The 72089-nt window shown below is 41.5% G+C and overlaps 1 pseudogene; it reads right to left on the minus strand.

The window, feature by feature from the left end:
- Positions 1-12921: 12921 nt before the first annotated feature.
- LOC104672244 lies at positions 12922-13576 on the minus strand (annotated as a pseudogene).
- Between the last annotated feature and the right edge of the window lie 58513 nt (positions 13577-72089).

Raw genomic sequence — 72089 nt, forward strand, 5'->3', positions numbered from 1 at the left:
TTATTTTGCCTGTATCTTGTGATTTATGAGGCAATCAGATGAGTTCTTATATAGTAAACTTCCTTCAGTTTCCCCTCCAACAGGACGGATGGATTGACTTAAAAACCCTTAAAACAAAAAGGGGACTATTCCTCTGGATATATTTTTAACATATGCTAATGGGATTTTGGTTTAAGGAATGAATTCTGCAGTCTTGTAAAGAGAGGCTGAATGAAAATTAAATTTATTATGGAAATATCAGTGGTTATATTTACTTTCCTAACATGAATTCAAGCCTAAATTGATTTGTGTGTTATGATATCATTTATCTCTTTGAACAGAGTAAAATGGTAGTTTAAATTATAAAACTAAGAGGGTGGAGTACCTTTCTTCAGGATTAGTCTACTGCTCCTTCTTTGTGAAATGAAAGATGATGATTGCAGAGAACAGGATCAGATCAGATGTTCGCCCTACACTCCCCCCGCCCCTACACACATATAAAATACTCATCTTTCTCCCGCTTCCTTAGTACCTTCTAAAACTACTTATAAGGTCAACAGGAAATGTATGGTAGCCTCATGGGCTGTCAGCGTGGACTGGTGATTCATCCAGTTTCTTGTGCATCACTGTTTTCTTTCTTTTTTTATGAAAGAAAAAAAGCTCTGACTTCCAGGCTGGAGTGCAGTGACACGATCTCAGCTCACTGCAACCTCCACCTCCCGGGTTCAAGCAATTCTCCTGCCTCAGCCTCCTGAGTAGCTGAGATTACAGGCACGAGCCACATGGCTGGCTAATTTTTTGTGTGTTTTTAGTGGAGACAGGGTACAGCTGGATGAAGCATATTGGGTCTGTATTTTCCAGTCACTGGGGGTGAGTGTAACAAATATGTTTTATGCATAAGGGCAAGAGCGCTTAAAAACATGGAGACTTCCCTAGAGACGAGACCTAGACAGATAAGGATTTCGGGATTATTATTTTCCTAAGTGATGCAGGGTGATGGTGGAAAACTCCCCCATTGAGACTTTGGGGGCAAATAACAAGTATTAGCAAAATTATCCAGGCGCTTCTTTTCATGAAGAAACACAAAGCCTTTAGCATGCTAACAGCCAAACTCCTGATTACTAAAGCAGTTGAATTCGACTTTGCTATTGCAAAGAAGAAAGGATAAAAATATCAGTTCTCATTACCTCTCCCCATATTTTGCCCCATTTCTCCTTTTAGCTCTTGCCTGAAGGTTTATGGTCCCAGCAAGCTCGGTTGTTTCATGCTGATCACTTTGTTTATTTATGTTTAGCTCTGCTCTGCATCTCTCGTCTCTCATCTTTGATGCATCATAAATACTAATGAGCTCGTTTGCTTTTCTTACTGACAATAATGGAGGAGTAAGTATTTGGGTGGTTTCCCTGTCCCTAAATGTATCCTCCCAAAGAGCCTCAATTCACCAAAGAGTTGTTTAGATTAAAATAAGCTCTTGTTTGGGCAGTTTTGAGAGAGAAGTAGCAGCCACTCACTTATTAATGTGAAAAAATAACTTAGACAATCGTTCATCCAACACCCTGTAGAAAGCTCCATGTAGGAACAGATCTATTTATGAGGTAGAGATGCAAGTGGCGGCGGGGAAGAGGAATAGCATGGAGGAGAATTCAGCTCCCTGTGCTAATTCAGAATGCAAGACAGAATCGCTGGTGGTGATGGGGTGCAGGTTGCTGGGAGCTGAAAGAGAGGGCTGAGATCAATTTGGTGTGTTTGGTAATTTAGTCCGGAAGAGGTGGGTCTTCTCCAACGAAGAATAATTGTATGGACGTGACTATTCCTGCTCCTTCATATATATTTATTACAAAGTCATCCTGAAATAGCTTGCTGAGGCTTCTGTCCCTTTTTCATTTCAAGAACTGACATGTTTCTAGTGGGAGAAGTATGTTCCACAGCAAATTCGAGTTTTTGCAGAGGGAGGCTTTGCGTTGGCCAGCTGCGCAGCTAACCTTTCACCTCATTGCTAACTGCCTGGGCATCTCAGACGCTGAAAATAATTAGAAATCAAGAAATTAGAAATCTCAGTAAATGGGAAATTCTGAATGCCTTTAGAAAACTTGTTTCCCTCCCAAAGCAAGAGGTGTATTTTGCTTATATATACCTCTTGCTACTAAGAAGGAAAGTAAGATCTTAATGTCCTAAGATGAGTAGATCTCCAAGATACATTAAGAGAAGAAACCATATTTCAACTATAAGTATGATATATTTTATGCTGAACACACAGAGTGCTATAGATCCTTGATAAGTAAATATATGAGTATGTTTATGTAAAGTAGCTGTCTTATGGGGTTGTTATGAGGATTTTAAAAAGATAAAAAGCAAGAAGGATGAAGGATGTAAAGTGCTTAGAATACTGGTATTGTACCAGTGTTGGCTATTACTATGATGTAATGCATTTAGAAAGATTGGTAATGAACTTGCAGCCAAACGTATAACAGTGGGGTGGGGTAGATAGATGAGTTGGATTGTAGCCTTATCTTCAATGTTTAAATAATTTTGAAACAAAGGAATATATTTACAAATTACTTGTATAATTAAAGATTAATTTAACTGATCTGAATAAAACGTGGATATATTCAGATAAAAAAATGTAAGAGAGTTATCACAAGCACTGGTGCATTTAGACTTGAGCCCTATGCTTTAGAGAGTCTCATATGTCATAAATACACACACACACACACACGCGCGCGCACACACACACACACGTCAGAGACCAAATGGCCAGCTCTGTCACTTTAAGAACTGGTGCTCAACATAGGCTTACATCCCTAGACATCTGCTTTTGTGACTAACACCATTCAGGTCCCAGGGAAATTCTTCATACATACATATTCTTGCCCTATGTCCTTGAAACAAAGGCAAATGTATCTGAATGTCACAAATTTGAGGGTTGTGCTGCTGCCTGGGTTGGACTCGCTTGGGAGGGTAAGAATGATTTGACCAGCAGAGCACTGAGGTAAAGAAAAAATCATTTAATTAATTTATCTTTAATTAACTTGTAATGAATTCTTGCATAAAGAGTTACTGTTTCTCAGTAGTGCCAAACGTTCATTTTCTTATTTCTCTTTGTGCTCCAATTCTTGGTTCCAGAGGTACTCATAAATTAGCACAGTTTTGCAATAGCTACACATGGTAGCTGAGGAATAGTTTGCAATGTTAAAACAGTGCATATTATTCTTAAATTTGTATTTATGTAGGCCTAGAAGTAATATGCCTGAAGTGTGTTATCTATTTTTTATATAGGGGGCTAGATGGAAATTGAATGCTAAAATTAGGAATAGTTTTACTTCTACAAAATATATTTAATATGCTTTGATCACATTTTCCAAAAATTAAATACAACTTCAGCTTTAAAAACTCTTGATGTAAAAATTTTATATTCATTAGTTAACATTTGGATTTTGTATACATATATACTTTGGAATATTTTAGAAAAATAACCTATCTTGAAAGCATAAAAATAATTTTAATTTTTAAAATCAAATAATTTATATTTTTAATGAAAATTCATTCTAATTTTATACATTTTGAATATTATTACATTTTATTATTTAATAGTTTAAGGCATTGCTATCCATCTAACACAAATTATATGAAAATTTTTATTTTTGAGACAGGGTCTCCCTCTGTGGCCCAGGTGTGATCACAGCTCACTGCAGCCTTGATCTCCTGGGCTCAGGCAATCCTCCCATCTCAATCTCCAGAGTATCTGGGACTACAGGCACATGCCACCACACCTGGCTCATTAAAAAAATGTTTTTATAGATGTGGGATTTTGCTATGTTGCGCAGGCTGGTCTCAAACTCCTGTGCTCGAACAATGCTCCTGCCTCAGCCTCTCAAAGTTCTGGAATTGGCATAAGCCACTGTGCATGACCTGAAAATCTTGATTATAAAAATATAATTATAATTTTGCTAAAATGAAGTCAGGAAAAATAAAACTTATGAAATAAATGTCATGTATGAATGATGTATACCTTTGTTACATATCAAACAACACTAGCCCGTTAATAGAACACTCAGACATAGGCAATACTAAATTTAGTTGTTTGATATTTTGCCAACCTTCAGTTATATTAAAACCTAATTTTATACATATTTTAAACTTTGTCCATATGAAGGTATACTGATCAATATAGGATAATATGTCACATTGCCTTTAGCAGTTTGATAGCTTGATTTATAACTTTTGATATTTTAGGCATACAGGACATGAGCCTACACTGGAACTTTTAACCTGGAGTCCCGTCGCTGTTAGGAGTGGCTCTGAGCAGATGCATCGTTTTCAGCGGCCAAGGCTGCTGCTTCTAAACTGTTCATTGTTTGGTTCCTTGCAACCTGACCTGTGTCCAGGTTGTCCCATGGGAAATTGAAGGGTCAGGTGCCTGAGCGAGAGCAAGAGGCCGAGCAGCTGAGAGGATGCCCCCTCTGCTTTCTCTTTCTCCCTCTGTTTCTTCTTCCCTGTCATCTCCACAGCTCGTGGGTGTATTCTTAGAATGCCAGTATTCTATACATTTGACATATATCTTGACTCACTGCAACCTCTGCCTCCCGGGTTCAAGCGATTCTCATGCCTCAGCCTCCAGAGTGGCTGGGATTACAGGTGCACGCCACCATGCCTGGCTAATTTTTGTATTTTTAGTAAAGACAGGGTTTCACCATGTTGGCCAGGCTGGTCTCGAACTCCTGACCTCACGTGATCCACCCTCCTCGGCCTCCCAAAGTGCTGGGATTACAGGCGTGAGACACTGTGCCTGGATCTCCTAAGGCTTGAGGTGAAACTGTAGCCATTGCCCTTCTTCTGTTCCATGTCTATAAAGCCTGACCTTTTCCATGGTTGCCAACTAATTCCTGCTAATGTATCAGCTGATCATTAAAATCTTATCCAAAGATGGGATGAAGGATGGAAAAGGCAGGCACTTTGTAGGGTTAGTTGTAACTGCAAAAGGCGGTGTGTCCTCACAGTTGATTTTGGAGATTAAAAACATTGATTCACTTAAGAAGAAGTTACTCTCTTTTTATTTTTTTAATCCTCTGATTACCCCAGGAAGAAAGTTTCAGTTTATTGTACAGTTGGCCCTCTGTATCTGCAGGTTCCATATCCGAGGATTCAACCAACTATTGGTTAAAATTATTAGAAAAATAAAGTAAAAAGAATAATACAATAATAAAAATAATACAAACATCAACACAGTATAAAAACTATTTACATAGCATTTACATTGTGTTAGGTATTATAGGTAATCTGGAGATGATTTAAGGTAAATGGGAGGGTGTACATAGCTTATATGCATTATATGCAACCAAGCTTATGTGTAATAAAGGTATACATCACTCATACATTGTGTCAGGGACATGACCATCTGTGGATTTTGGTATCCGTGGGAGTCCTGGGACCAATCCCCTGATGATATGGAGGCAACTATATTTTAATGCTGCTTCTTGGAAAGTTTCCCCCTTTAAAAAAAAATTCAGTTTATTGAGATAAATTAATATAAAATAAGCTTCACCTATTTTAATTTTGGTGAATTTGATGAATGTATACATATAACCACCACCATGATCCACACACAAGATTTCCATCAGGCCTAAGTTCCTTCTCTGTCTTCTTATGGTCAATCCTTCTTTCACCTCTAGTCCCAAGCAATCACAGATCAGCTTTTATTGCTATAGATTAGATTGCATTTTCTAGAATTTTAAATATATGGCATCGGCCAGGTGTGGTGGCTCATGTCTGTAATCCCAGCACTTTGGTAGGCTGAGGTGGGTGGATTGCTTGAGCCCAGGAGTTCAGGCCTAGCTTTGTCATCAAGGCAAAACCCTGCCTTTACAAAAAATATAAAAATTATCCGGGCATGGTGGCATGCACCTGTGGTCCCAGCTACTCAGGAGGCTGATGTGGGAGGATCTCTTGAGCCTGGGAGACAGAGGTTGCAGTGAGCCAAAACTGTGCCACTGCACTCCAGCCTGGGTGACAGAGCCAGATCCTGTCTCAAAAAAAATTTATATATATATACATATATATGTGTGTATATAATTTCATTCATATATACACACACACATCATTCATATATATGTGTGTCTGTATATATATACATATATGTGTATATTATGTATATGAATGAAATCCTACTTTTTGATAGCATTATTTGTTTTTTTATTCATACACATATATGTGTGTGTATATATATACATATATATGTATATTATATATATGAATGAAATCATACAGGACGTATGTATTTTGGGCGTGACTTCTTTCACTGTGCATACTGTTTTTGAGATTAATCTATGTTGTGGGTTTCAATCGTTTATTTTTATTGCTGAATCTTCCTTTGTTTGGGTATATCAAGATTTATTTATCCATTCACCTACAAGTGAATATTTGGACTACTTTTAGTTTTTGGCTGTTTTGAGTAAAGCTATTTTAAACATTTGCATGAAAGTTATGTGTGGACATATGCTTCCATTTCTTTTGGGTTAATAAGTGGAGTGGAATTGTTGGTTCTTATAGTACCTGTATGTTAAATTTATAAGAAACTGCTTGTATTCCAAAGTGTATCATTTTACACTCCTATTAGCAATGTATGAGAGTTTGTACCACATCTTTTTAAAAATATATTTTTAATTTCAATAGCTTTTGGGGAACAAGCAGTTTTTGGTTACATGGATAAATTGTACAGCGGTAAAATCTGAGATTTTAGTGCACATATCCCCGAGTGGTATACATTGTACCCAATATGTTGCTTTTTATTCTTCACCTCTCCCCCGCCTCTCCCTGCTTCTAAGTCTCCAATGTCCATTATACCCCTCCGTATGCCTCCCTTATAAGTGAGAGCACACAGTACTTGGTTTTTCATTCCTGTGTTATTTCACTTAGAATAATGGCCGCCAGCTCCATCCTCCATCCAAGTTGCTGCAGAAGGCATTATTTCATTCTTATTTATGACTGGGTAGTATTTCATAGTGTGTGTGTGTGTGTGCGTGTCTGTGTGTGTGTATCTATCTATCTATCTATCTATCTATCTATCTATCTATCTATCTATCATCTGTCTACTTTATCCACTTATCAGCTGATGGGCACTTAGGTTAGTTCCATATCTTTGCAATGGTAAATTGCACTGTGATAAACATACGCATGCAGGTACATTTTTGGTATAATGACTTTTCCTTTGGGTGGATACCCAGTAGTGGGATTGCTGGATCTAGTGGTTGATCTACTTTTAGTTCTTTGAGAAATCCATACTGTTTTCCATAGAGGTTGTACTAATTTACATTCCTACTAGCAGTGCATAAGCATTCCCTTTGTACCACATCCATACCTACATCTGTTGTTTTTTGACTTCAAAAAAAATGGCCATTCTGGTTGGGGTAAGGTGGTATCTCATTGTGGTTTTAATTTGCATTTCCCTGATGATTAGTGATGTTAATCATTTTTTCATGTTTGCTGGCTATTCGTATATCTTCTTTTGAGTAGTGTCTATTCATGTCCTTTGCCCACTTTTTTGGTCTTTATTATTTTATTTCTTTTTATTTTTTTATTTTGGTAGTTTTCGGGGAACAGGTGGTGTTCGGTTGCATGGAGAAGTTCTTTAGTGGTGATTTCTGAGATTTTGCTGTACCTGTCATCTGAGCAGTGTACACTGCACCCAATGTGTAGTATTTTATTCCTTGCTCCTCTCCCACCCATCCCCACCTGAGTTCCCAAAGTCCATTATATCATTCTTATGCCTTTGTGTCCTCATAGCCTAGCTCTCACTTACAAGTGAGAACATACCATGTTTAGTTTTCCATTCCTGAATTACTTTACTTAGAATAATGGTCTCCATCTCCATCTAGGTTACTGTGAATACCATTATTTCGTTACTTTTTGTATATTCCTATATATATATTTATTCCTATATATGTGTGTGTATATGTATATATCACACATTATATATATCACACACACATCACATTTTTTATTCATTGGTTAGTCGATGGGCATTTAAGCTGGTTCCATATTTTTGCAATTGCAAATTGTGCTGCTATAAACATGCACGTGCAAGTGTCTTTTTCATATAATGACTTCTTTTCCTCTGGGTGGATACCCAGCAGTGGGATTGCTGGATCAAATAGTAGATCTAGTTTCAGTTCTTTAAGGAATCTCCTTTCTGTTTTCCATAGTGGTTGCACTTGTTTACATTCCTACTAGCAGTGTAACAGTGTTCCCTTTTTGCCACATCCATACCAACATCTGTTATGTTTTGATTTTTTAAATAAAAAAAATCTTGCAGGAGTGAGGTGGTATCTCATTGTGGTTTTGATTTGCAGTTCCCTGATAATTCGTGATGTCCAGCATTTTTTCATATGTTTGTTGGCTGCTTGTATATGTTCTTTTGAGACTTGTTTATTCATGTCTTTAGGCTACTTTTTGATAGGATTATTTGTTTTTTTGTTGCTGGTTTGTTTGAGCTCCCTCTAGATTCTGGATATTAGTCCTTTGTCAGATGCATAGTTTGCAAATATTTTCTCTCACTTTGTGGGTTGTTGTTTACTCTGCTGACTGTTCCTTTCACTGTGCAAAAGCTCTTTAATTAAGTCCCACATATTTATCTTTGTTTTTGTTGTATTTGCTTTGGGTTCTTGGTCATGAAATCTTTGCCTAAGCCAATGTCTAGAAGGGTTTTTCTGATGTTATCGTCCAGAAATTTTATAGTTTCAGGTTTTAGATTTAAGTCTTTGATCCATCTTGGGTTGATTTTTGTGTAAAGTGAGAGATGAAGATCCAGTTTCATTCTCCTACATGTAACTTGCCAATTATCCTAGCACCATGTGTTGAATAGGGTGTCCTTTCCCCACTTTATGTTTTTGTTTGCTTTGTCAAAGATCAGTTGGCTGTAAATATTTGGTTTTATTTCTGGGTTCTCTATTCTGTTCGACTGGTCAACATGCCTATTTTTATACCAGAACCATGCTGTTTTGGTAACTTGTGGTATAGTTTGAAGTTGGGTAACTAACGTAGGACCTCCAGATTTGTTCTTTTTGTATAGTCCTGCTTTGACTGTGTGGCTCTTTTATGGTTCCATATGAATTTTAGGATTGTTTTTTCTGGTTCTGTGAAGAATGATGGTGGTATTTTGATGGGAATTGCATTGAATTTATAGATTGCTTTTGACAGTATCGTCATTTTCATAGCATTGATTTTACCCATCTCCAAGCATGGGATGTGTTTCCATTTGTTTGTGTCGTCTATGATTTCTTTCAGCAGTGTTTTGTAAGTTTTCCTTGTAGAGGTCTTTTACCTGCTTGGTTAGGTATATTCCTAAGTATTTTATTTTTTATGGAGCTGTTGTAAAAGGGATTGAGTTCTTGATTTTATTCTCAGCTTGATCATTGTTGGTGTATAGCAGTGCTACTGATTTATGTACATTCATTTTGTATCCTGACACTTTACTAAAATTCATTTATCAGGTCTAGGAGCTTTCTGGATGAGTCTTTAGGGTTTTTTATGTATACGATCATATCATTGGTGAACAGCGACAGTTTGACTTCCTCTTTACCAATTTGGATGCCCTTTATTTCTTTCTCTTGTCTGATTGCTCTGGCTAGGACTTCCACTACAATGGTGAATAACAGTGGTGAAAGTGGGCATCTTTGTCTTGTTCCAGTTCTCAGGGGAAATGCTTTCAGCTCTTTCCTCATCAGTATAATGTTGACTGTGGGTTTGTCATAGATGGCTTTTATTAGCTTGAGGTATTTTATTCTATACTGACTTTGCTCAGGGTTTTAATATATTAATAAAGAGATGCTGGATTTGTCAAATGCTTTTTCTGCATCTATTGAGATGATCATGTGATTTTTGTTTTTAATTCTGTTTATGTGGTGTGTCACATTTATTGACTTGTGTATATTAAACCATCCCTACATCCTTGGTATGAAATCCACTTGATCATGGTGGATTATCTTTTTGATATGTTGTTGAATTTGGCTAGCTGATATTTTGTTGAGGAGTTTTGCATCTATGTTCATCAGGGATATTGGTCTGGAGTTTTCTTTTTTTGTTATGTCTTGTCCTGGTTTTGGTATTAGGGTAATACTGGTTTCATAGAATGACTTACAGAGGATTCCTTCTTTCTGTATCTTTTGGAATAGTTCTGGTAAGATTGGTACCTGAATGCCTGATAGAATTTGGTGCTGGACTTTTTTTTTTTTTGTTGGCAATTATTTAATTACTGTTTCAATTTGCTACTTGTTATTGGTCTGTTCAGAGTTTCTATTTCTTTCTGATTTAATCTAGGAGGTTTGTGTATTTCCAGGAATTTACCCATCTCCTCTAGATTTTCTGGTTTGTGCATGTAAAAGTATTCATTGCAGCCTTAAATGATCTTTTGTATTTCTGTGATATAGGTTGTAATATCTACTGTTTTGTTTCTAATTAAGCTTATTTGGATCTTCTCTTTTTATTTCTTGGTTAATCTCGCTAATTGTCTATCAACTTTGTTTATCTTTTCAAAGAACCAGCTTTTTGCTTCAATTATCTTTTGTATTTTTTTTTTCAATTTCATTTAGTTCTGCTCTTTATTTCTTTTCTTCTGCTGGGTTTGAGTTTGATTTGTTCTCATTTCTCTAGTTCCTTGAGATGTGACATCATATTATCTATTTGTGCTCTTTCAGACTTCTCATGTAGGCATTTAATGCTATGAACTTTCTTCTTAGCACCACTTTTGCTGTATCCCAGAGGTTTTGATAAGTTGTGTCACTATTATCATTCAATTCAAATAATTTTTAAATTTCCATCTTCATTTCACTATTGACCCAAAGATTGTTCAGGAGTAGATTATTTAATTTCAATGTATTTTTATAGTTTTGAGGGTTCTTTTTGGAGTTTATTTCCGGGTTTATTCCACTGTTCTGAGAGGGTACTTTATATAATTTTGATTTTCTTAAATTTGCTGAGGCTTGTTTTCTGGTCTATCATATAGTCTATTTTGGAGAATGTTCCATGTGCTGAAGAAAAGAATGTACATTCTGCAGTTGTTGGGTAGAATGTTCTGTAAATATCTGTTAAGTCCTGTTAAGTTGTTCTAAGGTACAGTTTAAATTCATTATTTTTTGTTGACTTTCTGTCTTGATGACCTGTCTAATGCTGTCAGTGGAGTACTGAAGTCCCCCACTGTTATTGCGTTGCCATCTATCTAATTTCTTAGATCTAGTAATAATTGTTTTATAAATATGGGAGCTCCAGTGTTAGGTGTATATATATTTAAGATTGTGATAGTCTTCTGTTAAGACTGATCCTTTTATAATTATACAATCTCCCTCTTTGTCTTTTTAAACTGTTTTTGCTTTAAAGTTTGTTTTGTCTGATATAAAAATAGCTACTCCTTTTTGCTTTTGGTTTCCATTTGCATGGAACATCTTTTTCCACCTCTTTACCTTAAATTTATGTGAGTCCTTATGCGTTAAGTGAGTCTCTTGAAGGCAGCAGATACTTGGTTGGTGGATTTTTATCCATTCTGCCATTTTGTATCTTTTAAGTGGGGTATTTAGGTCATTTACATTCAACATTAGTATTCAAATGTGAGGTGCTGTTTTATTTATTGTGCTAGTTGCTGCCTGAACACCTTTTTTTCATTGTGTTATTGTTTTATAGTGCCTGTGAGATTTATGCTTTAGGGAGGTTCTATTTGGTATATTTCGAGGTTTTGTTCAAAGATTTAGAACTCCTTTTAGCATTTCTTATAATGCTGGCTTGGTAGTGGTAAATTCACTCAGCATTTGTTTGTCTGAGAAAGGCTTTTTCTTTCCTTCATTTATGAAGCTTAGTTTTGCTGGATACAAAATTCTTGGCTGGCAATTATTTTGTTTGAGGGGGCTAAAGATAGGACCCCAATCCTTTCTGGCTTCTAAGGTTTCTGGTGAGAAATCTGCTGTTAATCTGATAGGTTTTCCTTTATAGGTTACCTAATACTTTTGCCTCCCAGCTGTTGATTCTTTTCTCTGTCTTGACTTTAGATAACCTGATGACTATGTGACTAGGTGATGATCTTTTAGTGATGAATTTCCCAGGTATTTTTTTTTTTTGAGTTTCTTGTATTGGGATGTCTAGATCTCTAGTGAGGCCAGGGAAGTTTTTTTTTTTTTTCTTTTCAATTATTCCCTCAAATATGTTTTCCAAACTTTTAGATTTCTCCTCTTCCTCAGGAACACCAATTATTCTTAGGTTTGGTCATTTAACATAATCCCAAATTTCTTGGAGTCTTTGTTCATTTTCAAAAATTCTTTTTTCTTTGTCTCTGTCTGATCAGGTTAATTTGAAAGCCTTATCTTTGAGCTCTGAAGTTCTTCCTTCTACTTGTTATAGTCTATTGTTGACACTTTGCAGTGCATTTTGTATTTCTTAAGTGTATCTTTTATTTCCAGAAGTTGTGATTGTTTTTTCTTTATTACATCTGTTTCTCTGGAGACATGTTCATCCATATCCTGTATTGGTTTTTATATTTCTTTAAGTTGGTTTTTACCTTTCTGTGGTGTCTCCTTGAGTAGCTTAATAATCAACCTTCTGAATTCTTTACCCGGCAATTCAGAGATTTTTTTCTTGGTTTGGTTCTATTACTGGGGAGATAGTGTGGTCTTTTGGGGATGTTCTAGAACCTCATTTTGTCACATCACCAGAATTACTTTTCTGATTCCTTCTCATTTGGGTAGGCTATTTCAGTGGAAAAATCTGGAACTCAAGGGTTGCTGTTCAGATTCTTTTGTACCACAGGGTGATCCCTTGATGTGGTGCATTCTCCCTTTGCCTAGGGATAGGGCTTCCTAGAGAGCCAGACTGCAGTGATTGTTATTGCTCTTCTAGAAACAGCACAAATTTCAAATCAAGCTGCAGTTACTTCTTGGAAACACTGAACAAGTTGTTTTCAGTTGGTTACTTTGTTAATTCCATGATAGCATTTACAACATCATTACCATTGTTCTTCAGGGCTTGGACTGCCTTTGCTTTCAATGTATTTGCTTTGACAAGGGCATGACCAGTTCCATGCCCTTAACTTCCACACCTGTTTTATCAGCTTCTTCCTCTTAACTCTCCTCTTGTACAGTTGGAGTCTGTGTTTCTTCTTAAATGTTTGAGATAGCTTTACCTTGAACTTTGAATTTCTCAGCAGCTGCTAGCTGTGCTCGCTGAGATAAATCTTCATTTTTGGTTCCCCCCAAAACTATGTAGGTATCCAAAGCAGGGCTCTTATAGACATCTGGTTTTGTGATGACAAAGAGAGGATATTCTTAGATTTCCAGATAGTGACTCTAGTAACCCCTGTAACCTGTCGAAGATCCAGTTTGGACATAGCCTTCTGTGCTTTCTTTTCACTCTGACTCTGTTTTGCTTTACTGACTGGTTCTTCATTAATTTCAGCTGCTGCTGCCAACTGGGCTTGTTGTGTGGTTGTCTGTGTGGAATCCTGTTCCTCAGGCTCTGGTACTGATTCATCACTGTCAGATTCTGTTCCAGACCCTCTGTCAGCCTGGAGCTGCGGCACCTCCTGTTCCGTAGCAGGGATGGTTTCTGTGGCTTTGCTGGGCATTTTGCGCAGGGAATGCAGAACCCTTTGCCCGCTTTTTGATGGGATTATTTGTTTTTCTCCTTGCTGATTTGAGTTCCTTGTAGATTATGGAGATTAGTCAAAATATTGTTGGATGCATAGTTTGCAAATATTTTCTACCATTCTGCGGGTTGCCTGTTTACTCTGCTGATTATTTATTTTGCTGTACAGAAGCTTTTTAGCTTAATCAGGTCCTATTTATTTATTTTTGCTTTTGTTGCATTTGCTTTTGGGGTCTGAGTCATAAGTTCTTTGCCTAGGCCAATGTCTAGAAGAGTTTTTTCTAGGTTTTCTTCTAGGATTTTTATAATTTCAGGTCTTAGATTTAAGTCTTTAATCCACCTTGACATGATTTTTATATATGGTGAGAGATAGGAATCCAGTTTCATTCTTCCACATATGGCTATCCAGTTTCCAGCACCATTTACTGAACAGGGTTTCCTTTCCCTAATTTATGTTTTTGTGTACTTTGTTGCAGATCAGTTGGTTGTAAATATCTGGCTTTGTTTCTGGGTTCTGTGCACTGTTCCATTGGTCTATGTGTATACTTTTGTGCCAGTACCATGCTGTTTTGGCTACTACAGCTTTGTAGTATAATTTGAAGTTGGATAATGTGATGCCTCCAGATTTGTTCTTTTTGCTTAGGATTGCTTTGGCTATTTAGGCTTTTTTTTGGTTCTATGTGAATTTTAGAATTTTTTTCTAATGCTGTGAACAATGATGTTGGTATTTTGATAGCAATTGCATTGAATCTGTAGATTGCTTTGGGAAGTATGGTTATTTTTATGATATTAATTCTTCCAGTCCATAAGCATGACAGGTATTTCCATTTGTGTCACTGTGATTTCTTTCAGCAGTGTTTTGTAGTTCTCCTTATATAGATCTTTCACCTCCTTGGTTAAGTATATTTCCAGGTATTTTATTTTATTTTTTGCAGCTATTGTAAAGGGGATTGAGTTCTTGATTTGAGTCTCAGCTTGATTGTTGTCAGTAGATAGTAGTGCTACTGACTTGTGTACATTGATTTTGTAACCTGAGACTTTACTGAATTTATTTATTAAATCTAGAAGTCTTTTGGAGGAGACTTTAGGGTTTTTTAGGTATATGATTATATCATTGGGAAACGTAGATAGTTTGACTTCCTCTTTTCCAATTTGGAGGCCCTTTATTTCTTTCTCTTGCTTGATTGCGCTGGCTAGGATTTCCTCCCTCTACATCTTTGCCATCACTTGTTATTTGCAGTCTTTTTAATTTTAGCCATTCTAGTGGGTGCATCCTGGTGTTTCATTGTGATTTTTATTTGTATTTCCTTGATGACTAATGATAAAGAGCATTTTTTTCTTGTGCTTATTTGCCATCCATGTCTTCTTTGGCAAAATGTCTGTTCAAATATTTTTCCTATTTGTCTTATTATTGAACTGTAAGCATTTTTTTATGTACTTTGGATAGATGTAAGTTTTGCAAGTATTTTTGCAAAAAGGATTTTTTGAAGAGTAAAATGTTTATATTTTTGATGGAGTCCAATTTATCAATTACAAAAATAGTTCCTGCTTTTTGTGTCTTACTGAAGAAATCTTTGCCTAACCCAAAGTCATTAAGATTTTCTCCTGTGTATTCCAGAAATTTTATAGTACTAGCCCTCATATTTAGGTCTGTAATGCATTTTGAGTTGTTCTTTTCTTTTTTGCATGTGGATGACCAATTGCCCCAGGGCCATTTGTTAAAAAGATTTTTTTAATCCATTGCCCTGGCACCTTTGTTAAAACCCAACTGATCATTTATGTGTGTCTAATTCTGGACAGTATGCCATTTTCACTGATGTCTACGTTTATTGTTTCATAACTGTCACACTATTTTAAATGACTGAAGTTTAGAAAGATAAGAGAATAAAAAGCTTCAGGCAGCTCAGAAATAAAACTCTAATGAAAGAATGACCAATGGCACCCAATTGTGTCTTTTGGAGTGTGCCAAATCACACTGACAATTTGCAGTGAAGAGAATTTCTATTTTGGGATTAAGCCTGCAATTAAGGTTTTCTATAAAGTTGCTTCTAGAATGCTCTGTGTCACCCTAACTCAGGGGTACCTCTGTATTTAGGGATACCTAAAATAAACCAAACCTTGGACACTTACTCTGATCTTGTAGATAGGAAATGGCAGAAAGTTTGTGCATGCTGCCCATCAGAGATGGCACGCTCGGTGTTAAGTTGCAATCTGTCTGCAGAACAAGTTCTTACCGGCTAAAGATGAGATAATCCTCTTGCTGATATGAAAGGTAAAAATACTTGTTGCTCTGTTTACTGGAAGTTTAGGATCTAATTTTTCTGTCTCTGATTGACAGCATGATCTTGGATATGAGTCCCTTACCTGAGATGCATCCCATCTCAGGGGTAGACAACATAATTTTGTCTTTATTTGCCACCTGCCGTCTATGTAAGTAGGTTGAACTCAAGAGCGAAGTACAAGGCTGAGTCAGGTCAGAAGGGCATCAGTGTTCATAGTCTTAATCTCTTCTCTAGAGCATATCCTCTATCCCAGGAAATAAAGACATAATTTAAAAAATTGGCTCTGCATTCCTTTGGAAACAAAGAGTGAGAGGGTAATCATAGTTGGGCACAGAGGAAAGGTGAGTGGGTCATATGATGTACTACCTGGCAAATTATCTGTGCCTAGGCTGTCCCTTTCCCCATCATCAACGTAGAAAATAGTTCACAACCTTTTTTTCTTTTTCTTTTTTTTTTTTTTTTTTTGACAGAGTTTTGCTCTATCACCCAGGCTGGAGGACAGTGGCACAATCTCAGCTCACTGCAACCTCCATCTCCCAGTTTTAAGCGATTCTCCTGCCTCTCAGTCTCCCGAGTAGCTGGGATTACAGGTGGATGCCACCAGGCCCAGCTAATTTTTTTTTTTTTTCATACTTTTAGTAGAGATGAAGTGTCACCATGTTGGGCAGGCTGGTCTCGAACTCCTGACCTCAGGTGATCCACCCACCTGGGCCTCCCAAAGTGCTGGGATTACAGGCATGAGCCTCTGCACGTGGCCAACACAACCATTTTCTTATATTTATTGAAGTTGAGTTGCTTATATTTCAGTTAGATTTGCCCAGCCACAGCTCTCTGTGTGGCCTGTATGCTCGGTGGAGTTTTGTTGACTAGAATTGTTCTAACCACATTTCTTTAATAATCAATCCACTGCACAAATTCTACCCTTGTCTTCAAATGACAACATGGTAGCCCAATCAACAGGGGCCTTGTTATTTGGAGTGGAGAGCTCCTAGTGGTTACTGCTGTCCTGGCCTAGCTTGTTCAGCCTTCCCAAGGTACATGTCTGGGAGATAAGAGCTACCATTCATGAAGAGCATCTTGTGATGTTTATCACATCGTTTATTCTGAAAGCATCTCCCCACCCCCACCCTTAATTATGAAATTAAGACTGGCTATAGTAAAATTAGGAAACATGTTAACAATCTAGAAAAATCGTCATTAAAAAAATCCCTGAGTTGGCCGGGCGCGGTGGCTCAAGCCTGTAATCCCAGCACTTTGGGAGGCCGAGACGGGCGGATCACGAGGTCAGGAGATCCAGACCATCCTGGCTAACATGGTGAAACCCCGTCTCTACTAAAAAATACAAAAAACTAGCCGGGCGAGGTGGCGGGCGCCTGTAGTCCCAGCTACTCGGGAGGCTGAGACAGGAGAATGGCGTAAACCCGGGAGGCGGAGCTTGCGGTGAGCTGAGATCCGGCCACTGCACTGCAGCCTGGGCGGCAGAGCCAGACTCTCTCTCAAAAAAAAAAAAAAAAAAAAAAAAAAATCCTCGAGTACTAAATTTATGCTAGAGTATACCTCAAATAATGAATCTCTCAAGTGAAAAATAATGTGCAGTATGAGTTTTTCCCCTAAATAAGAAAACTTTGTATAAGGGGTGTGTGTGTGTGTGTGTGTGTTTGGTCAGGAGCTCTCCTCTAACACTGATATTAACTCAAGAATAATAGGTTGGTTATTAGCACTGAAATTGACCTTAACTTCAAACCTTTAATTTTACAGGTAGGAAAACTAGGGCCCAACAAGATGAAGTGATCCCCCTAAGGCCTGGAGTGACGAGGTGATTCTCCTAAGGTCCCACAGCCTCGATGTGGCAGTGTCCAGAGAAGCTCAGGTTCAGTGGTATCAATGGTTTTAGTCTTTTTGAGGTGTATTAGGCAGTTTCTTCAGAGAAACAGAATCACTAGAAGATACATATGTATTCTAGGATTTGGTTCATGTGATTATGGAGGCCAAGAAGTTCCATGATCTGCCATCTGCAAGCTGGAGAACCAGGCAATCCAGTGGTACAATTCAGCATGAGGCCAAAGGCCTGAGAGACAGGGGAGCTGGTGGTGCAAGTTCTGGTCCAAGTCCAAAGGCCCAAGAACTGGGAGCACTGATGTCCAAGGGCAGAAGAAATTGGACATCCCAGTTTAAGCAGAGAGAGGGAGAGAGAGAATTCATCTTTTGATTGCCTTTTTGTTCTATTTGGGGCCTCAATGGATTGGAGGATACCATCCACATTGGTGATGGCGGTCTTCTTTACTGATTCTAAAGTCTCTTCTGGAAACACCCTGACAGACATACTTAGAAATAATGTTTTATCAGCTATCTGGGCATCTCTTAGTCTAGTCAGGTTGGTACATAAAATTAACAATCACAAGGGGTTACCTTTTCTAGTATAAACGTGCATGGCATAGGCTTTGTTGTAAACTGTTTCTTTTCGAAAAGCTTTCCTTCTTCTTTTAGAATTTTACAAGTAAGGTGACCAAGCATTCTGTCTGCCCAGGACTCACAGGGTCCCTGGACTTGGCACTTTAGTGTGAAAACTAGGGAATGTCTGGAAAGGCCAGGATGAGTTGGTCACCCTGGTTTACAGGGGTTTGCACCTATTCACCTGTGTGGTTTTGTCATACATTTCCTGGTGACCTGTGGATTCTGGCCCAAGCTACCCACCTCCTGTGGTTGTCGTCAAACACTGCGTGGATGGATAGAACTGATTTCTGTCTGTACTTACCATTTCACTTTTTGCTATCAAGCACTGTTGACTAAAGCTTCACCTGGAAAGGTTTTATCTCAGCAGAGGTATTTTAAGAACCTTTAGGGATCTTTGTCAGAGCCTCTTGTCCCAGGCAGGTTAAGATCACAGACTCTAGAACCAGGCAGTCTAAGTTAGAACCCTGGTGCTCCGCCACTGTCTTGGTTGTGTGATCTGGGCAAGTATCATAACCTCTCTGTTTCTTAGTTTGCTTCTGTCAAATGGGGATAATAATAGTACCCAACCCATAAGCATATTGTGAGATTTAACTTAGTTGATACACATAGAGTGTCTAAAGCAGCACTTTGGCTATGATGAGTGAGGTCTCAGTAGATTCTTTCTTGGCTGACTGGTTTGAATGCATATTCATGAGGCTGATTCCTTTACCTTCGCTGTCCACGTGCAAGGCGTGCATATTGAAAGTGAATATATGTTGTGGAGAAGATTCTTGGCTGCCCAAGCTGTTAAAGGATTCTGTCTGTGTGGTTCATTAGGATTCTAACTGCAGTAGGGCTTGCCTTGAAATAGAATCTTTAAGCACGAGGCCATCTAATGGTATCTGCTTGAAGATTACTCTGTATAAGAAACACTTTTTCATCTTCTAACTTTCCATTTAATATCAGCATGTTAGCAATTAAAAATAGTTTTAAAGCACCTTAATGATAACTAATTTTAATTCCTTGGAATAGATTTTTATCATATTTGATGCGTAATTTCAATTTTATTGCTGAGATAAAAGGTCAACTCTGATAGGTAACTGAAATAGAACATTTCAGTTCACAGGAACTTTACTTTTAAGTTGTTATTATCTTGGTGTAATTAATAAAACATTTCTTACAGCAGAATTGCACCACAGAGTGAATCCATGAACTTCCTGATTGTCAAACCAAATCAAGCTACTTCAATCCTTGAAGAATAAAACTGTTCAAACTGCAGTGGCTTATAAATTCCTAGCTTTGGATGAAGGAATCTGCAATATCTTCAGAAGAAGGAATAAACATTTCCTGCCACCTAAAACCATATTCCCCTCTCTCCATCTCTAAGAAATCTGGCCACAGATGATGACAGTGTGAAATGACACAGTTGCTCCTATGCTTGCTCCTGTGCTTGTAAAGAGTACTAGCACTCTTTACGTTCTTCTTCTAGTAAGAAGGTCCCTCTCCCTTCTCTGGGGCACAGCTCTTTCTTCTCCTCCAGCCATGTATTAGGGACTGCCATTCATAGTATCCCTGCCTCCCTTCCCACTGCAGTAGGCACCTGACCAACCTGCAATCCAGAGAAACAGAAGCACTAGGAGATATATATGTACTATTGGAAGTTGGTTCACATGATTATGGAGGCCAAGAAGTCCCATGCTGTACCATTTGCAAGCTGGAGAACCAGGAGATTCCATGGTGTAATTCAGTCTTAGTCCAAAGACCTGAGAGACAGGAGAGCTAGTGGTGTAAGTCCTGGTCCAAGTCCAAAGGCCCAAGAACTAGGAACACTGATGCCCAAGGGCAGAAGAACTTGGACATCCCAGCTCAAGCAGAGAGAGGGAAAATTCATCTTCTGACTGCCAGTTTGTTGTATTTGGGCCCTCAGTGAACTGGAGGATGCCATCCACGTTGGTGACGGTGGTCTTCTTTACTTTGAATCGGTCTACTGATTCAAAGGTCTCTTCTGGAAACACCCTCACAGACACACCTAGAAATAATGCTTTATCAGCTATCTGGGCATCTCTTAGTCCAGTCAGGTTGATATATAAAATTAACCATCACAAGGGGTCACCTTATCTAGTGTAAATGTGCTAGATAAGAAAAGTTTTTGAAAAGAAACAGTTTAAAATAAAGCCTATGCCATGCACATTTATACTAGATGAGGTGTCCTGCCCTCCGTCTTAGTTTCCTACAACTGCTGTAATTGCTGTAATGAAATGCCACACACTGGGAGCTTACCACAAAAGAAATGGATTCTCTCACAGTAGTAGCAGGCAGGAGTCTTAAAGCAAGGTGATGGTAGGGTTGGTTGCTTCTGGAGACTCTGAGGTAGAATCTGTTTCATTTCTGTCTCCCAGCTTCTGAGAGTTGCTGGCAATCCCTAGTGTCTCTTGGTTTGTAAATGCATCACTCCAACCTGTGTCCAAACTTCTCACTTCTTATAAGGACACCAGTTATTGGACTGGAGCTCACCCTATTACAATATGACCCCATCTGAACTTGATTACATCTGCAAAGACCCTGTTTCCAAACAAGGTTACATTCACAGACACCAAGAGTTAGGACTTGTATATTTCTTTTGGGAGAACACGGTTCAACTCCCAACACTCTCTTCCTCATAGAGATTGGTCCAGTAATAATCATGTGACCCAAACTGGGCAGTGAAAGAGTTTCCCACTGGAGCTGGTGGGGGCAAGGCTTGCCTTTCCACCTGAGACTCTGCGTGACAGCCATGGGCTGCTGGCCATTGTGGTTCCAGCCCCGTGGGGAAATCTGCCTGAGAGAAGGCAGCTGATGCGTAGAGAAAAGCCGAGAAGAGGAGGCAACATCCTGATGGGGTGCTTAGATCCTTACATCCAGACACCCCTTTCCTTGGTTTGCCCACACGAGCCATTAAATGTGTGCTTTTCCTTTTTGCCCTCTTAAACTATTCTGAGATAATGTTTCAGTCACCTGCAACCCAAGGACACTGAATAATACCAATTGAAGACAGCATTTGAAGATATGGGCAAGGACCATGAAGATAACATGGAAATGTTATCTTCTAGAAAAGTCAGTGCTTAGCCAAGACCATTCCAACATGCCTGTACTGTACTTGGCAGGTAGTGACGCATGTACAGGGACACATCCCGTGTCTTGGGCTATGTGAATGCCCAGCTGGTAATGTGGCTTTTTAGGAGGCTGCGCTGGGTCCTCACAATGGCAGACACAAGCTCTGATCTCGCTTCATTTATTTGTTTTTTTCCCCTCACAATCTATTCTGATCATCTATCATTTTAATATGAGTTGACAAAAGAGACATTTTCCTGAGTTCCTAAGAACAAAAGAATAAAGTAGAATAATGTGCTTTTTCTAAGATGACATAAACAATGCTGCAAGAACACATAAGTGTCTTTTTCAGTTGCCCTATTCATGGTAAGCATTCTAAGATGACATCGCAGTGCCACTGTAAAACTGCCACTCAGTGCCATTCAGCAGGCAGGAGGCTGTCTTCCTGTGGCACCTGCAGGGCAATTTTAGCTGCAAATAATGAGACCTGGTAAAAGAAGCTTGAATAACAAGGAGCTTCTTATCTTATGTAACAAGAAATGCAGTTGCAGGTCTTCCACGTCATCAATTTCTTGTTGCTTTCTTGCTTTCAGTTCTGCCATTTTTGGTGTGTGGGAAACATTCCCCCTCATAGTTGCAAAATAGCTTTGGGAGTTCCTGCCACTGAATGTGACAACATTTTGCAAAGGGGAGCAGTGTTTTCTCCTTTATGTTTCTTTTTATTGGGAGCAAAAACCTTTCTGTGAATTGTCCCGCCTCTACCCCTGCCAGGCTTTCCTCCAATCCCAATGGCTCGGATTGAGTCACATGCAAGGTTTGTTCTGATCACATGGGAGGGAATTGGATTCCCACAGTGGCTCGGTACTCAGCATTAACCCCTTTGGGCTGGAAACAGCCTGAGAAGCCAAGGACTCTCAACACCTGAGCAAAACTGGGAGCCAGTGAGCAACAAAGGGGGAAGGGCACCGTGTGGGTTGTGCCACAGCACTTGGGGGGCCTTTGCTGGAAACTGACGTCAGTACCTATCTAGCTGCCCCACAATTCCTTGGGGTCAGTGGTGCATGAGGTATTGGTAAAACATTAAATATCGTGGAGTATTTCTTAGAAGAAAATGGATAGTGTTAAATAGTTAATATAATTTAATATAACATGTTAAATATATGACATATAATGTAGGATATCCCATTTTATATTTGATAAGTTAATAGCATATTGAATATTAATATTAAATCTCTTCAATTATATATAATAAATTAATATTGAATATGTTACAAAAGGCAAAAAGTTAATGAACTAACAACCATCAGACTTAAGTAGAAAGAAAGCAGGATAAACCCAAATCAAATGTGAAAGTAATAGGTTAAAGACAGACATTAACAAAATATAAAACATTAGAATAACAATAGAAAAACATTTTCTGTCAAGAGGATAAATAAAGCCAGTTTGATTCCTGAAAAAGACTAAAACAAATGTCAAACTTTTGGTAAAAATGATCTAGAAAAGAAGAGAGAAACAGACAATATTAGAAATGAAAATATTAGGAATCAGACACTAAAATATAAGCCTCTTTAAGCGTACAAACATTAAGTTTAGATAAAATAGACAAACTTGTAAAAAAATATAGCCTACTAAAATTAACTTAAGAAGAAATCAAATATTGAATAGTCTTATAATCTAAGAAAGTTGAACCATTTGTTAAAAGTTTTTCCACGAAGGATATTCCAGATGGCTTTTACTGGCAATTTCTATCAGACATTCCAGAAATAAATAATCCAAATTATATACAAATTATTCCAGCATATTGAAAAAGAAGGAACAATTCTCAAGTCTATAGTTTAAGAGTTGAATAACTTTGATTCCATAACCTGACACGGGCAGAATGGGAAAGGAAGCTCACTTAGAAACATGATTACAAAAATCCTACCAAAAATATTAGCCAGCCAAATCCTGCCTCCATTAGTTGTGTAAGTCATGAACAAGCTGGGTTTGATTTAACATTCTAACATCAATTGAGGTAAAATATGGGTTAAGGGAGAAAAGTCTTGTGATCATCTCGACATGTGCCAAAAAAGCAGTTGATGAAATTCAACACTTGTTCATGATAGAAACCCTAAGCAAACCAAAGACTGACAGTGTGTTTGGCTGGTCCATTGGCTGAGCGGCATTTTCTCAGACTGCTCCCGTAATGCTCAATGGATGGCAGATGCCAAACTCCCCTGTTTTTTTTGGCTCCTTTCCCAATTTTAACCATGTGTGGTTGTGTGAACGTTTCTTGTATCTCTTTATATATAATTATCTTTTATTTATTTATTTATGAGATGGAGTATTGCTCTTGTCACCCAGGCTGGAGTGCATTGGCGCGATCTTGGCTTACTGCAAACTCCGCCTCCCGGGTTCAAGCAGTTCTCCTGCCTCAGCTTCCTGAGTAGCCGGGATTACAGGCACCAGCCACCACATCTGGCTAATTTTTATACTTTTAGTAGAGATGATGTTTCGCCATGTTGGTCAGGCTGGTCTCGAACTCCTTACTTCAGGAGATCCGCCCACCTTGGCTGCCCAAAGTGCTGGGATTACAGGCATAAGCCACCATGCCTGCCTGATCTTTTATTTTTTAGAATAAAAATAGGCACATATATATGCCATTCTCCTCTTTACTTTGTTTCATTTGACATACTATAGACATATTTTCTTTTACATATATGTACCTACTTCTCTTTTTAGTGGTTACATAGAATTTCATTGTATATAAGCCATAATTCGTGAACTATGTTAAGAAAAAATAATTCAGCCACCCGAAGACTGAGTGTAGCTTTTAATATGTATAGAATAATACTTGAGTTGGGGGAATTAAAACCATACACCATAAAAAACTGGGCACTCTGCAGATTTCTGCCTATTACAGAAAAATCTGGGCTCCTTACAGTTGTAAAACTGTGAATTAAGATTTGGGTGACTGTGACCACAGCACTGTTTGGAGGTCATCTTTCTGTATATAGGTGTAAAAGTGAGAGATGGCAAATCCAGCACTGCTTCTGGCGATGTGATCAGATAGCGAGAACTTTACAAAGTCTGTGAACACAAGTGCTTTCATCCTAGAAAAGTCTTGTAAACACTCCCACTACTCCTCACACTCTCAGCGCCCCTGAAATGTGTTAGACTGTTCATTTCCGTCACACACAGAGTCTATGAATTCCAGTTTGGTGAACAGACTGAAAGGCATGAAGGGGTCAGGCAGTCATGTTCTGGAATTGAAAGGCATCTGGGTGGAGGGGGAGAGAATCCAGTCCCCACCGCACACCACTGCAGGTTTTGGCAAGTTACTTGGGCTCCCCTGAGCCTCTCTCCCTCATCTTTAAAATGGGCAGGATGCTACACACCTTACATGGTGTTCGTGAGACCTAAAGATAAGCCTCCCTGTCCACAGAGGGGTTCGTTTAAGAATGTAGCAAATATTGTTTTTGGAAAACATTATTCCCGAGAATAGTTTTTACATGGTGTCAGGTGGTGTTTCTGTTTGTGCACAGGCCTCACAGTTAGAGTCATGGTAAGAAAATTATTGAAAAACGTAACATCTGGGCTAATCAGCTGTCAGCATTCACCTGTCCTTTTCACTGGGCTGTCCCCACCAAGGCACTTCCCCGAGCACTGAGGAACAATGGGGACAGTCACTGGCAAATTCCTGGAAGAAACAGAGGGAGGACTTTAACCACCCTTCACCTCAATAACTGACTTAAAAATCCCAATTAGGCATTTCTCTCTGTCCCCAAAGTCCCTTGCCTTTTGCCCTTCCACTAGGAATCTCTTTGCTTCCCTGTGCAGGGCTCAGCCTAACTTGCTCAGCCAGATGAATCAATGCAGGTAACAGATCCTACTCTCACCTAGAAGCAGTTTAGTGACGTACAGTTTTACTGCAACTTAACGTTTGAGGTCTTATCATAGTTGCCCACTCCAAATTCTTAGCAAAATGTCTTTTCGATAAGATAAGATGTCATGCCAGTTGCTAAGAGAAGTTTCCTCCCTATATTTTTGTGTCGGCAACAGTGATTGTGGGCACGTGAAGCTGCCAGGAGCCTCTTCTTTCACTGTTGTAGCCCTAATTGCTGTGGCATCTGTTATCCTGGCCACCTCTGGCTCTCCTTGGTTACACACAGCTGCTCCTGGTTACACGCAGATTCCTCCTAGATACCTCCAAGCCCCATGCGACTCCCCTCATGCTCCCTAAGCACTTGCCCTGGCTGTAGGGAAGTCAGTGTTGTAGCTTGAGAGCCTATCTGGCTGGACCATGATTTACCCTCTGTTATAGCCCTGGAGCCAAGCACAGTAGCTACCCAGGGCAGGTACCCCAAAATCTCTGTGGAGTAAATCCATGAATATCCACAGACCACCCAGTGTTGTCTATTCTCCACGTAACCTACAATTTCTGGTCGTGGAAGAAATAATGTATCACTTTCCCTAAACTTTCTGGTTGTAGAAGAATGTATCAGTTTGCTAGAGCTACTGTAACAAACAGCACAAAACAGAAACTTTGATTGTCCCACATTCATGTTGATTAAAAACTGACATAAACAAAACCTGTATAAAAAATATCCCAAATCCCCTATCACTTTGAAAGAGTCATCTTGAGAGACATTATGACCTACGACCCCCTCTTCCTCTGCCATAGCCACGTCCTCTTCCTCTACCTCTGCCTTGGCTTCTTCCTGCAACAGAAATTTATTATTTCCCAGTTTTGGAGAGTAGAAATTGGAGATCAAGGTGTTGGGAGGATTGATTCCTTCCAAGAGCTGTGAGGGAGAATCTATTCCAGGCCTCTCTCCTGGCTTTTCGTGGTTTGCTGGGCATCTCTGATGTTCCTCGGCATGTAGACACATGACCCTGGTCTCTGCTTTCATGCTCACATGATACTCTCCCTGTGTATTTGTCCATTCTTGCATTGCTATAAAGAAATATCTGATACTGAGTAATTTATTAAATAAAAGAGGTGTAATTGGCTCAGTTCTGTAGGCCATACAGGAAGTATGATGCTGGCGTCTGCTTGGCTTCTGGGGAGTCCTCAGGAAACTTACAATTATGGTGGGAGGTGAAGGGGAAGCAGGTTCATCTTTCGTGGCTGGAGCAGGAGCAAGAGAGAGAGAGAGTGGGTGGGGGGCCAGGGGCTACATACTTTTAGACAACCAGATCTGGCGAGAACTCACTATCATGAGAACAGCACCAAGGGGTATGGTGTTAAACCATTCATGAAGAGCCACACCCATGATCCAGTCACCTCTCACCAGGCCCCACTTCCAACACTGGGGAATATAGTTCGACATGAGATTTGATGGGGACACAGAACCAAACCATATCACTCTCTGCGTGTGCCTGTGTCTAAATTTTTCCCTTTGTTGTGGATACCAGTCATATTGGATTGGGGCCCACGCTACTTTAGTATGACCTCATCTAACTGTATATTGAGCTGCCTGTGGTCCCAGCTACTCAGGAGGCTGAGGCAGGAAGAATCACTTGAGCCCAGGAGCTCAAGGCTGTAGTGAGCTGTGATTGTGCCACTGCACTCCAGCATGGGCAACAGAGCAAGACTCCATCTCTAAAATGACCCTATTTTCAAATAAGGTCCCATTCTGAGGCCCCGGGCACTAGGACTTCAACATATTTTACCAAACAGTTACTTCCCTTGTTTTCAATTCTCTGTTGCTGTTTCTCCATTTATGTCAGAAAAGACTGAAACTTTGATAGCTTTCTGTAAAGTATGAACACTGCTGAGGAGTCACATAAGGAGATGTCCCTTATATTTACATAGTTTTTGATTTTTGTCTGAAAATGACAATGAGGTTGAGAATCTTGGTGGTCAGATAAACAGCACTCTTCCATCTGGACCCTGTGTAATTCCTGGGAGTAAATCACTATTTTCTCTTAGGGGTCAGTGACTTGCATCAGGATACCTCGGTTTTAGCTGTGTGTTTTTGTGTAGTGAAATGCAGTGAGGTCTTGTGATTCCAGGGACACAAGAGAAAAAAAAGAGTTGTTAGAAGAAACCGGATGGGATAGAAATAGCAAACCTTTTTGATCGTGAACCCTGACGCTGAACGCTGGACTCATCCAATCCTCCCTGCAACTCTCCACAGCCCCCCAAGAAGCGCAAAAGAGCTGTCTGCACCTCTTGTCACCACCCCATTTGCAGACCCTGAGTCGCTGCGCATGGAGCAACCCGCAGGTGGCGCAGGAGGGACTGGGATCCCCGTCTGGCCCCAGTGCGCGACTCGCGGCTCTGCCTGGTCCTCTCCGGAGTCACCAAGGTGCAGAGGGAGAGAATTCGGAAGGTGCAGTGTGACCCTGGCTCCTCTCTCTAGCCCGCCAGCGCCCACAGTGTCTCGAAGAGTACACAGCCCCCTGGAGGAACACGGCTGCCTTCGCAGAGGGCCCTCGAGGAGCTCGATGCTGGGGCTGCAGCTCTTGTGTGAGGCCGTCGTGGGTTGCAGTTAATTGTTGCATCTGTATTTCTGGTCGAGAAGTTGTCCTGCTAAGATGCGTGCTCCTGCCGAGAGTGCAGCTCTGGGTGTGACAGTTCAGTGCAGCTGGGGCGTGGCACCGCCGCACGCTGGCCAGGCACGGTCGCCAGCGAGGCCTATCCCCTTTGGAGCTTCTCTAGCTTCGTGGCTTCCACCGACCAGTGGCTGCTGGTCTCTGGGCAGTTGTCCATTCATTAACAGCTTCCTCCGGGTCGGGGGCAGAGAAAGTAAAAGAAGCCAAAAAACCCAGTGTTGAATTTGGCAGAGGAGATGCTGGCAGAGGCGAGATTGGAGCAAATGGCTGCGATGCCTCAAGGGAATTTGCATTCGCCCTGGCACCTGTGTGGAAGTCAGCACCCAGAACCCCACCTGGCAGCATCTGTCACTGCCCAGGAGCATCCAAGACAAGCCCACACTGTGTTCCACTGGGAAGCCAGTATGAAGGCTTGGTCTCCAAATGTCACTGCTAAGACACATACATTTTGCTTGGAAAGAGAGAGAGGGAGATGGACTGGTTGTGCAGGACGTCTCTGTTCACCCGGAAGTGAGAGAAAACATGTCCCATAGGATCCCAAGCCAGGGACACACCAGGGGACTGGGGTGGTTTTCAGGGCCAAGTAAACACAACATTTTCTGACCAATTCCAGGGAGTTCACAAATCGGGTGGTCTATCTCTGTTAAGAATTTCTTATGGATCAGAACAAGGATCTCTGAAGGATGTGCTCACAGAGTAGGCTGCTGGTTGGTGATTCGCTGGGGGTGGAGGTTGGTGGGGGAAGAAGTAGAAAGGGGACAGGCTGGATGGGGTATGAGAAAAGCCGAATCTGGCCAGCTTCACTGTCTTGCCCAGGGCTGATCTCGACATTTTACCTTAGGGCTGACTCAGTGCTGCCGTTAACAGCTCAGAGGTAACTGCCCTGCTCCTGGAGGAATGGGAAGAATGCTGGCCTGTGAGTGACCAAATACTGTATAGACATACACGCATCTCTGTTTTCTTCTCAGTAAAACTGGGATGCCACCTTCCCAGAATGACCTCTGGTTGGGAGGCTGGGTTCTGCGGCTGCAGCACTGCCTCACTTTCCATCCAGCTCTGCTGCTTTCTTTCGATGTAAACACGAACATCTGTAAGCCTGGACATCCTCCTGATAAACAACAGAAATACATTGGAGAGAAATACAACAGGGGTGGGAGTGAGGAGAAACCTTTAAGGGACTTTCCTGCTGAAGAGACCTTTTAAGGGACTTTCCTGCTGAAGATCAGAACCTGCATTCTCCATGCTGTGAGGTGATTTTATTTTTATTTTTTTGAGATGGAATCTCGCTCTGTCGCCCAGGCTGGAGTGCAGTGGCGCGATCTCGGCTCACTGCAAGCTCCGCCTCCCAGGTTCACACCATTCTCCTGCCTCAGCATCCCGAGTAGCTGGGACTTCAGGTGCCCGCCACCACGGCCGGCTAATTTTTTTGTATTTTTAGTAGAGACAGGCTTTCACCATTTTAGCCAGGATGGGCTCGATCTCCTGACCTCGTGATCCGCCCGTCTCGGTCTCCCAAAGTACTGGGATTACAGGAGTGAGCCGCCACGCCCGGCCTAGAGGTGATTTTTTTTTTAAACAAAGTGCCTGTGTGGATCTGACATCTGCTTTCTGAGTTTGTGTGGATGAGACAAACTCTAGCATGTGTCAGAGAAGATTCTAGAGAATAGAACTGGTCCCACCTGGGATCATGCAAGACAAATCAATAGCAGCTGTTAAGAAAATTGTATATAGGACTAGAGGCATCATGCTACCTGACTTCAAACTATACTACAAGGTTACAGTAACCAAAACAGCATGGTACTGGTAGCAAAACAGAGATATAGACCAATGGAACAGAACAGAGCCCTCAGAAATAATACCACACATCTACAACCATCTGATCTTTGACATACCTGACAAAAACAAGAAATAGGGAAAGGATTCCCTATTTAATAAATGGTGCTGGGAAAACTGGCTAGCCATATGTAGAAAGCTGAAACTGGATCCCTTCCTTACTCTTTATACAAAAATTAATTCAAGACGGATTAAAGACTTAAATATTAGACCTAAAACCATAAAAACCCTAGAAAAAAACCTAGGCAATATTCAGGACATAAGCATGGGCAAGGACTTCATGTCTAAAACACCAAAAGCAGTGGCAACAAAAGCCAAAATAGACAAATGAGATCTAGTTAAAGAGCTTCTGCACGGCAAAAGCAACTACCACCAGAGTGAACAGACAACCTACAGAATGGGAGAAAGTTTTTGCAATCTACCCATCTGGCAAAGGGCTAATATCCAGAATCTACAAACAACTCAAACAAATTTACAACAAATAAACAACCCCATCAAAAAGTGGGCAAAGGATATGAACAGACACTTCTCAAAGGAAGACATTTATGCAGCCAACAGACAGGCAAAATGCTCATGATCACTAGCCATCAGAGAAATGCAAATCAGAACCACAATGAGATACTATCTCACACCAGTTAGAATGGCAATCATTAAAAAGTCAGGAAACAACAGGTGCTGGAGAGGATGTGGAGAAATAGGAACACTTTGACACTGTTGATGGGACTGTAAACTAGTTCAACCATTGTGGAAGGCAGTGTGGTGATTTCTCAAGGATCTAGAACTAGAAATACCATTTGACCCAGCCATCCCTTTACTGGGTATATGCCCAAAGGATTATAAATCATGCTGCTATAAAGACACATGCACACGTGTTTATTGCAGCACTATTCACAATAACAAAGACTTGGAACCAACCAAAATGTCCATCAATGATAGACTGGAATAAGAAAATGTGGCACATATACACCATGGAATACTATGCAGCCATAAAAAAGGATGAGTTCATGTCCTTTGTAGGGACATGGATGAAGCTGGAAACCATCATTCGCAGCAAACAATTGCAAGGACAAAAAACCAAACACTGCATGTTCTCACTCATAGGTGGGAATGGAACAATGAGAACACTTGGACACAGGAAGGGGAACATCACACACTGGGGCCTGTTGTGGGGAGGCGGGGAGGGGAGAGGGATAGCATTAGGAGATATACCTAATGTAAATGTTGAGTAAATGGGTGCAGCACACCATCATGGCACATGTGTACATATGTAACAAACTTGCACGTTGTGCACATGTACCCTAGAACTTAAAGTACAATAAAAAAAAAGCACCAAAAAAAGATAATTGTATATAGGACTGGAGTTTTGGGAAACCACAATATGCTAGTGACTTGATTTAGTTTTGTGACTATTTGCAGATGTGGATATGAATTTAAGTTGCAACCTCACAATGTTGTGTCTACAGGTACAGGTTAAACTGAAGGAAGGTTGAAGGGTTTAAGAGCATACCTGTTAAATTTCAAGTCTCAAGTAAGCCAAGTCAATGTAAGTCATTGCTGATTTGGAGCAAGTCTTTGTAAAATGTACCTGATTTGCTTTCGCATCGTGAGTTCTCTTAATTGATGCTTGCCTAATTTTGTGGGACTTGGTTTCAAATTTTACAATGGCTTTAGGCTTCACCCCCCATTCTTGTACATAACAGGTACAACAAAAATTGTTTGAATAAACCAGTAGAGTGAAAATATTTCCATAGCTTCTGAAGACCAGATTCTGAATATGGTAAAGATGGCAGCAACCCAAGGACCAAGCCAAAACTAGGTTCTGCTCAGTCATTTGATCTCTCTTGGGAACCTTTAAAATAATGAACCTACAGCTTTTTTGGGTTAAAGATCCCTCTGAGGGCTTGATGAAATTATTGCCCCTCTCTGTAGATGATGCAGGTAAATACACATTTTGTGCAAAATTCCAGGGAGTTCACAAATCAGGTGGTCCGTCACTTTGGGAGGCTGAGGTGGGCAGATCACTTGAGGTCAGGAGTTTGAGACCAGCCTGGACAACATGGCGAAACCCTGTCTCTACCAAGAATATAAAAAATTAGGCATGGTGGCATGCACCTGTAATCCCAGCTACTCAGGAGACAGAGGTTGTGGTGAGCTGAAATCACACCACTGAACTCCAGAGTGGGTGACAGAGCAAGACGCAATCTCAAAAAAAAAAAAAAGAAAAGAAAAAAAAATTTTCTTAATACATCAGAACAAGGATCTCTGAAGTAAGAAAAAAAAAAGATAAAAAAAGAATTTCTTAATGCAAACCTCTGTCTGTCTTATGTTCTCTGATATAAATAGAGATTCTGAAAGAGAGGGAAGTTGTGTTTATGACTTGAGGCAAGGGGAGGTGGACTGTCAGTAGCTCATCGTTTTGATCAGTTTCCCCCTATCCGAAGATGTGCCAAAAATTCGAGAGTGAGGAGAGGAAGACAAATATGATGGTGTTCAAACTTTAGGGCTTGCTCTGTTTTCTGATTCTCTAATTACCAGTTTGGTGCAATAGTATTTATTTCCTTGGTTTGTTTCTTTCCTTCTCAAGGGAGGTAACAGTAGGAGATTTATTTGGGAACCTTGGACAGTTCCTAGTGCACGCCTTGCATTGTGTTCTGTGCCTGCATCTCCTGAACTAGGTCCCAAGGAAAAGCAGTCTTTAGAATAATAATATGTTTTCTTGTCAACACTGACAAATTGAATTTTTTTCCCCCTACAGTATTGAGGAATTTCTGGGTGGAGATGCTGCACAAGCGTAGCTTTCAGATTTGCATTCAGCTTCTGATTCCAACTTGGCATCACTGCTTGTGAGTTACTTTCTATGTGCATTCAGATATGTCTCTTTCCTAGTCATTGTCCTGTGCCAATGTTCAACTTGAAAAGAGTGTGTCTAAGGAAGAGCAGTGTGTTCAGATGCTCTCTCCTCCTATGGCCCCATGTGGAAAGAACTGCACTAGGAATTGCATTATCTCTTCCACCCATTCAGCTTTGAACCTGCTTTAGCCAATTTCTGGTTGTGGGCAGCAGAGTTATTTTAAAGTCCTGATAAGTTATTTTAGAAATGAAGTAGTTTTTAACTCTAGGGTATTTCTTTCTGGGAGGGGAGAGTTGAGAGTCGTGGCCTGGGATTCATAATTAACGTATCTCTCTTGTATAGTACCTTTCCTTAGAGTAGGGTTTTATGTGGAGATGGAGCAAATATAATAAGGCTTGAGCCAGCAAAAAGTAAACTTTCCAGTGTTCTCAGATTCCCTGATTTCTTTAACACTCAGGTCTTTCCCTGTGCAGCGGCTGGACCCTGAGTATGGATGTAGGTTTGCATACTAGAGGAGCGTGTGAGTGCTATGGTGCATGGTATTTCCGTGAACCTGAGGAACCGTCTTGGGGTGGGACAGTTTGCTCTCCCACACCCAACGTACTCAACAAAAGGCAGATATGACCATGGCACAGCTTTAAAGAAAGAAGTTTGGGAGATGTTGGCATTTGCGGTTTTTTTTTTTTTTTTTTCTTGTAAGAATGGACGTAGGAGATGGTAGATAGAATATTGTGGCTGGGAGGTTTCCTACTCAACTAAACCCATAGACCTGTAATTAAATCTATATCTCTTCAGAAGATTCTGACCCATCCAGAGAATTCCATGCTTCACTTTTGAGTGAAGTGGAGGGCAGCAGGCCTGCTCTCATAAAAGTGTTTTTACTATAAGCATTTATTACACCGTCCTCTTACTTAGGTGTTAAAATTTCCATATAGCATTTATTAAGGTAAATGCCTTTATAGAATTTTAAAAATTGAAGTGAAATTCACATGAGATAAAATTAACAATTTTAAAGTGAAAAATTCAGAGGCATTTATACATTCACAGTGTTGTACAGTCACACTTTTATCTAATTCTAAAACATTTTCTTCACTCCAAAAGGGAACCCTGTATCCATTAAGCAGTTGCTCCCTGTTCTCCTCTTTCCCTAGTTCCATGCAATCATCAATTGGCATTCTGTCTCTATGAATTCACCTATTCTGATATGTAATATAAATGGAATTATATAAGCTCAGAAATAAACCTCCACATATGCAGTCAACAAATCTTTCACAAGGGCATTAGGAACACACAGTGGGGAAAGGATAGTCTCTTTTAAAAATGGTGCCGGGAAAACAATATCCACGTGCAAAAGAATGAAATTAGATTCTTGCCTTACACCATATACAAAAATTAACTCAAAATGGATTAAAGACATAAATATAAGACTTAAAAATCATAAAATGTCTAGAAGAAAACATAAGGAGAAAGTTCCTTGACATTTGTTGGTGATGATTTTTTGGATATGACATCAAAAGCACAGGCAACAAAAGGAAAAATAAGCAAGTGGGGCTCTGTCAAACGAAAAGTCTCCTGCACAGCAAAGGAAATAACCAACAAAATGAAAAGACAACCTCCTGAAGTGGCAGATCAAAAGAGAAAAGAAAAAAATTAAGAAAAAAGAAAAGACAACCTACAGAATGGGAAAATATATTTGCAGACCATATATCTTATAAGGGGTTAATATCCAAAATATATAAGGAACTCATACAACTCAAGAGGAAAAAGTCAAATACCTTGATTAAAAAATGGGTGCAAAGAACCTGAATAGACATTTTTCCAAAGAGGATATACAAATGGCCAACAGGTATATGAAAAGGTGCTTAATGTTGCTAATCATCAGGGAAATGCAAATCAAAACCACAATAAGATATCACCTCACACCTGTTAGGACAGGTATTATAAAAAAAAAAAAAAAAAAAAAAAAACCCAGGAGGTAACAAGTGTTGGTGAGGATGTGGAGAAATTGGAACCTTCGTCCACTGGGAATGTAAATTGGTATAGTCATTATGGGAAACAGTGTGGAGGTTCCTCGAAAAATTAAAAATAGAACTACCATGCAATCAAGCAATTCACTTTTGAGTATATGTGAAAGGAAATGAAATCAGTATTTTGAAAAGATATCTGCATCTTCATGTTTGTAATAGCATTATTCACAGTAGCCAAGATAGAAAAACTACTCATTGACAGATGGATGAATAAATAAAATAGAGTACTCTTCAGCCACAAAAAGAAGGAAATCCTGCCATTTGTGCCAACAGGGATGAACCTGGAGGGGGCATTATGCTAAGTGAAATGAGCCAGACACAGAAAGACAAATACTGTATGATCTCATTGATGTGTGGGATAAAAGAGTTGGACTCCTAGAAGCAGAGAGTAGAATGGTGGTTGCCAGAGACTGAGAGGTTGGGGGAAATGGGGAGATGCTGAATAAGAGTACAAACTTCCAGTTATAAAATGAATAAGTTTTGGGGATATAATGTGCAGCATGGTGGCTATAGTTAACGATACTGTATGATTTATTTTAAATTTGCTAAGAGTAGATCTTTTTTACTTTTTTATTTTTTTAAATAGAGACAAGGTCTCACCATGTTGCCTAGGCTGGTCTTGAACTTCTGGACTCAAGCGATCCTCCCACCTCAGCCTCTCAAAGTGCTGGGATTATGGGTGTGAGCCACCACACCTAGCCAAGAGTAAATCTTAAGTGTTTTCAGCACATACATGTGCACACGCACACAAAATGGTGATGGTTGTGTTAATTCGATTGTGGCAATCATTACACAATTTATACATGTATCAAATCATCATGTTATACACCTTGGATATATAAAATTTTATTTGTCAACTGTACCTCAATAAAGCTGGAAAAATAATATGACCATTTAAAAAAATGACATTATATAATATGTGACCTTCTGTGTCTGGGTTATTTCACTTAGCATAATGTTTCAAGGGTCATCCACATAGTAGTATATATCAGCACTTCATTCTTTTTTATGGCTGAGTAACATCCATTGTGTGTTATGTAGATAACATTTTGTTTCTTCATTTATGTATTGATGAACAGTTGGGCTGCTTCTACCTTGTGACTATTGAATGCCTTGTTTGAAATCAGACATGAGAGGATAATGTGACAACTCATATGTTGGTAGCATTCTCTTTGGGAAGAGTCACTCCACAGCACGTGGCAAGGGAACAATGACAGTTCTGTCTCATCTGTAGGAGACAGAAAGAGAAGCAAGTTCCTGTTAATTCACAAGTCGCGGGAATGGCTTTACTTTATTGCTCCCTTATTTCCCTCTGTTCGCAAGATGAATTAGACAAGTCTTAATATACACTAATGAGCAATATTTCCAACCCGGTTGATATGGTTTGGCTGGGTCCCCACTCAAATCTCATCTTGAACTGTAGCTCCCATAATGCCCACATGTCATGAGCAGTACTTCCAACCCAGTTGATATGGTTTGACTGTGTCCCCACCCAAATCTCATCTTGAACTGTAGCTCCCATAATGCCCACATGTCATGCCTCTTACATTGCCCAGTAAGAGGCAATTGAATCATGGAGGTGGGTTTATCCCATGCTGTTCTTGTGACAGTGAATAAGTCTCATGAGATCTGATGGTTTTATAAAGGGCAGTTCCCCTGCACATGCCCTCTTGCCTGACACCATGTATGAAGTCTTTTTGCTCTTCCTTCAGCTTCCGCCATGATTGTGAGGGCTCGCCAACCATGTGGACCTGTGAGTCCATTAAACCTCCCTTTTTTTTTTTTAAATAAATTACCCAGTTTTGAGTATTTCTTCACAGCAGTATAAAAATGGACTAATACACCTGCCTTGCTTCACAGTTACCATTTTTACAAATCATCAGTCGTTTGGTAGAACTTAAACATTTCCTTTTACTTGTGTACTTACCTTCCACAAAACATTTATTTCAATAGATTTTTTTCAAGTCTACTTTCCTCAAGCAATTCATAGTGAAATTCTACAAATAAACCCCATATTCTGTCACTTACGGAGAAAGAAAGTCAAAAACAGAGGAAACCCTTACACCTCAGTCTCATTTCTTCTAATGGCAACAGATTTTCAGTCTGCGGTGCATTCCAAGGCTTTACCACTGAGCCCTTTTTCTTGATAAAAAATGGGAGCTGACCTATTTTCCCCCATTAAGTTTTGATATGTGCTTTTCATTAATTTAAAATATCTGGACTCAGCACTTTTAAGACATTTCTGTTTCTGGCCCAATGGAAAAATGTACCCCAAATGAGAAGCAGTGAAGCAGACTGCATACTCAGACTCAGATGTGTTTTTTCCCAATCTGTGTCAGTTGATCTGAATGACATTTTCATCAGACATTTGTTAGAGCATTGCTGTAATTTTTAGGGACATGTCCATCAGGAAGCCCAGGTGGGGTTGCACAGAACAGTGCCTATGTCTATTGCATCCAGAGGAAATCCTGAAGGAGTCTTCCTTATCCTTCTAAGTCTTGGTGATTTATAGTTTGCATGCTGGTCTCAGAGAATGTGTGAGTCCTGGTGAGCAGCATTCATAGCAGGGGGTGGGAGGAGGTGCAGACCTCACAAACCCCAAGGTGGTTTGTGCTGCTGCTGGCAATTTAGTTTGCGAACTTATTGCTTTCAAGAGATTCCTAAGGTGGTCTTAGATATATGGTCTCTTGTCAAATTCCAGCTGAGAAGTGAGGATTAATGCATTCCAATCACTCCTAGCCTCAGGTTCCAGTTTCCAGTTTTATGACAGACAATAAGAGAATAAAGAAAGTAACACACATTCTTAGAGCAATAAAAAAGTTGCCGGGAACATAATGAAATATAGTCACTTGTTTTTGGTCAAGCTTCTTATCATCCTTTGGGGTTCACATCACACCCATTCTCAGCTCCCTCCTTTTCTTCATTTGGCTTCTGTTTGGGTGTAATTGCACCCATTGATATGAATGGTGGATGGTTTAGAATCTGATATCCTCAGCTTGGTTCTGGGTTCTACTGTTTACTATCTGTAGCATATTGAGCAAGTTACTTAATCTCTGTAAGTACCAATTTCCTCATCTATAAAATGGCAACAATAATGACTATTCAGGACTATTGTAAGGATGAAGTGAGATCATATATGGAACACTTACATATAAATAAGACCTGCTTATCTGCTTATTATTGTTATTTGAACAGCAAGCAAGTCATTCAGCGTCAGTCATTTGAAAAAAGCATCCTGAGAGCTGAAACATGAGATAATTCCTAATTAGTGTTTTTGTCACCAGATAACATCAAGTCCACAATAATAAGTGTGGCCTTATGTTGCAGAACAACATGATGGTAATAAATGCACAATCTCAAGTTCAAATGGAAAAATCTGAGCGAGAGAGGGCGCCAGAGAGTCTGAAGCAGGCAGAATGTGGGTGAAATAGATTGAAATCGACTCTGGAGAAATAGGATTCCATGGGCAAGGATAACTGCTCAGGAAATTAAAAAATATATGTATGGGTGACAGTGATTCATATCCATTACATCGGTCACCAGCAAGAATTCACCTTCTTGATAATTTGTGTATGTGTCCAACATTTATTGAATTTTCCTAACCAGCTGTGCAAATAACTCACACTGGGGAATCAAGTTTCCGCCCTTGAGGAGCTCCTGGTTTCACTGGTGAGGAAGATGGCAAAAAGTGTTGTACAGAACACTATGGAAGTGCAGAGGTGGGGCATCTAACCCAGCAGAGTCTTGAAGTCTTGCTGGAGTAGGGGATCCATGAGCTGAAGGTTAAAGAAAGAAGTAGGTGGCTTATACCTGTAATCCCCCACTTGGGGAGGCCGAGGTGGGTGGATCACTTGAGACCAGGAGTTCGAGACCAGCCTGGCCAACATGGTGAAACCCCATCTTTACTAAAAATACAAAAAATTAGCCAGACATGGTGGTGTGCACCTGTAATCCCAGCTCCTCTGGCGGCTGAGGCACGAGAATCGCTTGAACCCAGGAGGCAGAGGTTGCAGTGAGCCCAGATCACGCCACTGCACTCCAGCTAGGGTGACAGAGTGAGACGCCATCTCAAAAAAAAAAAAAAAAAAAAGTAAAAAAGAAAAAAAAGTAGGAATTAAGCAGGTGAATGAGCCAGGTGATATGGGGGCAGGCAATGTCACTCCAGTGAATTCTCTCTGCTGAAGCCAGCTCAGCTGGTTGTTGTTACTTGCAGCCAGAACAATATTAATTAGAAGAGACAGTCAATGACGCAAAGATGATTGTTAGAGGAACATGAAGTGGTAAGAACAAAGCGATTTTTCAAAAAAGTAAGGAAATGAAATCTGTGTCAACAAGGAAGGAGATGTACTAGAAGCTAGCCACCAGGCACAGAGATGAGGACCAGCATGGTGAGTAGGAGGGTCAGGAGACTTTGATGTTGCTGCTGCCCAGAGGGCAGGACGGGGGCAGGGAGAGGGGAAGGGGCAATGTGGTGGAGCCACAATGTCCAGATCTGGGACTTGATCTGTAGGTGGCGGGAAGTCATAGAAAGGCTTTACTCACAGAAACGATGTAATCAGATTTCTGGCCCATGTTAATTTTTTTTGTTTGTTTAATTTTAGAAAATTGCTTATTTTTCATTAGTTTCTCTCTCTCCTGTCTTCCACATGTTCAACAGGATAATAATTGTGGGACAGAAATTAAATGATGATTTCTGTCTTTTGTGCTGATGGAGTGATTACAACTTTGCAAAACATCTTCCCATCTGTCACTTCATGGGCTCTTCCTGAGAATACTGTCATCAGCTGAGAAATTTTGAAGTCAGCTTTTTAGCTCTAAGTAAGGGAGGGCAACCTCTGGGGCCAGTACAGCTGACTGAGTTCACATGAACTATGGCGGAAGGTCAAATGTTACTTATTCGCTTATGGTAATGCAGTTACTCATTCCTTCCCTACCTAGCTTCAGTTTTAAAGATTGGCCTCTTTCTGCATGTTCCCAAGACAGCTGTCAATCCAGTTTTCTTTTTCACAGTAACTGCTCCTTTTCTTCATCTTGACATCACTAGCACTAGGGGAGAATAATGTGCCCATGGTCCCTTGCCTGACACTCATCCTCCAGCATGTCCATCTTTGGAGACTTGGATTTGGTCTCCTTACTTTTTTTAGAGGGGAAGGGAATCACTTTGCTCTTTTCGTTAAGTTCCTCTAATAATCATCTTTGCCTCACTGAATGTCTCTTCTAATTAATACTCTTGGCTGCCAAGTACCAAAAATCCATTTGAGCTAGTTTCAGCAAACAGAATTCTTTGGGGTCCATGGTGGAACCCAGGATCAGGACCATGGTTGGGCCTCAGCATAAACCAGAGCCAGAATGCAATATCTAGAAAATTACAGCCAGGAGCTCTTGTAGTTATAGTCCTCCTTGCCCTCCTGTAGGGCTGAGCTGCCTCTTTTGGTCTTCATTCCAAATTCCTGGGCTAGAGGGTGTTGGTCTGTGGTCAGGGGATGGTGGGAGTTGGGGGTTGTGCTGTCTGAACATGGTCATTCCCACTGTAAGCCTATCGATGGGGAAAAGGGCAGCTACTCAAAAATGGTCCCAGGCAGAGACCAATCAGGCAGTGGATTTAGCCATATGAAATTACAGTTGGGTTATGTTTTTAAGTAGAGGCTAGAAACTTTTCCCCCCCCTGTTTGGCTGGCATTTGAAGGGGAAAACAGATTGTCCTTTCTGAATCTCTTAAAAGGCATTTCAGTTATTATATTTATTATTCTCTTCATTTTCTTTGCATGGATCACCTTCCTCTTGACTTTCTGAGCAAAACACTCTACAATCCTTTCCTTTGGCTCTTTCTTTTTCCCTTAAGCATAGAAGTAAGTGCATGTGTGTGTGTGTGTGTGTGTGTTTGCAGACTGAGTTTAACTTAGTGTTCAGATATGTCTGACCACGTGTGACAATGGAGGGGCAGAGGGCTATTCACTGGAAGGGGAGGGAGGAGAGGTTTTTGCATTGGTGCTGACGAAGAGCCTGGATTGAGGAGGACAACAGGGCTCATGCCTTGCACATTTACCTTCAGTTCAGATTCAACAACTTGATCTGAGTCCTGGAGAGAGTGTGGCTGCTAGCAGAAGCTGTAGGAACCAGTGAGGTTCTGGGGTCTAAGTTGAACTCAATGTGCAGCACAGCGAGGGGGCCACTGTTCCTTCTCCTGCATGAAGCACAGTGTAGCTCAGGTGTGGTGAAGACCCCAGGGGACTTCAAGCAGTCTTGGCTCCTCAAGGGGAGCAGAATCAAGAGTATCAGGTCTCGGCATGGACAACCAGCTCTACTAATGGTGCTTCGTTGTGCCAAGAAATGAAGGAAACCCAAATCAAACTGGGTCCAGCACAAAGGAGAATTAATTGATGCTTGTACCTGTCCAGCCCAGGGACCAATCTTCAGGCCTGGATGGATGTACAGGTTCAGGTGACGGTACTTGGGCTCTCTATCTCTCTGAGTATTGGCCTCCTGAAGAAAGGTTTTCTCCACCTAGAAGGAAAAATGGCTGTCAGTGCCCTAGATTCACATCCCCCAGGGAAACGGACTCAGTGGAAAGATACCTTTTCATCTCCCAGTATTTGTGGATAAGAACTCTGAGGGACCAGGCTTATGGCAGTACCCACTCCTGGACCAACCATTGTGCTGGGGTATGGGATACTATGACCAGCTGAACCCAGGTCAAGTGCTTAGTCTTGTGGCTGGAGTGCTGTGATCATAGTCCTGCCAGCTCCACAGGGAACAGGCAAGGGTCCTGAGCAAAGAGTACACTCATTTCCACTGCAGCATGATCCTGAAAGGCATCCTCTCGGTGGCCAGCCACAGGGAGGTGCCACCTCAAGTGACTTTTTGAGTAGCAGATGTCAAAGAGAGGAGGACAAAAGGTGTTGAGAGGACCATACACGAGCATGTGAGAGGCTCCCAGGCAGCCCCAGGAGTGCAAAAGGGGCTGAGGCCCCCACTAGCCTGTGAAATCTGAGTGATCCTTGTGACTGGACCCCACTGGTGGCTGGCCACAGTCTGGAGCAACCTGGACAACCCAGGTGATGTTCATTGATGGCCTGGATTATTTCAGTTTTTGTAATCCCAGAGAGTGGGAAAGAGCACGTTCTGGGGAGGCGTAGGAGGAGGGCCTGCCAGTGTCAATTGCACATCTGATATAAATGTGAAATGAGTCCAGTCAGCTTGGCCATGCAGAAATCTCCAGAAGAGCTTCACTATGTGTTTGGGTTAAATGGGGTTTCATCCAACTGGGGTTCTGAATAGTGAAAAAGTGTTTAGGCCAGTGGATCAGAAAACCTTTGTTAGAGTGGAAGCACTAGAGTTGGTGTCTCAGTCTATTTTTGCTGCTATAACATAATACCCGACTGTTTGTTATTTATAATAAACAGAAATTTATTGGCTCACAGTTCTGGAGGTTGAGAAGGTCAAGATCAAGGGACCAGCATCTGGTAAGGCCTTCTTGCCACATCAGCCATGGCAGAAGCCTGAACTCACCCTTTTATAACAGGACCAATCCCACCCATGAAGGTGGAGCTCTTTTGGCCTAAGCACCTCATAAAGGTCCCACCTCTTAATACTGCTACAATGACAACTATACTTCAACATGAATTTTGGAGGCAATGAACATTCCAACCATAGCAGTAGGTGAGTGGAAGGATAGGAAAGGATGGACAAAGAATTTGGATGTTGGACTTTGAGATTGGAGGAGGCACCGTTATTGATGACTCCAGTTGTGAGGCTATGGTGCAGTGAAGGAAAAGATTATTGAAACTAAGATTAAAGGCAAAGACTGAAAGGCCAGAGCGTGGGATGGGGCATCCAGTGGATGCTGAAATCACTGAGAATAATAACAGCAGTGGGAGAAGAAAGAGATCGAGACAAATGTTGCAGTCATCAGTGAATGGGGAGGAGCGACCGGGAGGTTGGTAGATAGAAACTGTATGGAACAGTGAAGACTGATACTGGGGATGTTCTGTTCCAAGAGCTTGCACCTCCAGGCTTTGAGGGATGTGGAATGCAGAAGAGAAAGCAGCACCCCTTGAGGGACCACAGCCCAGGCTGCCTCCCAATGGTCACATCAAATGCTCACTGCACAGCATTGCCTCCCATGTGAATGGCATCCCTTAACCTTTTCCAACATGGTGGCCCTGGCTTCAGGGAAGGGATATGATTAGAGATTGCAGGGGATCACCCCAAAATATGCTGCTTTGGCACAGGAATTATTTTGAGATGGAGGCAAATGAGAGCCAATGCAGAAAGAAGCTTTCCCAGAGCTTCCCTTATCTTACTAAAAGCAGGTACTCCGGCGAAATAAGGCCTGCCATAAATCCCTCTCCCAGGGAGGTTTTATGGCCAGGAAGAAGAAGCAGTATCAGCACCAAGACAGGCTGCACAAACAAATCTTACCAAATGAACCTTCTCTTCCATTGGTTTCCCCCATATATTTACCTTCCCACAGTCTGCTAAAAGCTTACATGCCTCTTCCTTTGTCTTGTCACTTTCCTAAAGAATTTATTGTTCTTCATTAAGATGTTAAACAAGCCCCAAGATCTAACCACCACGTTGAGTTTCTTATCACTGTGTCTCATCTGTGTATGCACGTTGCATGTGTTATACTCTCCGTTATTTTCTTGTTAATCTGTCTTTTGTCAGTTTAGTTTCCAGAGCTCCAGCCAGAGACCCAGGGAAGGAAAACAATTTTTTTTCCTCCCTACCAGACCATCTGATTTCCAGAGGAACAAGAAGGAAATGCTCAGAGAAGAGGGTGAGGGTTTGAAGGGTGTCTTTGTCTATTTTGTGTGCTATAACAAGATACTGCATACTTGGTAATTTATAAGGAACAGGAATTTGTTAGCTCACACTTCTGCAAGCTGAAGTCCAATATCAAGGGGCCAGCATCTGGTAAGAGCCTTAGAGCTGCACCATCCCATGGCGGAAGGTGGATAGACAAAGAGCACAAGACAGTGAACTCACTCCTGCAAGCCCTTTTCATAATGGTATTGACCTATTCGTGAGGGCTGAGCCCTCTTGACCCAACCCTTCCATTAGGCCCCACCTTCCAACACTGTCACATTGGGGATTAAGTTACGAATTCTGGGGGATACATTCAAACCGTAGGAGGGGGTGTGTTGATAATGGATATGAATAGAAGGGTTATGGGGGTTAGTGAGGTGAGAGATGGGGTAACAGAGAGGATGCATGGAGTAGAATGTTGAAACTCACCCAGAGCACACACTAAAAAGAGAGTTGCCCATGTATATAGCAGCTCTGTTACAGATCACCATCTTCCACTTGGAGCATCCAACCTAATGAGTTTGCCTAGATGCTCATATTGGAAGCCACTGTGTGTTTTCTTTGTCCCTGGCATCATGAAAGACATCTTTCCTAATAGACTACCCCATAGATTTCTTGCTTGGTGTAAATTTCAGTAGTCCTGGGGCTGACCCTAGGAGCCTCAGAACTAAACCCAGGAAATGCTACACAGTCTGTATTTTAAGCCAGGCTGTCCAAATATACCCCCATATCACTGTTTTTATGTAACATGGCATCACACTGTCAAAATCTTAACTCTGCTTATATAGATTCCCTGCCTTATTCCAGAAAGGATTATGAGACAATAATAGATTTAGTTTAACAAGATAAAAATAAGTGAGTAAAGAAATGGAGATCAAAGGAAAATAAGTTTATAAAAAATCCAGTGAAGCCCAGGGCAAGGTTAGCACATCAAGTGTCCATGGTATGTTCCAAAAGTGTGACTGTGAGCTCCTCAGCCTCCAAAGCACAGGCATAAATAAGATTTGTGGCACGTAAAAGATTAAAAACAAGCCAGTGTTCAGAAAAGCACAGCTATTCTTGTTACAGGGGAGCTGAGAGATTTCTCTTATGGGTCTTCAGTAGGAGACTCAGTGTGATGTAGTAAATAATATCCTCAAAAACATTCAGACAAAATATGTAATCATATAGAATAATGAGTTTCCCAGGGTTGTGTCTCATAGTATCTTTCAATGTGGGTCAATGGTAGAGTAAAAAAGTATAGTTTAGTAAAAAATTTTATATGGGAATAAAAAATGGTTCAATTTTTTCTAGCTGATGTAAAAAAAGTTACATTAAAAATTAAAGGAAAGAAGCCAGGTGGGTTGGCTCATGCCTGTAGTCCCAGTGGCTATAGGAAGCTGGGATGGGGGGATCCCTTGAGCCCAGGAGTTGGAGGCTGCAGTGAACTATGATATCACCACTGCACTCCAGCCTGAGTGACAGAGTGAGCCTCTGTCTCATAAATATATAAATAAATAAATAAAGGAAAGAATATATGGCACATTCTCCAGGCAGCCCTTCATCATATTATTTCTGGCAACTAAGTGGGAGTTGCTAAATATAGGATAGCAGTGAGTTTGATGTCTGTCCTCTGACAAATAGCTACAGAGCATCAGCTAAATCACCCTGGGCTGGAGAAAGGGTGGGCGTCCTGGATCTGACCAGGATTTGTGCCTGAACTGAGGGCTGGCTCGCTTGCCCAGGGCTCACAGAAGTACTTGTCTGAAGAGCCAACACTTTCCTTGGAAAGCAGTACTAGATCTGTTCTAACACACAGATAAGTGGGTGATTAAAGCCCCAAAGTTTTATGTGAATCTTAGGAAAATATTGAAAGCAGGTTTATTCACGGTGAGCATGAGTAGGGTCCCACATTGTACTCAGTGATGACGGTAGAGACAAACTCCTTGCCTTTGTGAAGCTTACTTTCTTATGGGAGGAGGATGGAGAGTGAAGATGTAAATGAGTGAACAAATGAAAAGGTAATTATGGCCGGGCATGGTGACTCACACCTGTAATCCCAGCATTTTGGGAGGCCAAGGTGGGTGGATCATGAGGTCAGGAGATTGAGACCACCCTGGCTAACATGGTGAAACCCTGTCTCTACTAAAAAGCCAAAAAAAAAAAAAAAAAATTAGCTGGGCATGGTGGCACATGCCTGTAGTCCCAGCTACTCAGGAGGCTGAGGCAGGAGAGTTGCTTGAACCCAGGAGGCAGAGATTGCAGTGAGTCAAGATTGCACCTCTGCACTCCAGCCTGTTCAACAGAGTGACTCTGTCTCAAAAAAATAAAATAAAATAAAAAGATAATTACAAGTTTTGTTCAGTGGACGGAGGCAGATGGGATGATGAGAGAGAGGAAAGTCCTTACATGAAGCGAGGTGTCCTACATGGGGACAGTGAGGCTGGGACCTGCATAAGACACAGGTCTTGCAGAGCCAGGAAAGGAGCCTTCCAAGAAGAGGCAGTGACAAGCAGGCAAGACTTAGTGTTGAAGGAGCTGAGGGCAGACCTGTGTGGCCAGAGCCCAGGGAGAATGGGAGAGGGTGTGAGACGAGGCTGGGGGTAGGGGGAAGGGCACACTGGAGGAGGTCTTGGGAGGCCACAGGACAGCCTTGAACTTTAAGTATTATACCTTCTATGTAGAGTTGCTAAAATAACTTGGTTCCCAAGTATCCCCTTAGGGAATTCAATGAGTAAATTCACTGTCCAGATTGGTTAGTATAAAAGTTATGGTTTAAAGTTGGAGGCAACACAGTAACTTTTATGGTACGTGGATTTGATCTTAATTTTGAAAACATCATAAGGGCAAGGGTCACATCTTAGTGTTCGAAGTGGCCATATATCCGGTTGGTGCTCAGTAAATGACTTTGATGATTATGAAAAATAGTTGCAGGCCCTCTGATATAGTTTGACTGTGTCTCCACCCAAATCTCATCTTTAATTCCCACATGTGGGAGGGACCTGGTAGGAGGTAATTGAATTATGGGGGTGGGTCTTTCCTGTGCTGTGCTCATGACAGTGAGTCTCACGAGATCTAATGATTCTAAAAAATGGGAGTTTCCCTACACAAGCCCTCTCTTTGCCTGCCGCCAGCCATGTAAAATGTGACTTGCTCCTTCTTGCCTTCCACCATGATTGTGAGGCTTCCCCAGCCACGTGGAACTGTGAGTTCTCCATTAAACCTCTTTCCTTTGTAAATTGCCCAGTCTTGGGTATGTCTTTATCAGTAGCATGAAAATGTACTAATACATTGTCTATAAAAAATAATAATTTTGACTTTGGAAGAGGTGATGGTTCTTCTGCTAGTCATTTTCTGGCATGGCCACTGGTCTCTTTTGACCCCTCCTTGTGTGTGACAGGATCCTGTGTGTCCAGGGAATGCTGACTTTGGTTCAGAAGTCAGGGCTGTTGTAAGGGGTTTCAGCCATTCCTCAAGAGATATGAAGTCATCAGGGACTGAATAAAATAATAAAAAGGAAAGGAAAAGGGTGGGAGGGCAGACCCTACTAGAAAAGATCTACAACAAAGGGAAATTCTTGCAAATCCCAATGGTCGAGGTAGTGATGAAGTAAATTATAAAGCATCGAGTCATGATTACCCAAAGCTGGCATTCTAGACTCTTTTAAAGGGGGTTCAATTCCCTTCTTTTAACTTGCACACATCCAGGGCTGAGTCACTGTTAAAGGGGTGGTGGCAGCGGGGTGAACGTGGAGTGATAGTACGAGCCGGAACTTCAGGGCGTGAGTCCTTGCCAACTGTCACTGTCTCCTGATGAGGTTTCCAAGAAAAACACATGCCTGGAGCACACGGCTGGCCACAACACACTCTTTGACAGTAAGGGCTTGTCCCAAATCCTGGTAAATTCTCCTGTTGAACAAGGTGTCTTTTGTGTAGAGGAGACAGCCTGCTGTTAAATGGTTTTCCTTTCCTTTCCTCCAATTGCACAAGCTCCTGTGATATCTATGGTGATTCTGTGCAAAGGAAGGAAGAAGGAGAAGAGAGACTCCCTATAAGGTCTATGCAGCATCCATCTAGCCCTTCCAATGCAGGTCTTTCTTGGTAGCACACTTTCTACATGGGGGCAGCCCTTGCCTGCCCTGCCTCAACAGAGAGGTGGTGGGAGGAGGTGGGAGAGGGAGAAGGTGAGGGACGGGAGTGGGAGAGAGGAGGAGAGGGAGGGGGAGGGGAGAGGTCCTAATATTTTTCTCTTACAACTGGACCCCTACTCTTCCACAAATGCAAGTGGTTTCAGGAATCTTTATAAATAGTGTCTCCAAAGTAGACAAAAGCAAGTGCTCTGCTTTCTTGTTTCGTTTCACAGAGCTTTTCCTCAGTGTGTATAGAGTAGTCCCCTCTTATCCATAGCTTTACTTAAAGTGGTTTTAGTTACCCATGGTCAACTGCAGTCTAAAAATATTAAAATATTTTAAAAGAGAGAGAGACCACATTTACATAACTTTTATTACAATATATTGTTATAGTTCTATTTTATTATTACTGTTTTTAATCCCCTGCTGTGCCTAATTGATAAGTCTGACTTTGTCATAGGTATATATGCGTAGGAAAGAACATAGTATGTATAGGGATCAGTACAATCTGCAGGTTCAGGCATCTGCTGGGGGTTTTGGGACATATTCCCCACAGATGAGGGGGACTACTGTGATACAAAGGGAAGCTTCTGCAGGGGGCAGTTAACAATCACAAATGCAAGGGAGAGGTCGGTGGGCTGCTGATGGACTGATTGGGTCCTTTTGATTCCAGCCCCTTCTCTATTGTGCTGAATCTCCTCTCCAGGTGGCAGACAAAAGCCCCATCATTGACTTACCCAGAAGAGCTGGTGTGTGAAGCAATGTTCTTCAATTATAGATACTTTTCTCACTCTTCTTAGCTTATTTTATTTTTAAATAGAAAACAAAGCTGGGTAGTTAGTGCCATCCCTCAGAGGTGGACAAATAGATAGCTCTTCAAACTAGCGTTATTACAAAGTACAGGCTTTGTTGTAAACTATTCCGTCAATGCTAAGGTTGATAGAGTTCTAGAGTACAGTGTCGTACTCTGTCCACAAATTCCATACCCTTCCCAGGGAAAAGGACTGGCAATGATTAATGACTGTGCTTTCAGTTTCCTGTGCATTCATAGACACTCATATCCATAGGAGTATATGTACACACATAAAGAGTTTTTTTTAATGTTCTGTGTAATTATTTTATTATTTTGCATTTGTTTTTACTTACAGAAAACTTTTTATTTTGAAGTAATTCTAGTTAACAGGAAGTTACAAGGATAGAGCTGCGAGGTCCTCTGAACCCTTCACCCAGTTTCCCCCAATATCAAAACCAGCAATGGACATTGGTACAATGTGTGTGTGTAGTTCTCTGCCATTTGATCACATGTGTAGACTCATGTAATCACCATGGTGATCAAGGTACAGAGCACTGTCCCATCACTACTGCTATGGCCTGGATGTTTGTGCTGTCCCCAAATTCACACATTGAAACCTAATCCCCAATGTGATCGTATGAAGAAGTAGGGCCTTTGGGAAGTGGAGAGCTTATGAGATGGATTAGTGCCCTTATAAAGAAGAGACCCCAGTTTGCCCTTCCACCCTGTGAGGACCCAGTGAGAAGGCATCATCTATGAGGAAAATGGCCCCCACCAGACGCTGAATCCATCTGCACCTTGATCTTGGACTTCCCAGCCTCCCGAGCTATGAGAAATAAATGTTTTTTGTTTGTTTGTTTATAAGCTACCTAACTTTGGTAGCTTGTGGTGGACTAAGATAATTATGCCCAAATGGACTAAGATAACGATAATAATCTTTGTGCTACCCATTTATAGTCACAGCTACTTCCCCTGTCATTCCTCAACATCCAGAACCTCTCGTTACTGTTTTTTTTTTTTTTTTTTTTTGAGATGGAGTCTCATTCTGTTGCCCAGGCTGGAGTGTAATGACACAGTTTTGGCTCACTGCAACCTCTGCCTCCCGGGTTCAAGCAATTCTCCTGCCTCAGCCTCCTGAGTAGCTGGGATTTCAGGCCCACGCCACCATGCCCAGCTAATTTTTGCATTTTTGGTAGAGACAGGGTTTTACCATCTTGGCCAGGCTGGTCTTGTACTCCTGAACTCATGATCTGCCCACCTTGGCCTTACTTTGGGATTACAGTCTTGAACCACTGTGCCTGGCCCCTTTTTTTTTTTTAACACGTGAATTGTTACATACTACATCTGTTGATCCACAATTTGCTTTTTTCTCCGAACAATTAGGCCTAGAGAGTTTTCCACGTTAGTACTGAAATTCGTCTGGGAAGGCCTAGTCGCTGCAAGTTATTCAATGTGGGTGGTACATCACTACTGAGGCATTTATAGGTTAGGTTTTGTCCCCCTGCTTTGGTGATTATCAACAACTGCTGCATTGAATATATTCTTGTGTGGATCTTTGTGCATTTAATTGCAAGTATGTGTGAGGATCAAGTCCTATGAGCGAAATTTCTGTGTCAAAGGGTTTGTGTATTTCTTTGGGAATACTGTCACGCTGGCTTCTGAAAAGGCAGCATCAGGGCACACTCTGATCTGTAGTTTATGAAGATGGGAAGTCCTGCTTTCTGGGGTGGTTATTAAAGGCTGGTGGCAATTTTTATTTCATATTTTTATTCTCTCCCTTTGGGTGGAATAGGATCTCAGGCAGTATATGACTGCACCAGGGCAGATTCTTTTTGCAATAATTTAGCTTTTCTACAAGTGTATTGGTTTTCTAGGGCTGCTGTAACAAAGATCCACCAACCAGCTCTTAGAACAACAGAAAACTTTGAAACAAAGAAAACTTTGAGTCATGTTTAGTCACAGTTCTGGAGGTCAGAACTCTAAAATCGAGGCCGGGTGTGGTGGCTTATGCCTGTAATTCTAGTACTTTGGGAGACTGAGGCAAGGGGATTAATTAAGGCCAGGATTTTGAGACCAGCTTGGGCAACATGGCAAAACTCTGTCTCTACCAAAACCAAACCAAAATAAAACCAAACCAAAATTAACTGGGTGTGGTGGTGCATGCCTGTGGTCCCAGCTACTTGGGAGGCCGAGTTGGGAAGGATTGCTTGAACCCAGGATGTTGAAGCTTCAGTGAGCCAAGATCACACCACTGCACTCCAGCCTGGGCAATAGAGTGAGACCCTGTCTCTCTCTCTCTCTCTCTCTCTCTCTCTCACACACACACACACACACACACGATGACAGTAGGGCCAGGCTCCCTCTCCAGCTTCTGGGAGTACCTTGGCTGGTGGCAGCTGGTGGCCTTTCCCTGTGTGCTTGCCTGTGTCCAAATTCTCACTTTTTATAAGGACACCAGTTTTATTGGATTAGGGGCCCACCCTACTCCAGTATGACCTCATCTTAACTGATTACATCTGCAATGACCCTATTTCCAAATAAGGTTGCATTCTGAGGTACTAGGAGTTAAGACTTCAACATATAAATTGTTGTGGGGAGGAAACAATTCTACCCATAACAACAGGTGTCACAAATAAGAACACTTCACTCTAAAACACACAACAGCAGACGCTGTTTTCTCCTCTGGACAGTAGACTTTTCCTGCATCCCGCACCTGCCCGTCTCCACCATCCTGTGTCTCACCACAGGTCCCACTCTTGACCCAGCCACCCTGATAGACCTTTAGTGCTTCCCCTTTCCAGTCTGTATTGTGACACACAGCACATCTAGAAAGAAGTAAGCCAAACAGAGATAAATTCAAGAGGAGTGAGTTCATGAGCAAAAGCAGATAAGGGTTCCTCTGAGAACATTCTATTGTAGGCCCCACCTGGCAGATACAGAATCAGAGGGGTGCTTGGTTGAGGTCTTTATAACAATGACAAAGTATGAGTTCAGACTAACAACTCCATACTCTTGAAATAGCATGACAAGTTGCTCATCTTTTTTTTTTTCGACAGGGTCTTGCTCTGTTGCCCAGACTGGAGTGTGGTGGTATGATAATGACTGAATGCAGCCTCCACGTCTTGGGCTCAAGTGATCCTCCCACCTCAGCCTCTCCAGTAGCTGGGACCACAGGGATGTACCACTGTGCCTGGCTAATTTTTATTTTATTTTATTTTATTTTATTTTATTTTTTTGAGACAGAATCTCACTCTGTCACCCAGTCTGGAGTGCAGTGGCATGATCTCAGCTCACTGCAATCTCCGCCTCCCAGGTTCAAGTGATTCTCCTGCCTCAGCCTCCCAAGTAGATGGGATTATAGGTGTGCACCACCATGCCCAACTAATTTTTGTATTTTTAGTAGAGATAAGGTTTCACCATGTTGGTCAGGGTGGCCTTGAACTCCTGGTCTCAAGTGATCCACCTGTCTTAGCCTCCCAAAGTGCTGAGATTACAAGTGCAAGTCATCGCATGCACCCGATGCCTGGCTAATTAAAAAAAAAATTTTTTTTAAAGATAGGGGGGTCTCACTATGTTACCCAGTCTGGTCTTGAACCTCAAGTGATCTTTCTGCCTTGGCCTCCCAAAGTACTGGGATTACAGGTGTGAGCCACTGTGCGAGGTCCAAGTTATAAATTGTGACTGAGTACTAATATGTGCTGTTATTATGATCTAAGCACATTACATGTATAAACACTTAATCTTCACAGTATCTCTAAGAAGGAGGTTCAGTTAATGAGTCTATAGATAAGTAAACTAGGACAAAACTTTGAGTCATGTTTAGTTCTCAGCCTTTGGAGGGAAGGCATCCCTTATGTTTTTACTGCAAAGCAATAAAAACTTAATTTCACAATCAACCACTCATGCTGGTATGAAAGTGGCCTAAGAAAATGTGGCCTTTCCACAGCTGGGGATTTGTAAAGGGCTACAGCGACACCCCTTGATCATGCCACCGTTATGCTTTGTGGTGAATTCTAACATGTGGCAATAAACAAAGACCCCCCTCTCCCTCAGAGAGAACAAGCAAAGGTGATTTATGAAAACTTGCTATAGCTGGGAGACCGCTTTTGTTGCATGTGATGGCAGGCACTCCGAGACATGCATGGGAGAGGGAAACCCTTAGAGGGAGAAAGAAAGGCTTTAGGTGTGCTCTGATGGGAAGCTGTTGGCAGAGGGAAGCTGCAGGTGGGTTGACTGGAAGCAGGCCTCTGAGTTAATTGGTTTGGGAGGCATATTTGGCTTTCCCTGGTTGGTTCTGACTTGGAAGCTGGCACTCATTGTCCTGACCAATCTGGGCTGCTTGCTGTGGAGGCTGTGGGTCATAGTTCTACCAGCATGTGTGGATTGAGCCTTGTGCACTTGTATATTCCATCTCCCCATCATGACATGGTGGGGTCTGATGGTGTATTACGAGTTCTCCTGACTGCAGAGTGAAGGCATTAGCCTTTAGCATGTGTGGTCAAAGAAATACTCTGGGTCTGACTCAGTCTCTTTGGGCCTCGTGTAGTCCTGTCTCCTGGCTTTTGCTCTGCTTGCCTCTGGGCCCTGATTGCTGGCAAGTGACTTGAAGTGCTGTGTTATCAGTTGCTCTCTGTGGCCAGTCCGGCTTCCTTTTATCTTTCTCTGGGTGAGAATCTTCTCCACGGTGGCGCCAAGCTAGAGCTCTCAGCCTCTCCCATCCAAGCCCACTGTGGCTACCCACAGTTTCTTTTTTTTCCATGTGGGGTCACATCCTCCTAGACGTGATGCTAGGAGGGCAGTTTTAGAACTCTAGAGAGCTTCTCGTTCTGTTCTGAGGAAACACAGGTGCCCACACTGGGATTTACACAAGGTACTTTGCTGTCCAATCACACTGTGCTGAGTGTGGGAGGTTTTGGTTTTCCTGTAGGTTTTGGTCTTCCTTCTGCTTTCTGCCTTGGTGTGGTTACAGTCAGTCTCCCTGGCACTCTGACACCCAGTGTATGGACAAGCACAGGACCAGGTCCGGGAAGCCGGGAAAAACCCAGGGGCATACAGAAGCCACCTGGCTGTTATCTTTGTCTCCTTTCTGCCTGGACGGTTTGAATACAGCTGATGGATTTGAGATTTGCAGAGCTGGAAACGACTGAAACGTGATTTTGCTTGATGAACAAATGATAGTTTACATCAAAGAATGCTTTAATTTAGATGACATTTATTGAGGACTCCCTGGCTCTGGAGGAAAGGTGCTGTGTGTGAGCTGGCAAGGCAGGTCAGGGCCCTGTTGGGCTCAGAAACTGATATTCCCAAATATGGCACTTTGACATACTGAACTGAAGAAACGTCAAGGTCTCTCTGACCTCCCTCAGCCCACCACCATCTCTCCCAAAGAACGGAAGCTCCTTCATCTGCCTAAGATCCAGACCCATCAAGGAGAACAACTGTTTCTTCTGCCCCTCCCTGTAAGAGTAAGATTGTAGCTACATCTGAACAGACCCTTTCACAAGATAATGTCCTAGTTAATCTCTAGTAATCCTTTATTGTCCCTCAACATGTTCCTGAATACACTCTCCCTAGTAATACCTGAATACACTCTCCCTAGTAATACCTGAATACACTCTCCCTAGTAATACTTTATTGTCCTTCAACATGTTCCTGAAAACCAGGGGTTCTCTCTAGGTCACATTGCCCACTGCATAGAAAGCCAATCACTGAGACAATGAGTATTGCCAGGGAAGAAGTTCATTATTTTATGGATGATGTCAGCCAGAGAGACAGAAGCCAAACCTCAAATCCATGTTGTCTCTTACCAAGTTAAGGGTTTATCCAGTTGAGAAGGAAAACAGGAGGGGCAAGGAAGAGGAGGTGATAAACAGGCAGCAGGTGGTTCAATGGGTCTAGCATCTCATTTTAACCATGTACATGCTGGAAAACAGGAATTAGGGAGGGGTAAGGAGGAGGAGCTGGTCAACAGGCAGCACGTGTGTTTCACTGTACAAATGTAAGTTTCTCAAACTTCAGTTCTATGGGAATACAGCTTGTTGGAAAATTGGGCTTGTTTCAAGCAGAATTTTTCTTCTCTCCTCCCATAACCTGCTTTTCTAGGATGGAATATAAGCTTCTGAACGACGTTGAAGGTGGTAATCACTCTGTGAGTTTCCCGTGTATACATGTTAAATAAATCTGTATGCCTTTCCTCCAATTAACCCACCTTTTGTGAGTTGATTTCTCAGTGAACCCTCAGAGGGCCAAGAGGAAAGCTCTCTCTTGACCCTCACAGCTCTCAGGGGCTTCAGCATTTGTTTTAGGAGATGCACAAAAATGCCTGTGTCTGTCTGATCTTAGAGAATGTTGTGAGGAAGTGGCTCAGCTTTCCGAAAGCCAGTTTGCTGAAAATCTCTTCCTGGGGGTTGATCAATTAGCTGAACTCCAAATGCCCCAAGAAAACAGCATTATTGTATGAAAGTTGGCAATTATTGTTTTTAAAATAACTGTTTTGTTTTGGCACATGGTGGCCTGCAAGGGGCTTATCAGAGTTCAGTTTCTGGTGAGATAGTAGAAACTCAGTACTAGTGACAATGTTGCATTTTTCCTTAGCCTTGTGCTCCCAAAACGCAGAGCTGATTGAGGAATCTCCCACCCTTTTGTGTTCTGAGAAAGGGCTAATTGTAGATGACCACTCTGCTCTTGAATATTCCAACAAATTCCAAGATGAGAGCCACCTCCACTCTTCCTTATGACCCCCATGAGAATTGAGGATGAATTTCTTGCCTACTTGCCTCTATTTAAAAATTTTTAAAATTTATTTTATTTTTTTGAGATGGAGTCTCACTCTGTTGCCCAGGCTGGAGCGCAATAGCACCGTCTTGGCTCACTGCAACCTCCCGCTTCCAGGTTCAAGCGATTCTCTTGCCTCAGCCTCCCAAGTAGCTGGGATTGGAGGTGCCTGCCACCATGCCCAGATAATTTTTGTATTTTGAGTAGAGATGGGGTTTTGCCATGTTGGCCAGACTAGTCTCGAACTTCTGACCTCAAGTGATCCGCCCACCTTGGCCTCCCAAAGTACTGGGATTATAGATGTGAGCCACCACGTCTGACCTACTTGTCTTTAGAAAATCCCAGGCCAACTTCCTTTTCTTTCAGGTGTTCCTCATTAATCAACATCTTCTTTATAGTTGTAGGGGAGGGAATACTTCCTCTGTACCCTGTGAAGTTCCCATAGTTGAGTCTGTGCAATAGATTGACAGTAGACAGATTAACAGGAGAAAAACCACTTTAATTATATGCATACACATGGGAGTCCCACAAAATGTGAGGCTCAAAAAAGGGTCAAATGATTGAAGTTTATAGAGCATCTGAGCTACAGAAAGGAAAAGAGGTCTGGGGCTTCTGGGGGTGATAGTGACACAAGTTGTGGGAAGGCGAGGGGAGGAAATGCACAACAAACCTAGGTCATCTTGTTACGTAGATAAAAAGTCTCCCAGGAAACAAAAATTATCTCTGAACAGCCCTTAAAAGAATAGGTGATAGGCTGTGATAAAGCCTGTCTAGGCATTCAGTCTCTTCTCTTGTGATACAGTTAATCTTCCCTGGTTTTTGAGATTCTTGGGGAGGGAGCTTATGATAGTTGTATTCTTTCTGGAAAGTCTATCTTTAGGTGGATAATAGAACTTCAGAGAGAGACCCTTCCTGTGGAAATGTGGGGGAAAGAGCGGAGGGGGAAAGGGGAGAGAGACAGAGGGAGGAAGGTCAGAGAAACCTTGTTCTGAGGCCGCTTCTGGGGCCTTCCAATCTCCTGTAGCTCAAAGTACTCAGCATGCCAAAGTGCCATACTTTAGGGTATTGCTTTCTGGGTCCTAACATAGCAGTAGCTTGAATGAAATCACCCCCTTGATTGATCCAAGTACTCTGTCTTTTACACTAGACAGGCATCAGCAGAGTCTAGCAGGGGGAGGTCAGATGGGCAGGCAGGGAGTTCAGCCAACACTTCACCGGGGAGCACCCGCCAGCAGGCTCCATGTGCAAGAGGAGGTCAGCCAGCAGTTAGTGGGCATCCAGACCAGAGGTGGACATTAACTAGAAGGACTCTCATCTTTATTTAGTCTAATAAGACCAGGTAGTGCTCTGGCTGTAGAAAAACAAAGAGCTGAGCTTTCAAACTGGCAGTACCTACAGCTGTGCCTAAGCCAAATATCTGGCAAGAAAGTGATTCTAAATATGTTGGTTTGAAGTTAGATGTAGGAGGTACAACATTGAGAAGATGCACTGAATAGAACTTTCAACTTTATACCTAGTGATAGGTAGATACAGACTTAACCATGTACCAATCGCATTTTTAGTTGGGAGAGAAAAAGTAGAGAGATATGTTTTTTCCTTCTGTTTAGGACAGAATTCCCTGGGCAATTGAAATGCATTTATTTGGGCTATTGCAATTGGGATATCGTTTATTGATGAGGGAATATCCCACAGAAAAGGGAGAAATTTTGGGATTTTATAAACAAGGGAGTCATTTTGGAAGGATGGAGATGGGTCTGGAAGAGCAGCAGGGATTTCTCAACTCCTGCTGCTTACAGTGGCTTTTTCTGAGCCCAGGGCCCAGGTACAGTTGGACATTGCCACTTCCAATCTATGTCCCTTGAAACGAAAAACTGGTTACCAGTGTTTGTTTTTCTGGTACTTCCAATTCCATGTGATGAACATCCTTCAGAAAAGTATAAATATTTCAACAGGGCTACTGTAATGTCTTTTTAAAAGAGTGGAACTATATTGTTCCCCAGAAACTCAGTTCTGGCATCTGTATTATCTGCCAGCAAATGAATCCTCTGTCTCCAAATGTGTAGTGATTAAACCTTTCCCCTAATACATAATGATTTCTTTGCAAAACTAGCTTCATAATTAGCATTTCTTAGAATGAAATGAAAGTAATTATGCTTTAATTCACAAATCTTAAATGATTTTAACCAGAGTTCACATTTCTAAATTCCTAGGTGCAACACATTCAAATTCTTTGTAATTAAGAGCATTTTAATTCTCTTTGTCTCACGAGTCACCATCTCTTCAACTTGAACTTCCAGGTCATTCACAAAAAAGTTGAATTAGCCAAAGGTCCTGGATGACAATGACTAACATATCAACGACCTGAGAGTCAACTCTGAAAGCTCAAGTCTGGCATCTCTCTTTGATGGGGATTATTTTAGCTGGGATAATTTACCACTTGGTTCATGCCATGTTGAAAATCACTCTGTCCTCATATGGCACTGATCAAACAGCTGAATGTCTCGATGCCTCTTGTAAACCCAGTTGAAAGGAGGTCCAGGGTCAGGAGACAAGCTCCACAAAGAATTTTAGATCTCATAAATGTCTCTGCTTCATTGTTCTCAGAGCAGCATGTGGGCATTGGAGCAAGCTCGCTGGCTGTTAGGTCCTGAGGCCTCAGCAATCCTTCAGAACTCCACTCTTGTGACCAAAAAAGATAGTGAGAATGAATAATGCACAGCATAAGAAAACTCTGGACTTCTCAGGGGAGAGAGCACAAGTCCAGAGAAGATAAAATTCCATTTATATTTAAAACAGAACAAATGTTTAACCAGCAGTTTAATGCATTCATCTGCAGTGGGTAAGATGCTGTAGCAGAGGTGAAGAAGCCCAAATACTGGTATAAGAGAGGAAGAAATAATTTTCCCCCAACCTTTCTCTTACCTGGAACAGACCCCTATAACAAAAAACAGGTTAACAAGAGAAAAGCAGAAGTTTATTAATATGTATGCCTCATGTATTCATGGGAGATACCAGGGAAAAATGAGTAAATCTCAAAGAGGTGCCTTACGACTCTGGGCTATACAGCATCCTTCAACAAAAACAACACATTTTGGGGGATGTGACAAGACAAAGAGAAAGGACCTTGATACACATTTTCTAGGGAATACGACACAGCCATAAAAAGAATGAAATCATGTCTTTTGCGATAACGTGGATGCAGCTGGAGGCCATTATCCTAAGCAAATCAATACAGGAACAGAAAACTGAACAATGTATGTTCTCACTTAGAAGTGGGAGCTAAACACTGGGTACACATAGACAGAAAGAGGGGAAAAATAGACGCCAAGGCCTACTTGATGGTGGAAGGTGGGTGGAGGGTGAGGGTAAAAAAATGACCTATTGGGTACTATGCCTATTACCTGGTGTCAAAATCGTTTGTGTACCAAACTCCAGTGACACACAATTTACCCATGTGACAAACTTGCACATGTACCCTTTGAACCAAAAATAAAAGCTGAAATTAAAAAAAGAAAGAAAACGGATCTTGAGTCTTTATGAGCTGGAAGTTGTGGGAAAGAAAATAAATGAGAAATGAATGATAGATAAAGGCTGGTTAGTAAAGTTTGTTGGGTAGATTCCTCTGATGTCATCTCTAAGCTGATAAGGGTCTAAAGTTGTCTTTGGTGATCAACCTTTGTCCTTCCTGGTAGAGAGGGAAGGAGGGACATCTTTATGAATTTATGTCCTGCTTTAAGGCAGAAAATGAGAGGTAAGAGAAGACTTCCCTCATCTGTTGATTCTCAGTTGCCTTTGGCTCAAAATAATCCTTATACCAAAGTGGCATATTTTGGGGTGGCATGTTCTGGTCTCCAATACTGGCCTCAGCCTTCTTGAGGCCATGCTGAAAGTGCTTGGCATTAGCTTACTTCTATTTTTGCATAAACACTGTGGAGTGAGTGAGTTTTACCAATTTTATATCCATATGAGGAAACTGAGGCTCAGAGAGGTTAGGTCACCTGCCCAAGACCATGTACTTAGTAAGGGGCATAACTGGGACTAGATCCTAGGTCCCTCTGACTCTAAATTGCATGGTAACTGGCCTGTTGACCAGTATCTACAGTTGGGCTATAGTATCTACAGTTGGACTGGGAAGATAAGATATGGTAATATGAAAAAGTAACCAATAGTTTACTGACTATATAATAAGTACCAGGAGAGTTTAAAGTGGGGAGATAGCCTTGGCTGGGGGAGATGGTGACATAAAGCATTCTTCAGGGGGTATCTGCATTGGGCTTAATAATAGGAACAGAGTCAAATGTCCTCTGTGGGGGAAGACAGTGATTTTCATATTTAAACCTGCATTAGAATCACCTGAAGTGCTTATCAAAACACAGACTACTCTGATTTAGTAAGTCTTGGATGAAGACTTAGAATTTGCATTTCTAGTGAATTATTATGTGATGCTGATGCTGCTTGTCCAGGGACCATACTTTGAGAATCACTGCTCTAAGCAAAGGAAAAAAAAAAAAAGTAGAATTATAGGGTATGTTTGGGAGCCAGTAATTTGGCTAGTTGCATTCCAGTGGAGGGTTTGTGCAAGCCAGAGTATTATGGAGATGAGGCTGGAAAAGTAGTTTAGAGCAAATACATTCTGTCACCTTTAAAGAAATAGTTTTATTATTGAAAAAAATCAAGAAACTGTGTTCAACTATAGAGAATTTCAGTTCATATGCTGTATGGGAAAAATGCGTTTCTCGCTCTTGTAGATTGCATTATTGGCCCCTAGGTTTACCCTTCCCTATATCGTGCATTCCGTCCATGACTTTGCCCCTTGACTTTGGGTTTAATCTATGTGTGTTGTTTGGGCAACAGAATGAGGCAGAAGTGATGGTGTCAAGTCCAAACCTAGGCTAAGTGACTTTGTGGGTTTCCACCTGACTTCTTGTGCCTGGGCCATCACCATGAGGAGACTGTGCCTCAGTTGGTCCACTAGTCCAGGGAAGATGAGTGACACATGGAGCAGAGCCATCCCTGCTGAGCCTAGACTAGACTAGTCACCCCCTACCTCCAGGTGCATGAGAAAGAACAACTGATTGTTGTTTTAAGCCACTGAGTTTTGTGATGGTTTGTTTACTCAGAAATAAGCTACTGATACCTCTCCTTTAAAACACTTACAATGATTTGAATGTATGTATTTTAGGCTGTCTAATCACAACACCAAATTCATTATTCATTTTTCTTTTTATAAATAATCATAAGTGAAAGTTGTTATGCTTACAAAGCCATGATAATCTTTTGCAAAATGCCAAGTACCTCACCCAGACAGTTCCTTTTTAAGAAGATCTACTGCAGCCTCAGGGCTTTTTTTGTATCTTTCTCTGTGGTTTCCTGAATTTTAGGCTCAGGCAGAGCCCCTTCACTTGCCTGGGACTTATTATTCTTGAAGGATCTAATGAGCAGCCCATTATGCTGTCAGTTCATTGATTAAGAATGTCTTCAGCATGAGAGAAGATCATTGTTACGGAAATTTCCCTGCTCCAATCTATTTTTCCTAATAAACTGGGTGCAAATGAGAACCTGAGCTTGAGGAGAGAGAAGAGTGAGCTGTTAGACCAAGCCATAAATCCAGGCCAAAGAGTGGGTTAGCATTTATAAAACATTGCACTTTAATTTTTCATAAATATTGTTCTGTTGATTTACCACTTAGATCCTTGGCTTGAACCCATTTTGGTTCCTATGAGAGAAACTGGGGGGCTCCTTGGGGCTACTGGGCAACATGGTTTATTCTAGAAGCAAAAGGAACTTCATGCATTCTCTGTTCTTGTTAACAAGTCTCTACAACCTGACCTTTCATGAGAGTGTAATGTCACTGGTTTGCCACTTTGCTACCTATGTGGGCCCTGAATAGCTGAGTGAAGTGGAGCCTTTGGAGCTGTGATCTTCATAGACTGCACTTTACGCCAGTGGCTGTTGTGTCCAAGTATCCAAACATAGATGTCAGGGGTTTGAGATCAGTTTGGGCAACACGGTGAGCCCCCATCTCTACCAAAAATGCAAAAGTTAGCTAGGCATGGTGGTGCACGCCTGTAATCCCAGCTACTTGGGGGGCTGAGGCATGAGAATTGCTTGAACCTGGGAGGCGGAGGTTGCAGTGAGCTGAGATCGTGCCATTGCACTCTAGCCTGGGTGACACAGAGAGATCCTGTCTCAAAAAAAAAAAAAAAAAAAAAAAAAAAAAGCATATATATTTGATCTTTGTCCCCAGTTCCTGGCACATAGCTCCAAAAGACTCTGGTAATCTCTAGAATGATATGTTAAGGACATGACTGGTGGCTGGGTTCCCCTACACAGCTTCAGGATAGGGGCTGGTCACCAGAAAGACCAAGGCATGGTTAGAGGACTGAAACTTTCAGTCCTACTCTCCTGACCTCTGGGGAGGGGAGAGGGGCTGCAGGTTAAGTTCAATCACCAATGTATAATAAATTGGCCGGGCGCGGTGGCTCACGCCTGTAATCCCAGCACTTTTGGAGGCCGAGATGGGTGGATCATGAGATCAGGAGATCGAGGCCATCCTGGCTAACATGGTGAAACCCTGTCTCTCTACTAAAAATACAAAAAAAAAAAAAAAAAAAAAATCCGGGCATAGTGGTGGGTGCCTGTAGTCCCAGCTACTCGGGAGGCTGAGGCAGGAGAATGGCATGAACCCGGGAGGCGGAGCGGAGCCTGCAGTGAGCCGAGATCACACCACTGTACTCCAGCCTGGGCGACAGTGCGAGACTCCGTCTCAAAAAAAAAAAAAAAAAAAAAAAAAAAAAAAAAAAAAAAATCATGCCTGTGTCATGAAACTTCCATAAAAATCTCTAAACAATGGGGTTTGGGGAGCTGGGCTGGTGACTATATGGAGGTGCTGGGAGGGTGGCGTGCCCAGAGAGTGCATGGAAACTCTGCATCCATTTCCCATACTTTGCCCCATGCATCTCTTCCTTTTGGCTCTTCCTAGATTGTATTCTTGATAATGAACTCTTAAAAGCAAGTTGTGACTTCTGAGGTCTGAGAGCTGTTCTATCAAATTATCTAAGCTGATGAGGGGTTTGTGGGAACCCCCGATTTATAGCCAAGTTGGACAGAAGTTCTGGAAACCTGAGGACCCAACACTTATGAGTGGCATCGGGAGTAAGATCAGTCTCATGAGACTGAGTCCTTAAACCTGTGGAATCTGACACTATCTCTGGGTAGTTAGTTCAGAATTGAATTGAATTGAATTGAATTACAGGATGTGATACCACACCTAGCTAATTTATTTAGAAATAGGGTCTCCCTATGTTGCCCAGGCTGGTCTTAGACTTCTAGGCTCAAGCGATCCTCCTGCTTTTGACTCCCAAAGTGTTGGAATTACGGGTGTGAGCCACCGCGCCCAGCCTAGAATTTGTATTTCTAACAAGTTCTCAGGTCACGCTGATGCTGCTGGTCTGCTGCATCACTTCAAAAAACACGGTTCTACCTGCCTTTTCAATTCTTTCCCAAAATTCCTTATCGCTCAGTTCCCTGAACTGTTGTCTTCCCTTTCTCACAGGTGTTGTCCATCTCTGATGGTGCAAACCCTCATTCCACTGCCTCTTTTACTTCCAACAGACTCTGAGCCGGCCTCTCTCAGCAAGTGTGTGTGGGGCAACGGCCTTGACAGAAAGCATTTTTCTTCTCTGTGCAAAGCACATGCCAAATAACTGAAATACAGCGAAATGTATGGTATTTCTGCTTGAAAGTATAAATGATACATTTACGATATTTCAGGGGATTGAAAATATAAAAGAGAAGTGAAGGGTCAACCTTGTCCCCCAAAAGTTTGGCCCTTGCCTAGCTCCTGGGAGGTAACCTCCAAACCTGTGGAACATCCTGCTTGGGAAGAATGTCTTGTTTACCTTGAGTCATACCAGATAGTCTGTGTTAACAGTGTGTCTTAGTCTGCTTGGGCTGCTGTTATGGGCACGGCACCCGGCTGCGCTCCTTGCAGCCTGGGGCAGGGGCTCCAGGTCCTCACTGGGCCTAGGCCAGCAGCGAGGCAGGGATGACGTTGCCGTGAGCTCCCGCTGTAGTCCTGGCCCTCAGGGGTGGTCTGGAGCTCCCCCTTGTCCATAGCACGACCCAGCCTGGCCCCATCATGGCAGCCCCCAGGGTGGTGGGCTTGGGGTGGGAGGGGCTGTTTGCCTCCTCCCTGTGTCTTCCCTGCAGCAGCCCACATGATGGCAGTGGCTGCATGAGACGGCCTGCTGCTGCTATCACTGCTACAACAAAATGTCTTAGACTGGGTAACTTACAAAGAACAGAATTTGTTGCTCACATTCTAGAGGTTTAAGATCAAGGCACCAGCAGATCCACTGTCTGGCAAGGACTCTCTGCTTCATAAACAGCACCTTGCCGCTGTGTTCTTCCATGGCAGAAGGGGTGGAAAGGCTCCCTCAAGCCTCTTTTATGAGGGAACTAATCCCATTCATGAGGGTGGAGAGCTAATCACTTCCTAAAGGCTCTGAGTCTTAATACTATCACGTTGGGGATTAAGTTTCAACATATGCATTTTGAGGGAACAAGCATTGAGACCAAAGCACAGCATGATTTGCGGTGGTGGTCTTGGGCTACATAGTATGGGTTTGACTTCTGGAGGGGCTAGAGACTAAGGCCAGCCACACAGCCAGTCAACCATGTCTTCACCACTGAGCCGCGGTAAAATTCCCGGATACCAAGACTCCGCCGAGCGTCCCTGGATGTGAATACCTTGTGTGCATCGCCATACATCATTGCTGAGGGGAGTAAGTGTTGTCTGCGTGACTGTCCTGGGAGAGCACACCTGGAAGCTCATGCCTGGTCTCCACTGGATTCTACCTCGTGCATCTTCTTTCTTTGTTGATTTTAATCTGTATCCTTTCACTTTGATAAACTAGAATCACGAGTGTAAGGATTTTTTTGAGTTATTTGAATCCTAGCAAAAAATTAAACCCAAGAGCCGTCTTAGGGACCCCCCCAGACTGCCACAATAAACATATGCGATAAGCAATTACCAAAGATATCATGTGTCAAGTGCTAAGAAGAGGAAGTAGTTTCACATGCGCTGTTGAAGGAAGACAATCTTTGTCAGAGGGACCAAGGGAGGCTCTTGGAGGAGAGAAGACTTGAGTTATTCTTAAAGGATGGGTAAAATTAAAACAGTAAAAAAAAAACAAAACAAAACAAACAAACAAAAAACCCTAAAATGTTATGTTCCTAAAAAAGTTTTGATAAAAATTATGGAGAAAAACTTGGAAATCATCATAACCCTAATTCTAAAAACCATGACCAATTTAATATGTTATTGAAGTTTCTTTTGGTCTTTTTCAAATGTGCATATGTATAAGTCCATTCTTACAATGCTAAAAAGAAATACCTGAGACTGGGTAATTTATAAAGAAAGGAGGTTTAATTGGCTCATGATCCTGAAAGCTGTACAGGAAGCATGGTGCTGGCATCTGCTCAGCTTCTGGGAAAGTCTCAGAAAACTTATAATCATGGTGGAAGGCTAAGCGGGAGCTGGCACTTTGCATGGCTGGAGCAGGAGGAAGAGAAAGAGAGGGGAGGTGCTACACACTTTTTAAACAACCAGATCTCACGAGAACTCACTTTTGCAGGGACAGTACCAAGGGGGATGATGCTAAACCATTCATGAGAAATCCACTGCCATGATCCAGTCACTTCCCACCAGACGCCGCCTCCAACATTGAAGATTACAATTCAGCATGAGATTTGGCGGGAACACAGATCCAAACCATATCAGCATATAGTTAGTTATTTCTAAGTTTTTAATGTGGAAAATTCCAAACATACAAAAAAAAAAAAAAAAAATGGGAAGAGTATAATGAGCCTCATGTATCCATCACCCAATAATTAACTTGTGGCCAATTTTGTTTCCTTTGTAGTCCCTTTCATTATATCCACCCCCCTGAATTATTTTGAATCAAACCCCAGACATTGTATACTTTCATTTGTAAACATTTTAGTGTAAATCTCTAAGAGATAAGGGTACTCCTTCTAAATGTACCACAATACCTTCATCATACCCACTTCTAAATCAACAATAATACCTAAATCATAGAATATCCAGATTATGTTCATATTTTCCAATTTATCCTTTAAGTTCTCTTGTTTCTCTAACCTGTTTGAATTAGGATCCAAACACGACCCATACCTTTCAGCTGATTAATGTGTAGCTGAAATCTCTTTTAAAAAAATCAACTTCACTAAGGTATAATTCACATATAATGAAATGTAAAAAGGCTGGAGCGCAGTGGTGCATTCCTTTCTGGTGTTGAGTCTATGTGCCATTTAACTACCATCCCAATCAAGATATAGAATACTCCCATCACTCTCAAAATTTCCCTCGTGCATCTTTGAAATCAATCTCTACCCTCCCTCAACAGCTGCAGGAAACCCCCATTAGCACTGTCACTGATTCAGAATGCAGTTCTTTGGTAAATCTCTCTGATCATGGCCGCCTGGCCAGCCCCTGCACCTGGCGTTTCTCTGTAGCGAGTATGGAGTTCTCCGGGGCCCCTGGGGTTAGCCTCAGTCATCTCAGGTCTTCTGGGCTAGCATGTTCTCAGTTCCGATTTTTATACTAATGTAACTCCATCTGGTATCTTCCCAGGATTTAAAAACATTTTATAGCCTTTGATGGCCTTTCTTATTTTCCTGTGCTATTATGATTTTGTTGTTAAAAATAATCTGTAATGTGTCAAACTCAGGGGGACATAAACAAGAAATAGTTTTTATTTCTTGCAGTCATTGCCTATAGCCATACTTTGTCAATTTCCTCTTTCCTGTCCCTTAATAAAATCTGGAGCACATTCTTTAACATTTTCATTACTTTTGACTTAGTTCTATCCGGGCTGAAACTTTAATCTATAATTGGCTTAAACCCTTCCCCCAGTCCAACCTGTTACTCCAGGGACCTATAGTATGAGGGGGAAGGGCTTAATATGTCCTTGAAGTTCAGTCATGTGTTGCTCAGTGATAGAGATACGTTCTGAAAAATGCATCATTAGGCAATTTTGTCATTGTGTATCACAGAGTGTATTTACATAAAACTAGACGGTTTATCCGTCCAGGCTAGTATAAGGCCTGTTGCTCCTAGGTTACAAACCTATACAGGATGTTACTGTACTGAATACTGTAGGCAGTTGTAACACAGTGGTAAGAATTTATGTATATAAATACATGGAAACATAGAAAAGGTACAGTAAACATATGGTATAAAGATACAAAATGGGCCGGGCACAGTGGCTCATGCCTATAATCCCAGCACTTTGGGAGGCTGAGGTGGGCGGATCATGAGTTCAGGAGACCGAGACCATCCTGGCCAACATGGTGAAACCCCGTCTCCACTAAATATACAGAAAATTAGCTGGGCTTCATGACTTGTAATCCCAGCTACTCGGGAGGCTAAGGCAGGAGAATCGCTTGAACTTGGGAGGCGGAGGTTGCAATGAGCTGAGATCATGCCACTGCACTCTAGCCTGGCAACAGAGCTAGACTCTGTCTGAAAAAAAAAAAGATACAAAATGATATACCTGTCAAGGGCACTTACATAAAGGGAGCTTGCAGGACTTAATGTTGCTCTGGGGGAATCAGTGAGTGAGTGGTGAGTGAACGGGAAGGCCTAGGACGTTACTGTGCACTACTGTAGACTTTATTAACACTGTATGCTTAGGCTACACTACATTTATAAAAAAAAAGTTTGCTTCCTTCAATAACACATTAACCTTAGCTTAGTGTCAAGTTTTTTTACTTTCTAAACTTTTTAATTTTTAAAAAATTTTTGACTCTTTTGTGATAACACTTAGCTTAAAACACAAACACATTGTACAGGATACAAAATATTTTCTTTATATCCTTGTTTTATAAAGTTTTTTCTATATTTAAAAATTTTTTACATTTTAAAAGTTTTTTGCTAAAAACTGAGTCACAAATACATATGTTAGCCTAGGCCTACACAGGGTCAGGATCACCAGTATGACTGTCTTCCACCTCCGCAGTTTGTCCCACTAGAAGGTCTTCAGAGGCAATAACAGGCATGGAGCTGTCATCTCCTGTGATAATAATGCTGCCTTCTGTAATTCCTCCTGAAGGACCTGTGTGAGGCAGTTTTACATTTAACTTTATTTTATTTTATTTATTTATTTTTTTTAGATGGAGTCTTGCTCTGTCGCCAAGGCTAGAGTGCAGTGGTGCTATCTCAGCTCACTGCAACCTTTGCCTCCCAGGTTCAAGCGATTCTCCTGCCTCAGCCTCCTGAGTAGCTGGGGTTACATGCACGCACCACCACGCCCTACTAATTTTTGTATTTTTAGTAGAGTCAGGGTTTCATTATGTTGGTCAGGCTGGTCTCGAACTCCTAACCTTGTGATCGCCTGCCTTGGCCTCCCAAAGTACTGGGATTACAGGCGTGAGCCTGCGCCCAGGCTACTTTTAACTATTTTTTAAATGTAAGTAGAAGAAAGTACACTCTAAAATAACAATAATAGTATAGTAAATTGATAAACCAGTAACATTGTCATTTATTATCATTATCAAATATTATGTGCTATACACAATTGTATATGCTATATTTTTATACAACTGGCAACACAGTAGGTTTGTTTACACCAGCATCACCACAAGCATGTGAGTAACGTGTTACGCTGTGGTATGACAGCAGCTATGATGTCACTGAGCAATAGGACTTTTTCAGCTCCATTATAATCTTGTGGGATCACCCTTGTATATGCATTCCTTCATTGACTGAAACATCATTTTGCGGCACATGACTGTGTATCTGCTTCTTTCCCTGAAACCGGTTCTTCCAGAATTGGCAGCAGGTGGCAGGGGCAATGGAAACAGATTTGATGCAGGCAACTGATTGTGAGTGGAGGAAAGATGTTTTGACTCTGCCCTGGCTTAGAAAGCTTCCATCTGGAGAGGGAGGCCCTCCTCTGACTCAGGGTCTCCCTGGAGAAAGTGCTCAGTTTTCTCAAGGGGCAGTGAGAGAATGTCAGCTGTGTCTCACTTCAGCCTGTGCCGATGGTCTAGCCATGTAACTGTGTGTGTGTGTGTGTGTGTGTGTGTGTGTGTGTGTGTGTGTTTTCTAAGCCACACTGATGGTCTAGCCATATAGCTAAGTGTGTGTGTGTGTATGTGTGTGTGTGTTTCCTAAGCCACATGGCTCGGAATTGGGAAAGTGCAGTTCCTCATAGAAAATGTGGGATTCCCCATTCTATTATAAAGACACATGCACACGTTTGTTTATTGAGGCACTATTCACAATAGCAAAGTCTTGGAACCAACCCAAATGTCCATCAATAATAGACTGGATAAAGAAAATGTGGCACATATACACCATGGCATACTATGCAGCCATAAAATAGGATGAGTTCATGTCCTTGCAGGGACATGGATGAAGCTGGAAACCATCATTCTCAGCAAACTATCACAAGAACGAGGTCAGGAGTTCGAGACCAGCCTGACCAACATGATGAAACCCTGTCTCTACTAAAAATACAAAACATTGCATGTTCTCAATCATAAGTGAGAACTGAACAATGAGAACACATGGGCATAGGGAGGGGAACATCACACACTAGGGCCTGTTGGGGGGTTGGTGGCTAGGGGAGGGATAGCATTAGGAGAAATACCTAATGTAGATGATGGGTTGATGGGTGGAGCAAACGACCATGGCACATGTATACCTATGTAACAAAACTGCACATTCTGCACATGTACCCCAGAACTTAAAGTATAATAATAATAAAAAAAGAAAATGTGGGATCCCCTTACAACAAAAGTGAGGAAAAGGAGGCTGTGTAAACAGATGCCCAACACATGCGCTTAAAGACCTCACCTTTTGAACAGTTATGTATAGAAAAGGAGAAGCAATTTTCCCAAAAGAAAATGGTATGGACTACATTATGGCCTCTTTTACATCTTCCCCGAATATGTATTTTATTCTTTTGGACAAATATGCTGAGTAAGAAGATTGGGATTTAAACTTTCAGGAACTGCAGTGCTTTCTCTTTTTAGGCTAACGTCCATGTCTTTCTTTTCTTTCTTTTCTTTCTTTCCTTCTTTTCTTTTCTTTTCTTTTTCTTTTCTCTCTCTCTCTCTCTCCCTTCCTTCCTTCCTTCCTTCCTTCCTTCCTTCCTTCCTTCCTTCCTTCCTTCCTTCCTTCCTTCCTTCCTTCCTTCCTTCCTTCCTTCCTTTCTTTCTCTCTTTCTTTCATAAATGTGATGGTGAGAAAATGTTTGGATTTTGTTATTACAGCTTGATAGTAATCTCATGTTTGTATTATAGCTAATGTCTTCCTGGATTTGTCAGTCTTTCTTGAGTTGACTTGTAAGTTGCTTTTAAATCTTAACCGCATCTGAGACCAGGGTAGTCTTTATCTCTCTGGTCTCTGTCTTCGAATTGTCTTAGCGGAGATACAGCAGCTTTTTGTTCTCTGTTTCTCAGGCTATTATTAAATGCAAGACTGCAAGGCTATCTGAACAGGCTTGTGAACCAGGGATGAATTTCTTTTCTTTCAAAAATGAATTATCATGAGACTCCACCAATGCTAGAAGCACATTTAATAAAGGAGCGTCTCCAGATGGTTGAAGGGTGTTAGATAGCTTTAAATTCAGCACATTTTTCATTATAATTGCAATACCATGCACAGATTTAAACTGACACTTTGGGGAGTTTACAGATGAGATGCACTGCAATCTGCTACCAGGCATCATGGTCACTAGGTTTTATTGTTTTAGAAATGGCATAATGACTATTGAAAAGCACTAATTGCCTACAGTTTGGTGTTATGGAAGAGCACATTACATTTGTTCTACCCTGTAGACCTTTGTTTCACAAAGACAATTTGAAGTACGTAAGAAAACAATCACAGATTGTTTTAATCTCCACGGCATTTGCAAATTATTTTTCTTAAATCAGAGGGCATTTTAGATACATCTTTTTGGCAAATAAAATCCTTTAATGAAAGTAGTGAAGTGGAAGAGGAAGAGGATGGACTGGATTTGGATTCTAGTGTTTATCCAGCTTCTTACAGGGTTTATGAGCATAGTGACGTTGTTCAAACTCGGTGGGGCTGGTGATTTCCTTTAGAGTGAACGGGGAGCGAGACTGAATAATTTCTCAGGCCTCTTATGGCCACAGGAGTCACTGATTCCGGGTTGTATTAAAAGAATCAAGAAAACATGAAGGAAATTATTCCTATCATCCTCTTGATTATTAAATAATAAATCTTTTCTTAATTTTATTTTTTGGCATTAAACTTTTAAAAAATATTTTGAGGTGGATCTACTATCCCATTATGTTTTATAATTTCTTGTTGCTGATATAAATGAAAACTTTGATTTGAATATATTTAGCTTTAGCTTTTTTGTTTTTTTTTTTTTGAGACGGAGTCTCTCTGTGTTGCCCAGGCCCGACTGCAGTGGCGCTCCCTCGGCTCACTGCAAGCTCCGCCTCCCGGGTTCACACCATTCTCCTGCCTCAGCCTCCCCAGTAGCTGGGACTACAGACTACAGGCGCTGCCACTACACCCGGCTAATTTTTTGTATTTTTAGTAGAGATGGGGTTTCACTGTGTTAGCCAGGATGGTCTGGATCTCCTGACCTCGTGATCCGCCCACCTCGGCCTCCCAAAGTGCTGGGATTACAGGTGTGAGCCACCGCGTCTGGCCATTTTTTTTTTTTTTTTTTTTTTTTTTTTTTTTGAGACGGAGTCTCGCTCTGTCGCCCGGGCTGGAGTGCAGTGGTGCGATCTCGGCTCAGTGCAAGCTCCACCTCCGGGGTTCACGCCATTCTCCTGCCTCACCCTCCTGAGTAGCTGGGACTACAGGAGCCCGCCACCACGCCCGGCTAATTTTTTTTGTTTTTTTTTTTAGTAGAGACCGGGTTTCACTATGTTAGCCAAGATGATCTTGATCTCCTGATCTCGTGATCCGCCCACCTCGGCCTCCCAAAGCGTTGGGATTACAGGTGTGAGCCACTATGCCCGGCCTGTATATATTTAGCTTTTATACAGTTGTGTTAACTGAATGTTTTTGCGTCTAAAAGGTTTTTAGTTGAGGTGCATGGATTTTCTGGGAATAAAATTTAAATAATAAAATATAAATAATAATTTTAGAACTTCAAGAACAACGTGGAAAAGTAGTGGTAATAGTAGGCATCCTTTCCTGTTTTAACTTCAGTAGCATACTTTTATTTAATATGTTGTTTGCTATTGATATATGTTGAATACCCTATCAAATTTAGATTTTTTAAATTATAATTTTACTCAGAATTTTTACATAATTCTTTTCTAACATCTATTAAAGTAAGCATATGGATTTTTCATCTTTAACCTACTGATACAATGAATTACACTAATAGATTTCCTGATGTTAAACCATTTAATAATTTTAACCCATCCTGAAATCCCTGTTATAAACCCAACTTGCTCACCGCACTTCAAAAATATGCTTTCAAGGGAAAGCTTATACACTGCTGGTGGGAAGGTAAATTAGTACAGCCTCTGTGGAAAACAGTATGGAGATTTCTTAAAGAACTAAAAGTAGATCAACACTTAGATCCACTCTACTCATTCTACCCAAAGGAAAATAAGTCATTATATCAAAAAAACACCTGCACACTTCACATGTGTATTTATTTGTTGCAGCATAATTCACAATTGCAAAGATATGGAACCAACCTAAGTGCCCACTGACCAATAACTAGCTAAGAAATGTGGTGCACACACACACACACACACACACACACACACACACACACACCATGGAATACTACTCAGCCATAAAAAAGAAAAAAATAACGTCTTTTGCGCAACTTGGATAGAGCTGGAGGCCATTATTCTGAATGAAGTAACTCAGGAATGGAAAACCAAAAAATATATTAAAAAAAAAAAACCAAAACCAAAAAAT

This window comes from Rhinopithecus roxellana, chromosome 11 (genome assembly GCF_007565055.1).
Source record: "Rhinopithecus roxellana isolate Shanxi Qingling chromosome 11, ASM756505v1, whole genome shotgun sequence".
In the NCBI taxonomy this organism is placed as follows: domain Eukaryota; kingdom Metazoa; phylum Chordata; class Mammalia; order Primates; family Cercopithecidae; genus Rhinopithecus; species Rhinopithecus roxellana.